General features: G+C 45.9%; 3 protein-coding genes across 3 annotated transcripts; all 3 read right to left on the bottom strand.

The window, feature by feature from the left end:
* Positions 1-4,575: 4,575 nt before the first annotated feature.
* LOC119650316 lies at positions 4,576-11,403 on the bottom strand. The gene is made up of 2 exons (XM_038052971.1): positions 11,297-11,403; positions 4,576-5,609 (listed from the first exon to the last, which is right to left on the bottom strand). The coding sequence occupies exons 1-2, from the start codon at positions 11,304-11,306 to the stop codon at positions 4,639-4,641; spliced, it is 981 nt and encodes a 326-aa protein (XP_037908899.1). The 5' UTR covers positions 11,307-11,403; the 3' UTR covers positions 4,576-4,638.
* Positions 11,404-20,346: 8,943 nt separating this feature from the next.
* LOC119650306 (peritrophin-48-like) lies at positions 20,347-21,731 on the bottom strand. The gene is made up of 2 exons (XM_038052951.1): positions 21,602-21,731; positions 20,347-21,493 (listed from the first exon to the last, which is right to left on the bottom strand). The coding sequence occupies exons 1-2, from the start codon at positions 21,609-21,611 to the stop codon at positions 20,547-20,549; spliced, it is 957 nt and encodes a 318-aa protein (XP_037908879.1). The 5' UTR covers positions 21,612-21,731; the 3' UTR covers positions 20,347-20,546.
* Positions 21,732-42,021: 20,290 nt separating this feature from the next.
* Positions 42,022-59,378, bottom strand: LOC119647609 (peritrophin-44-like). Its single transcript, XM_038048640.1, has 2 exons — positions 59,369-59,378; positions 42,022-43,000 (listed from the first exon to the last, which is right to left on the bottom strand). The coding sequence occupies exons 1-2, from the start codon at positions 59,376-59,378 to the stop codon at positions 42,108-42,110; spliced, it is 903 nt and encodes a 300-aa protein (XP_037904568.1). The 3' UTR covers positions 42,022-42,107.
* Positions 59,379-72,089: the final 12,711 nt, after the last annotated feature.

Genomic DNA, 72,089 nt, shown 5'->3' with positions numbered 1-72,089 from the left:
TGGCCCGACGAATTTAGTTTGGTTGTGGGGTCTATAAGGGACTTATTTTGCAAGTCCACCAGCAACCCATAGTGACACAAGAAGTCTGCGCCTAATATGGGGAAGCTGACATCCGCCAGGATGAAACGCCACGGAAACGTCCTACGCAAGCCAAGACTCACGTCCACTTGCCTGTACCCGTATGTATTGATGCGGGAGGAATTTGCTGCCGCCAGTTTGAGGGGTTGTGGATATAGTCGATGAAAATTGTCCGTTCGCACGACAAGCTCGCTCTTGTGAGATGCCCGGGGAATTTTCGTTGTAACTTTCGGGTGTCGCGGACAGTAAATAGAAAAGTCGAGATCGGAGCGAAAGCAAAGAAAAGGTTGGACTTGTAATGATTTGACTTGATTTACTTTAACTATTTAACTCTTACTTTTTTGATTATAATATTTTTTAATGATCGCGCTGAAGTGTTCCGTGTCGCGGTTGGGAACAGAAGAGACCGACTTATTTCCATGCGGTCCTTACTGTCCCAACCAACGGCACTTTTTTACCGCTGGCTCTCCACTTCCCCGGTGCGTTCTGAAAACGCGTGAGTGGAGAGTTTCCACGTTCAGCGCCATCTACCCGTCCGCATCCGCAACATCCGAAATAAATTTCGAATGCTGCAGATCCTGCCGCGCCACACGAGTATCCCCTCCTCTCCAAGATGTCCGGTCGAGAAGTGGATTGCAGGATAGACTGATGCGGAATATAGTCTTCTGGGAGCCAATCTATCTCTCTTTGGGGTTGGTATGCGGCTCCCTAGGCGCCAAGCCTTTCGTCTACTAAGACCGAGGGTGGTGGGTGACAGCCACATCCTGTAAGAGCCTTCTATTAACAAAACACTACGGATCTAGACTTGAATGACTCGAAAAACACCTTTCCCAATCTAAGGTGCTAGGAGAGGGGCATTCGATTGGTCTTACTACCAAAAGCGGCCAATACTCACTCTTGAAGGGTTGGAAATAATTGAAGACTTTATCGCTATGGAGATGTGTGAGACATAGAATAAGGAGTTCGTGTTCACCGGGATACGCTTTCGACCAGGTCTTATATTGATAGACTACGCGGGGGAAGACATGACGGACTGGCTTAGGACTATAGTCCCTAAAATGCCAGGATAGAAGAGAACGGAACTGTCAACATGTACTGAGATTGATATACCTGGGGTAAACATGGTGACGGTCTACCTTCCCAGAGCCATAGCGATTGAGATGAAGAAGTTTCTACGTATCCACATCACTCAAAACATGGACTCTAGAAGCAAGGAGGGCAAGTGGGGCTGACGATCGATCCCTGGGGGCAATTATAGATTTGGTTGCATGCCTGTGCACGTGAGAAGGGAGACATCATGGAAGGATACTTCGCAGGACAGATCTGGAAGGAAACGTACTGAAGTCTTCGGAAGAATCATGGAAGCCATGCAGGCTGAAAGTGCAGGACTGATGGATCTCCACACATGGTTAGGGTTCTTAGGAGCACGATTGGGGTTGACTATCGATTCCTAGAGGCAATTATAGATTTGGTAGCACAGTTGTGCAGGTGAGAAGAGAGAAATCACGCAAGGCTACTTCGAAGAATACATCGGAAAGGAAACCTACCGAGATCTTTGGAAGAATCATGGAAGCCATGCAGGCTGAAAGGACAGGACTAAGCGGACAGAGTAAGAGACGCTGAACAACATTGACATAGACTTTCTAGGGCTCAAGATGGACAGTGTTGTGGAGGGCAGTGCCATGTGCGATGATGAGGATGGTACTACGACATTGGAGAAAGGCTGGAAACACTAACGGAACTATTGGCTAACACTAAGATACTACTAGCTGGGAAACCTTGAGTGTACCGGGGGCAAACTCGTGGTCGGGAAGGAGGAAGTGGCTGTGGCTGCTTCTGTGAAAAACCAAGAAATTGCATCACTCTTAAACCTAATTTAAAATAAATATGTTTCTCAGAGTTCCTAATTGGAGATCTTGCAGCTGTTCAAGTTTCACTGGAAGCCAAGGAAGAATTCGGGTCGAAGTCATGGCATCCAGGTATTTCCCAGGAGGCGGCAACTGGATTACCATTGGAGCTGGGCGCGTTTCGACAGCACAATGCATTCTGAAATAAAAGACGCCCTGATCCAGGAAGGAGTTGGAAACACCCGGGCCTTTTGAATGGGCAAAATACTAAAGAGTAGGCGAGTAGAAGTATCGACAGGTACAAATTCTATTGTCATGAACACTACTAAAGGTTGTCCACAGGGCGGGGTACTATCGCCGCTTATGCGGTGTATCGTAATGGATGAATACCTATAAGAGCTAGCAAATACTGGAATACGCCCAGGGTTACGCTGATGAAATTGTTTTAATCTGTAGGGGAAAATGTGAGGATACTTTATGTGGTCGAAGCCAAACTGGACTAAAAATTACTAGGGTCTGATGCAGGAAGGCGGATCTGCGCACCAATCCAGCCAAAGACACCATAACACTAGGAAGCGTAAGATCTCTCACCTGAGAGCTACCAGGACTTTGATGACTTGCAGGTCCATAACAGGCAGAAAATGGTGATGCACTCCGCAGATACTACTTTGGATATACGCTGCAATAGTAAGGCCAGTGGTTACCTGCTCTGGGTAGAAAAAGCTGAACTCAACACAACACCCAAGGAGTGACACAGGCTGCATAAGTTGACTTGAGTGAGTATTATTGACGGAGCAATGAGAATATGCCAGCGGTGTCCCTAGAGGTCGTTCTCAGATGAGCTCCTCTCCATCTTCACATGCAGATCCAAGAAAGGACGGCGATATTTAGAATGGCCGGGAGTATCACTGGGGCAGAACACTGCTATTCTGACCGACAGTCAAGCGGCGATTAGGACACTTAGGTTCAAGCAGGTACACTCGACGCGGGTATGGGAATGCCTTGAGAAATTAAACACGCTTGACTCGAGCAATCCTAACAGTTCCAGGCCATGTTGGGGTAAAAGGCAAGGAGGCAGCGGACGAACTGGCCAGGAGGGGAGCAGGGCAAATTGGTTAACCGGACTTGCTAAGGGTTTGTTTTACATAGAATCAGTCCAACAGACCCGACGAAAGTTTAAAAAATGTTCATAAATCTAGATAGGATCTACGCTGTTGTAGGAAGGGGAGGTTGAGAAAGCGCAGGCGGGAGGGGAGTTCACACGAGAGAAGAGGGAACGAGTGTATTTACGTTGATATATTTTCAAGGACAAGACAATCATAGTTACGGGAAGGTGACCAGATCACGGAGCAGTACTCCAGGGTATTCCTCACGAGGGGACTGAAGAGAGCTAAGGAGGGTTGGTTGGAGTCAAAATCAGAGGAGGAGCGAAGTATAAAGCCTGACAATTTTGCTGCTCGATTGATGACATCGAGAGGCAATGGGTGTCAAAGCGGAGCTTATTGTTGTAAGCGAGTCCGAGGTCTTGGGTGGAACTAAAGGAGAATAAGGAATGTCCGTTAAGAGAGTATGAGAAAGTGGGTGACAATTTTAGGGAGTAGTACTTGGAGTGACACTTTCTGACGTTTAGCGTTAAACCAAGAGTCGAGTACCAACGAACCAGAGGGTCTAGGTTAGATTGAAGTGAAACACAGTCCATAGGCGATGATATAGCGGAAAACAGCTTAAGGTCGTCGGCGTAGAGTAAACAGTGACAACAGTGACACTGAGGCAAAGTAGCGGCAGAGTAAATCATAAGATAGTTGGAGGGAGTTTGCTGAAGAGCCAGAGAATCTAATGGACGGAAAATATTGCTGGGCACGACAGCGGGGGTTGCGAATGTAGGATCAGCAAGGTTTGAGGTTTCCGCGCTCTAGTGAGTCTTCAACATTGGTCTAATAATCGTTTCTGGATTCACGTATTAAGGACTTGACCGAGAAACGAAGATATTTGAAAAAAAAAACAAAGTCAGCACAGGTTCCAGAAGGCAGGAACTTCTTCCTCGGAGTGAGTTTTTGACGAAGCTTTCTGGGAACTTAAGTGGTGAACCAACCGGGGTAAGAGAATAAACACTTAAGAGAGGAGGGAACGTAACAAGGAAGAAGGTCGGATAAAATGGTACAGAAGGTGTTGAGTGTGTCACACGTAAATGGAGAGAGGAGAAGAACCCATTTGATTGCCGCCAGGGCTGAGTTCAGACCTTCGAAGTTCGCCTTACGAAAGTTGAACTTGGTAGGCTTACGCGCGACAGGAGAGTGTAGTCGGGATATCTGAGCATCGAACTCGAGAGCAGGATGATGTGTGTCAAGGGCAGCGTAAGACGGGGCATGAAGGGATTTGGAAAAGCAACACACAGGAAGGTTAGGGAGGACAAGGTGAAGAGTGGATAGTGGAAAGGAAGGGTGGGTCGAGTTATTAGGGATGGAGGGACAGCCAGGATTAATCGGCCAGGAGAGCATGGGAACAGAGGATGAAAGGATATGATAAAGGGGCATACGTTACGATTGTGTGTAAGCGATCTCAGAAGGTCAACTCCAAAACGTCCACTAATCCAGTATATTTTTTTCTTTTTAGATGATAAAAGTCAACTTTTAAAAATAGGAAAATAACATTAATTGGAAAAAGCTTCTGATTTATTTTCGATGGACATGTTGAACAAGATGTATCTGCTGGGTCACTCATAACAATAGTTTTTCACTGGATCGTATTTTGTGCCCGATGGACACGTCTTTTCCTCGGGAAGTTTTGATTTTCTGCACACGTAATACTTTGATTCATTAGAATTATCTGGAACCTTTTCTGAATCCTTGCCATTTTTATCCCAGTCTATATCTTCGCAAGTGCAGCTATTAGGCCTTGTTTTACTGCACGTTCCATTCGTAAAATATCTATCGGGATCACAGGTACTCCAGTAAGGGGTTAATTCGTCAATACAATAGTAGTAAGCTTTGCAATAGTAGGGATCTGCAAGGAATTTTCCAACCTTTCCTTTGCACATAGTTTCTAGATCCACCAGTAAACCGGGGGCCGATTCTTCAGCTTTGCATTTATCTTTGACTTCCTTCGTACACTTTCGAGCATGTGCATCAAAAATCTCTCCACTGGGGCATTTTCGGAACACACGAACATCCTCGACACATTCATAGTAGGAGTTACAACTTTCTTTGTTAACCCAGTTTTTATCCTGAAAATCTGGATTATCACAATCAGGGCCGCCATCATCTCCGCAAAAATATTCATCCAAAGGAACACAATCTCGTAAAAGCACATTGAAGTATCCATCACAGGTCTTCTTCTTAGGTACCAGCTTATCTCCTTCAAGTAGACATTCGTAATATCCTTTGCAAGTTGTGTCGTCCGTGTCTCGCAGTTTCTCTTTTTCGCTAGTGCATTTCACAGCAGGTCCATCATTAAACGAAACAGTGCAGCTTCTCGTTATTTTATTAAAAATGAGACATTTCGGGCAAATATATTCCATGGAATCTCCTGTTTTACTAAAACATACTCGATATCTCTCGGGTTCGTCGCTGTCCTCTTGAAAGGGAACGTATACCTCCTTTTCTCCACATTCTGCCTTATAGGCACGGTTAGCATTGCAATCATGGAGAATCCATAGAGTCGATATTAGTACTCCTAAAGTGATGCCTAGATAAGAAGAAATAAAACGTCAATTATAAAATTACAACGGCACGGGTATGTATTCCATTGATTCGTTTTCTATAATTCCGCCATGCTACTAACATAGTATGCTGGTCCCAAGCCCCCGCGACAAGTCGGCCAAGAAAATGCATCCAATGTTGTTAGAAGGAGGATGATCGAATCGAGTAACAAGCCTCGGAAAAATGCCAGGAAGTTCACCTCAGTTGACGTGGCAGGACGGCCCCCGGTCCTTTCGAGAAATGGGCAAGGGTTCTTTGACCCATGGACGGCGTCAGGGCGTAAGTAAGTTAGTCCGAACAAAACAAAAACGCGTCTGCACTCTAACTGGAAAGACCGACGAACTCGCAAGAGCCCTTCGGAAAAGGCGCATTGATATCTGTGCTCTGCAAGAAACCCGATAATCTGGTGCCGTAGTTTTTGGCACCACCATTGAACACGAACCCGGTAAAAATGGCTACAAACTTCTCTATTTTGGTATCCAATATGGAAAAAGAAAGGTAGTCCAGCAGAATGTTCAAATTTCCGTCCGATTCGGTTACTTTCCCATACCATGAAGATTTTTGAACGCATTCTTGGCAACCGTATTCGCGGAATCGTTAAAATAACCGTGAATCAACCCGGATTTGTCAAAAACTGCGGAACTACTGACGCAATACACGCTGCGCGGATATTCAGGGAGAAACATCGTGAGAAGCATCGCTCTCTTTACATTGCGTTTGGCCGTGTGCCACACGAACTTTTCTGGTATGATCTGTCCAGAACTTAGCGATTTGAATACCTCGGGTCAATGCTGTCAGCCAATTGAGAACTACGGAATGAAATTGCTTCATGTATCAACGCAGCCTGGATAAAGTGGCGTTCCACAACTGGTGCTGTTTGTGTTCGACCTATCAACGAACGTCTCAAATCTAAAATGTATCTCAATGTCGTTCGTCCTGTCGCTTTCTATGGTTCTGAGTGTTGGCCGACTATAAAAGACAATGAACGGCGTCTTGCGGTAATGGAGACGAAAATGTTGCGTTTGACTAGTGGTGTGATACGTTTTGATTATGGTAAATGGTGGAGCTAAATGGCGAAACCCAACACGACGGACCGAGCCCGCTTGTGAACGGGACGAAGACTGAAGAAAAAGAAGAAGACTTGAAGATTTCAAGAGTCAAATTGGGACGGAGCCCGTATTCAGGCGAATCGTCGGCTCCCATGGCTTACATAGGGATACCAATGATAACGGGCTGCAGATTATTCAGTTAGCAGCACCGCACGAAATGGTTGTTGGAAGCACCTGGTTTGTGCGTAAAGCGGTCTACAAAGATACATGGGCCTCTCCTGACGGAACCACTTTCAATCAAATTGACCACGTTCTGATTGAACGCCGTCCCTTCTGAGCCTTGATGAATGTCAGAAAAGATACGGGGCCAATATTACTATTTCGTTGGCATAGTGCTTCGGGCTCGAATTGCAACACCGCCCAGAATCCCCTCTGACAATCAGGTGAGAGTGAATACTGAAGCCATTCACAACACAGCCCTCCCCGACACCTATAAGGGGGGAAATGAATGCCGCAATAACCGCAGCTAACAGATGTCCTGGAGATGAAGCATCAATAAATGATCTTCACAACCACCTGAAGGGCTTCATCTTTGATATGGCCACAAACACACTTGGCCCCAGTCGCTAAAAAGGGTCGGAACAGCTGGTTCGAAAATTCGGTATCCCGCTGAAATTGATAAGACTGACTAGGCTGACCCTAACCAATGTGTGAGGCCAGATAAAAGCAGCAAGATCACTCTCGAGACCATTCAACATGAACACCGGTCTAAGACCAGAAGATGCCCTGCCATGCGTCGTCTTTAACCTGGCCCTGGAGGAAGTGCGAATCACAACCATTTGGTTGTGGATAAAATCCGGCTGAACAGGTTGCGGTGGGCGGGTCACTTATTCCATATGGATGAGAATGATCCTGCCCGAAAAGTTTATAAGGGCAATATCTATGGTAGAAAAAGAAGACGGGGCAGACGCTGTCTGAAATGGAATTGGTGGACCTCGGCGCAAATCAGGATGTCTGAAGTTCCTTATTAAGACAGGCCTAGCCCGGATACCGGTTCTTGCGCCTTTGATGATGGTGATTAGATGGTACGATGTTATATGGTGGAGTTTAAGAAATCCAAGGGTATAACGGCGGATAAATTCTTGACTCAAATTGAAAAATCTTTGGGACAGGAAGTCGAAATCAAGGTTAGCAGGCAAGAGATCTTTATAGTCTGCAGGGATATAAATGGGGTCACCATGAAGGAGGAGGTTCGCGAGGTTTTGGAAAAGGAGTTCGGTCTCATTGTAAACAGCGGTAAAGACGCTATGGAAACCTTACGATGGGACACATGCAACCAGTATCAGTCTATCAGTAGAGGCAGCACTCAAACTGTTGGCAGCAGGGCAAGTAAGAAAATAAGAATAGGCTGGACTAAGTGTTGCCTGGCTTCGGTTAAATAGCGAAGGCATGTTTCAGTGCGGATGACTGGTTGAAGCAATGCAGGAGATGCAGAGCGGAGGGCCCCATCAGCAAGAACTGTGGAGCTGACCCAAATTGACTACCGAGCAAAGGGAATGAGGGAGTGGATCATCGCACACTGCAGGCAGCAGCCTGACTTACGTGAGTGCTGCTTTAGGCAGAAGGGTTGGTTGGTAAGTTAGTGAGGACTACACTCACAGTGACCATTAGGTAACCTATATGGAAATCAAGGGCGAATGGAGCTCCAAAGTCCCACGGACGGGGTGGGTTGCCTAGTTGGACGACGAGTACATTCTAGGGTGACGAAAGCACGCGGCACCACTATGCCCAGAAGGCGACTGTTCCCTAGTAGGCAAAGCAATTACTGCTGATGGAACGATGAAAGTGCAAGTTTGCGATCCGCATGTTTCCGGGCAAGGAGGCTTTACCAAAAATTTAGAGGAGAATCGGGTAGCGAAGATCGAGAGGGGACGCATATGCTATTGAGTGGTTGCTTAAAGAAGGCGATTCGCAGAACTAAAGGGATTGCGATGGTCCAACGACCCACTCAGAATGGTCGAAGGCCACCTAGAGGGGAGAGCTATCCCAAAACTTTCCAGAAATTGGCTAAGTTGACCGTGAAATTCTGCCCGGAAATACTAAAGCTACATCGAAGGGCTCTGTCGACACGTGCTTGCACGCCTCTGAGGACTTATTTTTTCTGAAATGGTCAACTTCCTAACCTAACAACCCCCCCTAACAACCCCGCAAAATTTCTCTCAATTACTGAAACGAAGATATACCCGTTTAACATAAAGGTAGGAAAGGACACTCCACAGAAGCGCGGACAGCAATATCTTCCAGCTTATAGCCGCAAAGGCCAGGCGATCTAAGGAGTTCCGGAAGGCAATCGTCTATGAGAGGTTATGTCTCAAAGAGAAACACAACAAAAGACTAACTCATATGGTATTCTGCAGAAAAAAAAGGCTGGAAAACTCTACTTTAACAGGTGGGGAGGAAAAATTGGGTCTTTGAAACACTTGCTTCCGGGGGAGAAAACCTGAAACTAGAACAATGTTGAGAATCTATTGATTCCCTATCCGACACAACAGAATGAAGTTGTGAAGCGCCACAGACTATCTTCCACGGATTCAAAGAACCTGAAACCCCCACGGGGGGGGGGGGGGCCCACGTCGGCACAGAGCGTTTTGAAGGAGCTTCACAATTTGCGGGCAGAACTTTATGATCAACTTAGCCAAGTTTTTGGATAACTCTCCCCTCTACGTCGTCTTCGGCCACTCAGAATGGTTGTTTGACCATCTCAATTCTCATTAGTTAATTACATAGTCGTGCGAAGTGGTGATATAAACCCTTATGGCGGAGCCTATAGGGTGGTAATGAAAGGGCTAAAGAGATCAACCCCCCCCCCCCTCCCGCCTGTCCGCGCCTCTTGAAACAGATTGTTACCGCAACGTTTCGTCACCACCAATCCTAGCCAACGAGTGCCGGATACCTGCAGATACCAAAGAGAAGCTACGGGGGAATATGTGGTAGGATCAGTGACAATAAGACCCTAGGTTTGGATGGCATCCATGACTGAGCTTTTAAGCTGGCAGTGAAGACTAGACCCGACTATTTCGCCAGCACTTTTGAAGCCTGCCTAAAAGAAGGAGTATTTCCTGTCCAGTAGAAGAAGCAAAAGTTGGCGTTGCTTCCCACCCAGTAAGCTTAGCATCATATTGTCCAACCTGCCTGCCTGTTGGATATCATGGGGTAGATGATGAAGAGAGTCATATATGACAGACCCCTGTTCATCATCGAAAGCGCAATGGCCTGTCGCAGCGCCAGTACGGCTTTTGACGCTCCTACTTTACGGTGGATGCAATGACCATGCTGGTGAGGCTGGCAAAAGACGCACTGAATTCTGGTGCTTGCAGTCCCGTGCTGGCGCAGGTTGTCAAAAACGCATTCAACTGATATGAGGGTTCTTGGATATTCGGGGTATTTGGTGAAGAATAACCTCTCAGAGAGACTGGATGGATGGGGAGGGAGGGGGTACCACAGGGCTCGGTACTGGCTCCCTTACTGTGGAAGGTGATGTATAATGAAATGCATGTGCTTCCCATCCCAAAGGAGGTTACGATTGTAGGCTTTGCCGATGACCTGGCTGCATTGTTGCAGCAATAGAGGAGGATGTGGAGGTTTACCCAAGGAGACGACGAGAACGGCAAAGATGCGCCGAATGAGAATATGGAAGCGGTCTGAATTACGAACCGTAGAAATAAAAACATCGTGATGGAAGTCGGTGGATATATGGTCCTCTCTAAGCCGCCTATCAAGTACCTGAGGGTGATAATTGATGCCAAATTGAGCTTTAGGCTGCACTTAGAGTATTCTGTCAGAAGGTAGTTGGCGTCACCACGACGGTTTGTAGTGCTTTTAGAACCACAGGACTGGTGGTGGTTGGCATGATTCTAGTCGACATTCTGGCAAATGAAAGGAGTGTGCTATACTATCCAAGACGTATGGAGACGCTCACGGAACGTAGGAATGCCGCAAGGTCAGAGTGACATTATCTTTGGAAAAGCAGATGGGACGAGTCTTTGAAGGTCCTGTGGACGCACAGGGTTATTCCCAATATTAGGATATGACTTGAGCGACAAAGAAAATGACTACCACTTTACCCAGGTCTTCACAGAAGACAGTGATTGATATAGGCAGGTTTGCTCTGGATGATGCGCCGAATTGTCCTGCATGTGCGTACCGAAGGATTCAGAGGAGAGTTCAAGGTTCGCAATGGAAAGGAGGAACCTAAACTCAGGTTAGACAGGAGAGTGAGCTCGGAGAATTTAGTCGCGGAGATGCTAAGGTCGAAGGAGAACTGCCTTATGGTTTCCTTCGCAATAGTGAAAATACAGGAGAAGTTGCTGAAGGAGGAACGCCGAGAGAAGGAGAAGGACGAGGGCCTAAAGGCAAACCTACTTTGCGAAGTGTTATAATACCTAAATGGTGGTCCCGCGGGGCTGGAGTTCAAAAGACCGGGGGTGGCTTTTAGTGGACGCGCAACTATTTTTTTAAACCATCTCTTTTCCTCCAAAAGTCATTTAAAAGTTTTAAAAGCTCTGTTTTGAAGGCGGAGTTTATTTTCAAAAAATCCAAAATTCACTAAAACCTTTTATCTTACCCAATCTCATCTTGGAATCTCCAATAAAATGGGGCTTTCACAAAAGTACGAATATTTTTAACAGGTGACACTACAGGTACTATTAACGGTTGAATTAAAAATATGATATGGACTGCGATTTCATTATATGTTCGCCTTTTTATACAATCACCAAATCATTGTCAAAAATTAGATAATCAAATCCCAGTATTAAAATAATTTAACTCTGATAAGTTTGGTCATTACCTATGATGCACATTGTGATAAGGTCATATGAATACCAACGATCTTAGACCCGATGGAATGTACTTACCAATGGTACAAAGTGTATAAAGACAGATGCGGGCCACTAAATTTTACCAAAATCCATGATATTATGCGGGGAAGGTGAAAGCTTTAAAATGTTATCAAAGTAATCTGAATCTGTAATTAAAATCGCGATAGTAGGGGAGCTAGTGACGAATTACGAATGACGAATGACTCAGCTGATTATGCATCGCGATTTCATATATCATTCTAGGGGGTGTGCAGTCGCCTTCTGCAATTTGATTAACGCTGACATTCAAGTTCGGATTTTAGAATTTATTGTAACCAAATGAAATTTGACGCCGGCGTTCTTTGCAGCTCAAATGCCAGCTTCATATGGAGGGGTTGCCTGTGGCATATATGGTCCCCATATTCGTTGGTGAGGTAAAGTGCCTCAACCACACCCACGCGCCATTGATCGCGGTTCCCTGAAATGCGTTTCAGCTCCCCCCAAGATTTCTTGAGATGCTCGCGCTCCTCCTCTACTGTTTTGCGCCAAGGGCCTGTGGGGCGATCCACTCAAAGGCCATCTTGGGAGAATGGATTCCACTGCAAGACGTGGCCAGGAATAAAATCGTCCTCCCTCCTTCGTTTGTGACCTACCTACTGTCACTTTTGTCTTCCGACCACAGTGCGTACGAGTGCCAGGTCGGTGCGCCGCTCTTCATTTGTGGAAGTATCAGGTCAGGGTATACCGTTGATGCGAAGGAAACTGGTGTTCAAACCCGACTGTGAACACAGAAGTAGGGACTGAGCCCATGAATTTTTGAGGTATTACCTACCATAATCAGTGGAACGTATGCTTTCCACTTTAACCAGAACAGAAACCCAACCCACCTTAGTGCCTATGGCGGGGTTATTCAGAAAAGGGGGTATACGGAAACTTTTCTGATGAAAGAAAAAAGGAAACCCGGCTATGGCTTTATTGCCCAAACCGAAAGTGAAAGAGGAAGCTTCGGCAGAAAAAAACTTCGGCCACTAAAGGCTAAATCTTGTCTGTCAGAACCGACACCTCCGCTCCTGCTAGAAAGTACGAATTCATCTGTTAATCTGGATCCATTCACATTGGGTACCGGTGCTCAGAGGTGGCGGCGAGGAAGATGGGGCAACAACCCTATCGGTCAAACCAAAACCAAATGGCCGAGGAGAACCTCCATAGTGGTGGCACCGGGAGACGCTGTAATCACTTTGGTTTGCCAGCCGTGATCCAGTAGGAGAATGCTCCAAAGGCCTAACTAGCGCGATCAGACCCGAGTCTGCACGGGGACTTATCTGAAGTGGCAAATTGGTCACGAAACCTTACCAGGGGTATACTGGTACCATGGGAACCGGGAAAGCCCCTGGACTCACATACTTCGGGTGAACTCCTGTTGTATGTGAGGACAGCTCGGTTATTTGCGGTTGGCCCCCTAGTGGGAGTTTCATGGTGGTTGTGGTTGTGCTCAAGCGAGAAGAGACCTTGGGCCTGGACGTGGTGTTGCGTAACAACACGGGTGCCGTACTCCATAGTTCGGTAGAGATTTAGGTAATTCTTGCATCCACCAGTATGAATGCTAAGCCATGCACTTGGTATAGATTGGTACCGTTGTTGCTTGTCTCAGCGGGGCTCTGATTGTGGTCACAAAATCAATCCGTGTCTTATGAGGACCGTAGGATTAAGTCTCACGACAGGTGCCTACGTAAAACACTATGGGCTTCACATCGGGTACCATGAATCTGGGAAGCTGGCAGGCGACAACTTAGTAAAGCATTACGCGAGGAGGTGAGTCTCCTTAGGAAGCATTTGACATTTGGGCACGAAAGGTACACCATACATTATTATTATTTATGTAAGGATAATAAACGGAGATACTCCCAGAAGACGCGGAAAGGAAATGCAGTTGCAGCCATCCACACCGTATCTACGGAAGTAGGGTTTATCGTGGAAAACTAGGGCGGGGGTTTAGATCAAGCTCCAGTCAAATGAGTAGAAAAAAAAAGGCGGAGAGGATTTGGGAGGATACCACATCGACTGGAACTTGCTAACGTTTAGTGCTAACTTATTTATAGAATACAATCGAATCAGGGTGTCTACGTTCGTCTGGAGAGACACGCGGTCTACAGAGAAACTACAGATAAAGAAAGCTTAAGGACCTCGGCATAAAGCAAAAAAGCAACCGTGAGTGGAGCGGCGGTAGCGGACACAGAATAGAGAAGAAATGGAAAATGAAGCAATACAAAAAATGAGGCTAGAGAGGGAGGACCGAGCCATGTAATGAGTGAAAAGCAATGTTAAAAGAGGCGAGTTTGGGCAAAAGTACTGACTGAGAAGGGGTGGGAGCGCAAGGATCTGGGAGAGGGTGGGACGTAACAAGGAAATATGTTAATGAGAATGGTATAAGAAGAGTCGAGGGCTCACGAAGTGAAGATAAGGTACTGGTTGATGATGGTCAGAGCTAAATTTTTTGAAATTTTCAAAGTTGGTCTTACCTTAACAGGATTGCGCCCAACATGGGAATTAATACGTGAATTTGCGCATTGAATTGAAGAGAGGAATGAAGAATATCGGGAACAACATAAGGAGGACCATCTAAAAATTGGAAAAAACAATATAGAAGCAATTGCTCCAAATTTGGAGAGGACAAGATCAAGAGTGCGACGAGCATCTCTTAGACAGTAACGGAAGAGAAGGGTGGAAGGAGCTACTGGAAGTCGGCCTAGTCTGATTATGCTTCAGGTTGAGATTGTGAAATTTGGCGACCTCTTTGCGGTGGCTGCTGAAAACCGTCATACGGGCCATACGGGGAATAGGCTCATCTGGCTGATGATGATCTGCTTACTTGCTGGCCATATGTTTGGAGCTAGCGAAATTGGCGAGCGGATGAGCGCAAAGACCTAGCCGAGATTATGCTCCCTACACTGGTAAGGGTGATAACAGCACCCCAAGCCAAGGTAGAATAGGATATCTCGAGGGTTGCATGCCCAGCGGGAAGCATCTTCAGTTTCAAATAAGAAACTTATCCTGGTGGCCAGGCTAGCCAGAGTGGATATTTCCCGGACTAGTCGTGCAACCAAGATATTGATTCAAATTTATCAAAAAACAAAAAACCGCTAATAGAAGAAAAAGAGATGGTGATGCCAAGCACATCATCTGAAGATGAGCTGCTGGTATTCAGCTAGGAGACAGTACCCATTGAGAGCAGTAGGGTTGATGGCAGCCCGAGAACCTCTGTGCTAGAACAAACTACTGAGACCCGCCGGAGCAAGCACGGAGGTGGACTAGTGGTTTCCAGCTGGTAGTATTCCTAGCTCGTAACCGTCTATGTCGGTGGTCCCCTCAAAAGTATGGGTTGATAAGAATGTTAGTTACAAGAAACCGCCAAAAAGCGGAGGTACGCTGAAGTCGATCTCAAAAGCTTGTACCAGAAGTCCGTATATATTCTGAGAAAAATAAGGATCCCGGTGCTATCGACGAGGGGGATGAAAGGGACCATGAGATTGCCGAAGAATATAACAACAAACATCTAAAAAACGAACAAAATGCGAAGCTCACCGCCTACAAATGCAATGCAGGTAAGCCGCAGCAGTCGGCCGACGAGACACAAACTACGAAATTCCTCAGTGACGTGGTCAGGTATCACTTACGACGCCGGTGGGTGATTCCGCCAGCCGCAAACTAGCGCGGAGGTATGGAACAGTGTTCAGGCCAGGCTATTAGAGAGGATCATTGGATATCTCGTCGATGGCAAAGTGGAGCAGGAGGAGTTCATCCTTCCTTCGATTTCTCTTCCGTTTCAATGACTCTCCTCGTTCGTGCATCGCTAACATCAGCGACGGTTAGGAAGGCGTATGACTTAAAGTCATCCCATCCGACCGGATTTTCAAGAGACCGGGATGTTATTAAGGAGGAGGAACCCCAGACGAACATTCAACCTTTTTTGGTCCAGAAAGTGAGATGGGCGCAAGGGAAAAGGCGGTTCACAAAGTGCGGTTTGGAGTCAGGAACGCAAAAGTGAAAGTGTCGCGCTTTGAGAAAGCGGGCGACGACTGGGATCCAGTAGGCGACGCCAAAGAGCTATTGGAAGAGATGAGGATCGACGATCCGATGGGGGCTGATGACCTACGCAAGCATATCGTTCTGAGGGCAACGCAGGTAAATCTGCAGCATTCAGAGTGTGCCTCAGTTAACCGGCTGGTCTTCGCTTAAAGGAAGACATCGAAGTCGCAGGCCGAGCCATCAATGGGATACAAAGTAAGTGCTGTAATTTATTCCATACTGATACTGACACTGATTTGGGCAGACCTAGAGCATGTATCCTCGCCAGGGAGGGCCTGCATGCTTTTCTATGTCCGGACCTGAGTTCCAGTAACCTAGTCGTGGTCAAACTTGAGAAGACGGGTGCGATGAACGTATAGATTTCCCCGTTTTACATGGCTCACGTTGGATCTGCTCCGCCAGAAGAACTACACTGTTGAACATCCACTATTCCAGAAAAGAAGGCCAATCTGTTGACAAGCTGCGACGAATGCAAGATATACGATTTGTGGCAGCTCGAAAATCATTCCTTGATTTTATTATTAACACAAATCTAACGGCGGTTGGGAGGAGATCCTTAATATCACCTTACTAACTAACAATGCGGTTCTTAGGTTGGAGAACTGGAGATTGTCTGACCACAGATATCTCTCAGATCACAGTTGGATACTTTTCACACTAGATCTTGCTCCAGAGACCTTTTTGAGACCCGACTGGAAGAAGTTTGGTCAAGTTACCAAGAGCAAGCTCTCCGGTCGGCAAATTGTTAAGATTGGCACGATAGACGAACTGGAGCCAAAGGTCGGGGCTTAGCAAAAGGCATTCGACATCGCTTTTAAAATCTTGTGCCCTGCTAAATACAGATTTGTTCAGTCTTAGCAAGATGACCAAGGAGATCTTCAGGATCGGCTACAGTCATAAATATTGGCAGCCATATAAGGACTGCCTGGAGAGGTACAAGTCTACCATCTAGACCGCCAAGAGGTGGACTATTGTCAGAACATTAAAAACGCCAACGGTTCTGCGGGGTCTAGTAAGATTCTGTCCAAGGAACATAAAATTCTTTCTTAAAAAGGCGGATGATTGTGGACGGAATCTTCTGATGAAGTTCTAAAACTGCTTGTTTCGACGCCCGTCCCCGAAGATAGCGCAGCAAAAGTGCTTTCCATTCGAAAAACGAAGGGTGGTGTAGTCCTAGTCGAATTAGGCCCGAGGACAGCAAATAAAGTTACGTTCTGTTAAGCAGTCAAGGGGCTTTTGAGAGAGGAAGCGTTGGTTTCCAGCCTGGAGCCTACGTGCTCTCTGGAAATCCGAAACCTTGACTGCCTCCCAGAAAAGCACGGGGTAGAAGAGGCCATCAAACGCGATTGTCCGGAGATAACCAATGCCCGGTTTGATATCACCTCTGCGAACACCCGAGGCCAAAAACTCGATTTGGTAGGGGTTGAAAAGCAACACGTGAATTGAATTGATTGGGTAGTGTGTAGGATTTGAACCGGGGCCGCCCCAACCAAATATTACAGATGTCTGGATTATGGGTCGTCTGCAACCTGTCGGAGACCTAAGAGAAGGGCAACATCCGTTAGATTAGGCAGGTCATAAAGCGAACATTGCAACGAAAAGGAGAGTTGCGTCCTATGCAAGGACTTAGGACGTCTGATGAGATCGTTGTGCACACTGCGGGCTCGAGGCGGTCTCCAGCCTTCAGAGCAGAACTGGAAAGAGTTAGGACGCCGTCAACATGATTCGCATCCTACAAATCAATATGCACCGAAGTGCAGCCGCTCAGGAGTCGCGAGCGCAGTTCGCTGCGGAGACCAAAACTGATTTAGAGCTCATTAATGAGCAATACCCAAATAAGGACCCAGATTCATGGCACCCTGACATATCAGGTATCGCTGTCATCTGGGTTCAGGACGACACCCTCTTTAAGGTTCTTACCCAAGGCCGACAGGATGGCTTTGTCTGGATTTGATGTCTAGGGATAAAGTTTTTTAGTGTCCATCTTACGCCGAATGAGACGATGTCCGACTTTCGATGCAGGCTTCATGCTTGGGTACAAAGGGGCGGATCCTGGCCGGGGGCGACGTAAATACCAGGGTCCTTGAATGACGCATACCTCGCCCAGACTCCAGAGGGGAACGAATTCTTGAAATGGCGGTGAGAACAGGACTGGTAGTTTTAAGCACCGGATCCAGCCCAACGTTCCGGCGCCCAGGCTATGAGGGAAGTACTCCAGGCGTAACCTTAGTGTCGAAGTCATCTGTGTCACTGGTAAACGGGTGGGGAGTTCTGGAAGACTTCTCGGCAAACGACCGCCAGTGTATTGCCTTTGAAGTGGTTGACACAAATTCTCGGTGTGCGCCATCCCAGCGCTCTTTTTGTGCATGGAATATTGCGAAGGTGAACACCGGCAAGTTTGTCGAAACTTTTGGAACAAATGCGGCCGCGCTGGAGGGTGCTCCCAGGGGTTGTGGTGTCGTAAATTCAGTTGTGAACTTGATAACGACCGCCTGTAGAGACTATTGTCGGGGAGAGTGTGCACATCCCAGAAACCAGTCATAGTTTGTTTTCAATAGATAAAGGTCTTCCTCGTGTGATCAGTTCTTATTCGAGGTGTTGGTGACGATTCGGTAGCAGTAGAGTTTCAAAATTTGCAAGTTGCTAGCCCACAAATTTTTATCCCTTTTAGTCGCCTCCTACGACAAGCAGGAAAGACTTTGAATGTATTCTTTAACTCCAACTGAAAGGACAGTGGAGTTGTCATTAGGTGCTGCTGAAACTTGGCCGACTGAAGGAAACATTCCTGATGTGGGTGCTGGGGCACTCTAACATCGCTGGTAATTAGGAGGCTGACAGATTGCCTCGCCGAGGGACTGGATCGATAATGGTGGGGCCAGAACCAGATCTTGGAATTCATCAAGTCTACTCTGAAGGGTGAAATTGCAAGGATTCACGCAACCAAGTGGAGAAATTTGGACTCTTGACGGCAGGCGAAAATCTTTGTGAAAGAGCCTAGGGTCGCCAGAGCGGCATTTTTGTTGTCCCTTAAGGAGCGGGATATGAAAACCCTAGTAGGGCTTTTAACGGGACACTGCTCCTTAAACCACCATATGCAAAAAAAATTGAGGTAGTGGTTTCGGCTACATGCTGCCAATGTGAAGAGGAGGAGGAGACGGTCCTGCACTTTTGATGCAGTTGCCCGGCTTCCAGAGATCTCAGACGAAAATACCTTGGCAAGGTTTTCGACAATGGAGAATCTGCACACTCTTTGCCTCTAGAAAATGAAGCTTTGAAATAGGCGATTTAAGGGGATAGTACAATGGGCCTAACAACGGACTGAGTGCTCGGAACTGTGGCTCTCCCCAGTAAATTAAATTAACTAACTAACGCAACCTGGAAAGAGTGGCGTTCCACGATTGATGTTTTTGTGATAGACGCATCAACGAAAGTCTCAAATCTAAAATTTATCGCAATGTCGCCTGTCTTGTCGCTCTCTATGGTTGTGAGTCTTGGTCGACTATAATAGACAATGAACGGCGGCTTGCGGTAATGGAGACGAAGATGTTGTGTTGGACTAGTAGCATGAAAAATTTGATTCACATCCGAAATGAGGATATCCGCGATCGATATGGAGTTGTACCGATCGTGGAAAATTGCGAGAAAGGCGTCTTCGATGGTATAGTCATATAATTCGCGCTAACGAAAATTCACTTGCTTAGATTAGTCTGAACGTCAAAGTCGATGCTGAACGACCAAAAGGCCGACCGAAACAACGATGGCTTGATACGTTGGATGGGGATTTAAGAGGCTCGAGATCGTAGATCTAGATTGAAAAAATAAAATGGCGAAACCGATCACGACGAGCCGACCGAGCTTTCGAACGGAACAAAGGCTGAAGGAAAAGATGAAGGTACTCTCTCAAGACAACATTGACGGGAAGATACTGAGGAGCGCTCCCAGGTTGAGCATGATACCCATTACGTTCGACTTCCTCTCGTTGCAAACAAAGGAGATAGAACCCGACCGGTGGAGGAGCCTGATGGCGGCGTGTTCCTTGGACTGGCGATTCCTTTCCTTCTCTAATCTCTCTGATTTGAAGGCTTCACAAGGCGGCAGATTTCGGGGACTAGCCCGAAGTAATGTGACAAACGGGCTAGCTCTCTGACCATGGGGAGGTGTTCAGTTGGTAGTCTGACGATGTACCGCTGCGGAAGTCCAACATCCTGTACGTAAATCCGTTCGCCTACCCCACCCCAAAAACAAACTTGACTACCACTTGGCTTTCCATTTCCGCAAGAGGGAGAGGGGTACTCTCCAGAGTCCAACCATTTTACTTCGTTTAGACCCAGAATGGTCAGCTTGTTTTGATGGAATTCCCGCTCTAGTTGGAGAAGGCAAACATTCTGAGGACCCCGGTTCCGTTGTCGGGGAGCGTGCGCATATGCCAGAAACCAATCATAGTCCGTTTTCGATAGCTGAAGGTGTTCCGCGTGTTGACAGTTCTTATCCGAGGTGTTGTTGACGTTTCGGTAGTTGTAGAGTTTCAAAATTTGGAAGTTGTTAGTCCACAAATTTCTATCTATTTTAGTCGCCTCCTACGACAACCAGGGAAGACTTTGAATGTATTTTTGCAACTCCAACTTAAAGGACAAGTCTATGACAAAGGAGAATGACACAAGCGGTCAAGCTTGGTCGACCTGGTTTCTAAGAGGGACAATTGTTGTAGCTGAACCAATAATATTTCCCATTGATGCAGAATATCTGATTATTTTATTTTAATTATTTTCTAAATAAAATGGCTACAAAGACTTTAAACAGTTTATGCAACTCCGTATTTATCTAAGGGAATGCCAAGATTACAGAAACTCAGATAATTGTGAAACCTTTCTAATTTATTTGTGTGGCCTTCGTGACAGAAACTGCAGATCGTCCGATGTATCTTCTAAATCATGAGGAACACATTTTCTTCGTTGTATTGAAGGTAGTACCTGATGGGCACGTCTTCACCTTGGCTACGTTGCCTTGGGTACACTCATAATATTTTGTTCTGTCAGGATGTGGAACATTCACTGGGGAGCTAGAGCCATCCCATTTTAAATCTTCACAAGTGCAACTACTGGCTTTTGTTAGAGAACAAGCTCCTTTCTCAAAGTATCTTCCATCTGCACAAGCAGTCCAGTATGGGGTTGATTCGTCGACACAATAGTAGTAGGCTTTGCAATAGTAGGGATCCGGGACAAACTCCTTGGCTTTTCCTTTGCAAATAGTCTCAATGTTCACTAGTAAATCGGAGTTGGAATTAGGAACTTTGCATATATCACCGGTGTTATGCAAGCAAGATTGAGTGTGTGCGTCAAAGTACATTTTGCTGGGGCATTTTAGGCTTGCGATAGTGTCTCCAAAGCATTCGTAGTAGTATTCACAATTTTCTTTGTCAACCCACTTTCTATTTTTGTATTTTGCCTGAGAACAATCGGGTGGGTCATCACTGCAGATATATTCAGTATCAGGAACGCACTCTCGTAGAAGGGGGTTGAACAAATAATCCTTTGAACAGGCAGTTGGTGTGCTGCTGGGTCTTAGATCCGAGTCACATGTATAACGCAATTTGCAATCAGGGTCAGGAGCTGGAAATTCGTCTCCCTCACTAGTACATTTTGTTATCGGTTCAGTGTCAAAATTGAGGGTACAGCTTCTTGTTATTGAATTAAATTTCAGGGATGGTGGGCACTCATATTCCTTGGGATCTCCTGTCTCACTGAAACATACCTTGTAATGGGATTCATCCTTGCCAGGATATGGAACATATATCTCCTTTCCTGCGCATGTTGGACTATGCTGAGCGCTGGAATGGAGGATCCCCAAAGTTGATATAAGTATTCCTAAACTGATTCCTAAATAGAATGAAAAGTGTTGATATTTTTTAGAATTAAATGGGTCACAAAAAATAATTTCAAGAGAATTTAAAAAGCACGACTTCCTTATTTTGGCAGACATTTTACCTAATTTCATTGTGCTATATACGCCCAAATGGGACTTCTCACTACGGCAGGATGTTTTTCTTCTCACAAGTCGCACGACTATAGGATCCCACTAACTATAGGTATAGACTGCAATCTCATGTGATGTTCGCCTTTTTATAGAATCACCGAATTAATGCCAAAAATTAGATAATGAAATCCTAGCTTTATTATAATTCAATTCTGAGAAATTTGATAATTATTTTCGATGTACATTTTGATAAGGAATTATCAAAATCAAAGATTCAAGATAACTTAATTAAGTCCGCTTGTGAACAGTACACGTAGTTTCCAGAGATTCTGCCATTAAATTCCAGGAAAATCATTGATATTACTCGTGTAGGGGTGAAGGTTTCGAAATAAAATTGAAACAATCATAGTTGGTTTTTTACCTTTTTGTAGTTGGAAAGTTTTGGAATAATGTAGAAGTTTGGTTTTTGAATACCGTAGCATTGTGCTAATTTGTATGGTCAAGAAAGTACGACATGTGCGCTACTTCATTTGCCTTTCCCAGAGACAATTTTCCAACGAAATGCATTTAATAATAATATGAAATATTATCTTTGTTTGTCCCATTTTAACATCCCTTAACTTAGCTTATATCCAATATATAATATTTAAAACGATTAATTTTGTTTTTTTTGTTTTGTATTTAAAAACACCTAACAATTGGTAGCTTTCCCCTAAACCCTGAAATTCATTTTCCTTTGAACAAATTTCAATTTGTATTTAGGATATTAGTACCACGAGAATTTTTTCAAAGAATTTTTGAGGAATATTTTCTTCCAATAAATAGAAATTAACATTCTCCTCTGTTTATCTGAGTGAAGGCTGGCAAAGCCTCGTTCGTCAATAAATAGTTGCTACTTCTTCAAAAATATTGGGACTCCGAAAAATTAAAATCAATATATCACTAAACTATTAAGTCATTTTATTTCAAGTAATTTGGCTACGTCATTAAAATTATGTATTTATTAGGTTGTTCCCCCTTCGGACACCAGCTTGTCGTGGTGGTGGAGCCTGTAGTAGTTTACTAATTCACTAAGGGTCTCCAAAATATGAATATGGAAACGAAGGATTTAAACTCTTCAAGTGGGAAGAAGTCACCGACTTCGAATCCACACCCGACCATGAGCAATCATATCGCGGCCGAGGTGCAGATTTTGGAGGCCTCACCACATTCATACCCCTCTATAGACAAATCTGTAGAAGGCATGCTTTCCGACTCGGTGGAAAGCTTGGATTTACTGCCTACGGTGAAGTTAGCCAGAAAGGAAAGTACGGTAACTCTAAACTTGGGAGAAACTGGAAATTCTTACCGGGAAGAGCGAAACAAAGATAGGCTGGTGACTTGGATGCTACTGGTTTAACGACAGTATGTGAAAATGGATCCAAGCGGCTCGGATACCGTGAACCTCGGGAGGTCCTTAGTCGGCGGCAGAAGAGAGCACTGCGAAGGAAGATGAAGCACCTTGGAAATAAGGACATGGACGTGGCTGTATCGCTAGGTGCGGTAACGTCCAGAGAAATTGGACGCAAGGAAGCAGAATCGCCGGCGGAAAGTGGGAATAAACAGGAAACCCCGGTGAGATCCACACTGGACGCACCAGATTCTTCTGTCAGCGGTAATGCGCGCAAGAAGCGTAAGACCAACACATCTATTGTGGCCAACGCTTTGTTGTGCTCCGCACCAAGGTTTACATTCATGCGTCACGCGATGATTAGGACCGGTGTGCCGGGAGGTGATCAAATCAGCGAGAGAGATCTCAAAGAAGCTGGTCCCTCCCATAGGAATACGGACACGAAGGTGGGAAGGAAGAGGACATATGCGCAAGTTGCAGCCTCTGTTATGACTGCTGTTTCCTTCAAAGATGGCAAAATGTCAGAGGGACGATTTACTATCCTCCGGCAATTCCTGTGGAAAAAAATTCTGGAGCCTAGAACGAAGCCACGATTTAACAATTAAGGTTTCCGAGATGGGTTTCTCCATTTGGAGTGCACTGACGAGGCTGCCTGAAAGTGGCTCCAGCAGGCAATCCCGACTTTGAGTTCCGGCGGATGCGATGCAAAAGAAATTTTGTTTGTAATCTGTATGTGGTGTAATCTTTTAGACCAGCTGAAGGAAAAAATTCGTAAAAAAAGACCAGATATGCAGGTCTTAGTTTTCATCACGACAATGTACCGTGTCACAAGAACATTTTGATAATGGCTAAAATCCATGAATTCAAATTCGATTTGTTAGAGTATCCACCATATTCACCCTTAGCGACTTACTATCTATTTCCGGTCCTAAAAAATTCATGCTTGGAAAGGGTTTTTCATCAAATGATCAGGTCATAACCGCTGTGGAAGCGTATTTTTCAGCCCTTTCTGATTCTCACTTCAGGGATGGAATTCATAAATTGCAGTCTCGTTGGAACAGGTGTATTGATGTTCATAGAGACTAAACTGTACAAAAAAGTGTATTTCAAACCATAAAATTGCGTTTTTCTTACCGAACCGCAATACGTATTGAACAACCTGGTACCAGTGTTATTCTTGACATTTTCCTCCAGCCTCTTGCCAGGCGACAAGGAAACTCGCTTGAAGGAGTGCTCGCTTCGCCCCAGAATTCTAAAGGGGCCCTCGTATAGTGGTTCCAGCATACATCTCGAGGTCTCTAGGGGCATTGACTTTCGTGTCGGGAAGGTGGAAGCTTCGAAACCGGGTCTCTGAGCAGACGCAGCATGTCAGCGTCGCTAAACTCTGTACTAATGTCCAGCACGGCGGGGAGGGGCAGATTCACTCCGTATACCATCTCGTCCTATCAGTAGGCTGTGTGGAAGCGGCGGATGACTGAAGGCAAGGACCACGAACTCGACGGACCGTCGCGAGCCACTAAGGCGACCTTCAGCGTCCGGGGCCAACATTCCAGCATACCATTGAACTGTGGATGGTATGCAGTAGTTTTATACCGTTTGAAGCCAAGGAATTTGCCTCACTCCCCAAAAAGAGTAGACTCGAATTGCATTCCCTGGTCCGTGATGATTAACGCTGGTACAACAAAGCTTAGGATCCACTCTCGACAGAGGGCCTCGGTACATGATTGCGCCGTAATGTCCGTCAGAGGAATTGACTCAGGCCACCACGTAAACCTGTCGATGATTGTGAGGCAATACTTGCATCCGTGCGAGTCTCGCAAAGGGCCAATGATGTCGCGTTTGGTCGACCTAGCTAATACACCTACTTCTTTTCGTACGTGCTTGTTGACCTTGCACTTCTGGCACGTGTTGCACTGTCTGACCCGAGAGTTTATGTCCTTGTTCATGGATGGCCAGAAATATTTCCCAATGACTAACCGGTTCTCCGTTCTGATGCCTGGGGGCGTAAAATCATGTATTGCGTGAAATACTTCCCTACGAGAATTGGCCGGAATGAATCTGAGTTATCGCAGAGTAAATGAAAATTTGAGCCGAAAATAGGAAACTCCCTGAACTTGTATTTGGAGGCTGCCTTCAGGCAGAGCTTCAGGCTCTGCGTCGTCTTTTTTTGCCTCGACGATTGCCGTATAATTGAACCCGGCGGGAATTGTGATCTCCGAGATTCGAGACAAAGCGTCGGCAACAATATTGTCTTTTCCAGATACGTGTTGGATATCGGAAGTAAACTGGCTGATATACACAACTCAAGCACCAAAATTGGCGAGGGGATGCTTTGTCGGACTTTTGTCTTCACGCGGAAATACGGGGCTTGTGATCCATGAACACGGTAAACGGCCTGCTCTCCAAGGAGAATTGGAAGTATTTTATAGCGAAGTGGGCGGCGAGCAGTTCATGATCTTAGGAGCTATAGTTATGGTGAGCTGGGATGAGTTTCTCTGAAAGGAAGCTCAACGGTTACCAGATTTGATTCACTCGTTGGTGAAGAGCTGCGCCTACCGCTGTATCTGAGGTATCAACGAATACAGCTAGTTGTGCATCTGACTGAGGAAATGCCAGTAGCGGTGCATCAACAGGCTGTTGTTTGACCATCACAAACGCATGGGCGGCCTCAAAAGACCACGCAACTTCGCGCGAGCCTTTGGTTTTGGACCCAGACAAGTAGGCGTTAAGGATCTCTTGGTGATGAGCGGCTTTGGGCAAGAAACGACGATAGAAGTTTAACATGCCCAAGAACCTTCGCAGATTCGTCACCGTGGCACGGGAAAGCTGTTAATCGCCTCAATCTTGTCTAGGTCAGGTGGGATGCCGTTTATGGTTCGCGTGTGGCCGAGAAATGTTACTTGCTTCTTGCATGGATTTGTATTTTTCAACGTTTAGGGCCAGTCCGTCCTCACGGAGACGTTGAAAAATGCACTTGAAATGTTCCAAGTGCTCAGAGTCTGAAGTGGAAGCGACCAAAATATCATCCATGTATACGAAACAAAAGTTTTAGTTTCGCAAGACAGAGTGCTCTGCTCATTGTAGCACAAACCGAAAATCATGCTGTTGAACTCGAAGAGTCCGAAATTTGTGCAGCAAGCCGACTTCGGAAAGTCTTTGGGAGAAACAGGAATTTGCTCATACGCCTTGGCTAGATCAAAGGTCGTGAAAACACGGCACTTCCTAAGGGAGTGCGCAAAATCATGGATGAGTGGGTTGGAATATCGGTCTTGAACTGTCTGAGCATTCAGACGTCTATAATCTCCGCATGGTCACCACTCACCGTATGACTTTGTGACCGAATGAAAAGGAGTGAGCCAACAACTATTGGAAGGTCTGTAGATATCCTGTTTGATTAAGTCTTCAAACTCTTTCTTGGCAACAGCAAGTTTCTGGGGTGAAAGTGGTCGCACTTTTGAGAAGATTGTAAGGTGACGTGGTACTGCGGGTGACCGTTGTCGAGGCCCCCAACGAACCTAGTTTTTGTTGTGTTAAAAGTGCATCCGGTGGTAGACTTACCCAGCTCAGAGTTTACGATGATACCAGCAAATTGTCGAGACCGATGACGGTCCCGGCGTGCAACTATCCGAACCTCATTTCGGGAAGCAGACATCGACCGTGGTTGGGATCAAGACCTACCTCCCGAACCTAAAGTACCAACTGTCGCCGCGAGCTTTGTGACCGCGTTGGCCCGTATCGTTACCATGAACTTGAGTTCAACCACCTCTCGAGTTGGGTCTGGGGAAATCTCAGCGACAACGGGGCGCGTACACCTCGGCCGTGGCGGATAACACCTTCAGTGATCCCGAGTCCGCGCAGGCTAAGGTAGGAGGGACGTTAGCAACTGTGACCCAACCTTATCCCCACCCAACTGCTTCATTTCTCGAAGCAACTGGTAGGTGCGATCGCTTAACGTTAGCTCATTCAGCAAGTGATTAAGCTTTGCCTCTTCATTTGTTGAAGGTTGCGGAATCGAGATTCTGCGCTATTCTGTGCTTTTTCATTTCAAACACTATCGCCCGAGGATCACTGTGGGTGAACTCTTCGCTAACCTATCACTTTATCTTAGGCAGAAGGGAAAAGCTGGTGAAAGTGATGTCAAAGATCGAACTCATGCTGTTTTATGATATGTGTGTGGGCGGCAGGATTCGCGGCATTCGAAATTTATTTCAAATATTGCGAATGTGAGCGGTCAGATGACGCCACCGGCGCTTTCCACACATTTCTAGAACTCGCCACAGGAGTGGAGAACAGACAGTGAAAGTGTGCGATGAGTTGGGGGCAGAATGACAGAAGAGAAACAATTGCTGTCATTCTGCGTCCAACGTTTGCCAAGAACACCCGCGCGTTTTGAGATGAGCTCATTTTAAATATTTTCATTATTGTTGAGTGTAGTGAAATAAGAAATTCTGGTCACGGAATATATCGGATTCGTTTATGTATCGCAGGATTTCCATTAGTGGATGTGATGCTACCCGTTGCATCTGGAGTACCTCAGCATCAAAGATCTGATGCCTAATGCGTCCATTGGCGGAGCGTTGACATAGAAAATGCTCCATTGATTCCGCTTTCTCATTACAACCGGGAGATTTATCCTTTTGTACAATTCGTATTCTGAACATATGTCCAGTTGGTGTACTAGGACCTGTCAAAATGCCTACAATATTTCAACGACAGGATAAACTTTACCGTATGCATGTTAGATTCTAACACGAAAAGTTTGTCGTATCTAGCCAGGCTCTGCCTGGGTTATTCCCAGTATATGAAGACAGCCATCGTCAATGCTATTGATATTCCAGTTACCAGTCCCGGTCCCAGCATGGGGGAGATTGAACCCTCTTTTGATAAAACAATCGAGATTTCATTTCCCTCTACACCACAGAAACAGAGATACAAACGACTTCCGCATTCTTGAGCGATTTTGAAGGTGATCAAAGGACTAGTCAATGTCCTCAGTGCAGCCTGGCTCTCGCTGCAGATGGTGATGCGCCTACCCTCTAACCCGTCGTTAATCACTCATGTTGCTGCCCTTAGGATCTTAACACACCATCCTCGGCCTAACGATTGAAACATATATCCACATTACCACATAAGACTTGGATCCTTTGAGTTTGGGCGTAAGAATACATTCAAATGGTTCCCGGCTTGTAGCAGACATTTGTGGGCTGACACTAGTTATCGAAATTTTGAAGGCCTGTAGCCATCTAAAACCGATTATGAGTGGTTCAGTTACACCAGCGAGGATACTCAGAATACTCGCTTTTTCCAAATCGAGTGGGAATAGCAGCAATATAAGCTAGGCATTCTAGGCCTAAGCGAAATAAGATAGTGTGACTACTCCTCCCTCTCTAAGGGTAACGTGCTTTTGTACTCTGGAAAGTTCACCGATATAGTAGAAAACGATATTTTCAACGAGCAATTACCACAGTACAGGGGTGCCATCTGACAACACTTTGCTCGAACATATGATGGGAAAATACAGTCTTGGCGATTGTAATGATAATGTTGGGAGGTTCATGTATTTCTGCAGCTTCCACCGCTTCGGTGTTGGTGGCACATTGTTCGGGCACGGAGCTTGTCGTAACGTTTTAATTGATTGACGCCGAAAGGGTCATCACATTGGCCACTTCGTGATCAGCAGTAGATTTTGGGGTTGTCTTCTGAATATGTGTAACAAGAGAGGTGTTGACATGGACCTCGACCTCGACGTTCGCTTGCTTGTTGTGTCTGCTACTTCTCCCAAGGTTAGGGAGCTGCGACCCCCTAAGGTCAAATTCGACCGCACGTATGATCCAGCTGTCGCTTGCCAGTGCAAGAGCTATTTTCCTGATCGAACGGCATAGGCGGAGTCTACTCAAACTACCTAGTAGCCGCGGGCCTTAGATGGCGAAGGCTTACGAGTCACGAGAACTCGTGCGCTAGACGCGTGCAAATGCATTCAAGATGACGGCGGTCTGCACGAGGCACTGGCCCATAGGGGGCCATGCCGCCAGGCTCGCATACCTTACAATTCGCATTGCCGAAGCTGCAGGGAAGGACGGGAAACCCTCATGTATTCTCTCTGCGATTGCCCAGCTTTAGGTAGAGTCAGGCTACGGACACTTGGTAAACCATTCTTTGGGGGGACTCAGCCTTCTAGCTCCTTTACAGTCTGCTCTAAAGGATACCCGTTTTGAACACTTAACGAGTTTTTTATAGTCACGCTTTGGGTTCCAGAAATTTAATCAGTCCTCATTATTATTGTTTTTGTAAGCACGATTTAAAATTCACCTGGTTGATTTTCCGAGTTTTTACAGTTTGTGGTTCCACCAGCGCTTTTGCCTCTAGAAATAGGACAAACCCGTTCATAACACTTGGAGAGGAAAATCCTCCGAGGCATTTTTGCTCAAACTGCGGGATAGATAACGACGAAATTTATGAGCGATACCACGACTGTTTGCTTGTGGATAAAATCCGGGTGAATAGGTTGCGGGGGGGGGGGGGGTCACTTAATCCTTATGGGTGAGGATGGCCTAGGCCGGAGTGTTTATAAGGGCGATGTCTACGATATGGTAGTAAAGGAAGACGTGGCAGGCTCTTCCTCCGATGGAGCGATGACAAAAGACGCCAGAGAACTTTTAGGGATATCGATTTGGTGAACCTCGGTGCCAAACGAAATGTTTAGATTTCCTTACTAAGGTAGGTCTAGTTCGGGTACCAGCTTGTTGCGCCGATGATGAATTACTAGGCCTATCTGCTTGCAAAATGCGCTACATCAGGTCAAACATTTCAGTGCTTGGTTTAGCTTTGGATGTGGTAATAGGAGCCGTTGAATGTGAAAGGGAACTTTCCAAAATTTCCTTTTCGCATAGCTTACAGGTTCATCAGTAAACTGGGAACAAATTCACAAATTTTGTGTTGAAGAATGTCTCGCTGGGACTCCTTTATAGTAGGATTCATGTTTTTTTGTTAACCCTGCTTGTCTTGGAAATGTTTCTCGCAATGAGGACTATCTCCACAGCAATCTTCAGTCTCAGGAACACAACCTTGAGAAAGACAATTATAGGGCGTTATCTCCATTATACTGGAATACGTGTCGACAGCAGGATCGTTGGATTTATCATCCAAGATGGTGCATGTTGGAATAAGTTGTTAAGACAGTCGTCACCTTTCCATTAAATATGATTTGAAGATTTCAAAAGCTATTTCAAGAAAACATGAATTACTTTGACATAAAAAAACCTTTACCTGTTCACATTTTGGTATATTCACTAATATAGGCCTCCTCAGAAAGGTAGGAATATTTACCACAGTTCGAACTAACTTGCCGGCCTAAAAATACGGTATGACTGCAATTTCTTCAGATGTCTGTCTTTTACAGAATCATGAAATCTTTGCGAAAAATTAGATAATGAAATCTAACCATTAACTCAATTCAATTTCGAGAAATTTTTTAGGATTGACAGTGTGATAAGATCAAACAAAAATGAAGATATGAAGCAATCTGTTGATAAATCTTTTTGAAAAGAAACAACATTTTATAGATATTAGTCTATTTTTATTAGACCAGAGTTGGACTACTTTCAATTAAATTTCAAAACGGGCTGACAACGTATATATTTCACAATTGAGATTATAACATTTCATTTTTAAGCAAATTTGTAAAAGATCTTTGTATATAAATCTTTTACTTTGGTGCAACATGTGACATTTTGGGCCACCATATGTAGCTCTGAAATAGCTGTTAGTATGTATAGAATGTCCCTTCTGTGTAGAATGCTCCAAATACCTGTTCATGTTGACGAAATCGACAAAGAGCAAGGGAAGCGCCAATTTGGACTCGGTGCGCTGCTTTGAAATGATCTGCAGAGTGTGGATGTGGCCAATTTTATTTACATTGTTTTGAAGATCAAATTTGTTAGGTGACGTCCCCCATTCTCCATACATTGCGTAAATCGATTTCTGGCGTTTGTCATGACTGTTGTTAGCATAGCAGGTGTTATGTTGGCAATTTCTTCTTGGATGTTGGTCTTCAAATCTTGTAGGATTCTTGGACGGTTCACATAAACACCGGATTTCAAAAAACCCGATAGAAAAAAATCACAAGGGGACAGATCGGGAGAACGTGTCGGCCATTCCAAATCGCCTCTAATTGAGATATGGCGCTCTGGAAAGTGTTCCCTCAATACAGCCATCGACGCTCTTGAAGTGTGTGCTGTTGCACCGTCTTGTTGGAACCAAGTGTCCCCCAAATCCAAATTTTCTAGCCGTGGGAAAAACAAATTCTGTAGCATCTTTACATACCGCTCCGAATTCACTGTCACTGTAACCTCATTTTCCTCAAAAAACCAGGGACCAATAATTCCAGCTGAGGAAATTGCACACCACACTGTGACTTTGGGTGAATGCAAAGGCTTTTGATGCAATTCTCGAGGGTTGGTGTCAGCCCAGTAGCGCATGTTTTCTTTGTTAACCGACCCACACAAATGAAAATGGGCTTCATCGCTAAAAAAAAACAATAGCACCCTCTGGAACGACATCAAGAAGAAGCTCACACGCGTTCATCCGAGAATTGAAGTCACGTTCTGAAAGTTCCTGCACTATCGCCATCTTATAGGGATGAAAATGAAGATCATCACGAAGAATTTTTCTCACAGAACGATCGGATAGTCCAAGGGCAGATGCGTGTTTGCGCGCAGAACGCCGTGGCGATCGCAACGTTGACGCTCTCACTGCTTCAATGTTGTCAGGTGATCTAACGGGCCGAGGGACTCCAGTCGTTCCTTTTGTCGCACTTGCAGTTTGTCTGAATGTAGTGACCCATGTAACAATTGATTTGCGGTCTGGGACGGGAGCCAACGGGGCTAAATTAAAGCGATTCCGAAATGCACGCTGTGTTGCAATAACCGAACATCCGCTTGAAAAGTAAACCTCAACGGCAAAGGCACGCTCCTCACTATTCCAACGCATGATGGCGAATGAACCGTGTCGGGACAAAACTTTACAGTATCCCCTCTTGAACGAGACCACTAGCGCTTCGCTATGACATCAACTAACTGAGTGGCGCGCATTTTAAAAAAGGAAGTTATGCTGCCGCACCCTGTACTTCCGAGGAGTATAGCATTACTATCTTTGCGACATCTGAGAGCACGCAAATACCTCTCTAATAATCACACTCAAAACGGCTCCCTTTTTTGGAATCTTCACAAACGTCCCCTTCCTGCATTCATTAGGAAAGAGCCTAGATTTGCAAGATTTCCGTATAAGCAGAAGAAGTGGATCTGCAGAAATTGCAGGAGCAACGATGACTAGCTCTGTGGGGAGGCCGTCAAGCCCAGAGGATTTATTCTGTTTTATTGAGAATGTTTAGGCTTTTTGACTAGCTCCATTTCGGCTTTCCCAATAGCGCTTTAAGAAATTCCCTTTTGCCAAGGCGTAGACTACGTTGAACTTCCCGGGGTTTCGCACGGTATTGGAGTTCCAGCATGACGCGCTTTTCACCACCCGCAGCGACCAATGCAGCTTTTAATCACTTAGGTCCATCAATCTGCTTTCATTATTTCACATTCAACTAGACCTCACTCCTTCAGGATGTGGCCGACGACCTGAGTAATATGGTACCTCGGAACCCATAGAAGGGTCATGTAAGTGCTAATTCCAATTAAAGATCAGTTCTGCGGCGAACTCTTTTCTAATTCTTCTTTTCTTCCTCTGACTCACCATATGATTGTGTTGCCCTAAGTGTCTCACCACCTAATCCCCTCCCGTTTATTGTATCTTGTATCTACCTCCCATGCAATAGCCGTTCCCACCAGTACGAAAAATTGTTCGACAGCTTGTCAGAACTCCTGTCAAATTCCCTTTCCTCCCTTTCTTCCTCCGCGGGGATTTTAACCTCCCCCTAACTTAATTGACCTAATCAGCCTAGCCTTTCTATTCTTTTCAACACAACTTCTTCCACTCTTCTCATCTACTCTCTTCCTCTTCCTATTCACCTTTTCAGGACTATCCTCCTTGAGGGCCACCACCCTTAATTTTCTCACCCATCAACATATGTCAAAATTGACGCTCGCCACCATACTGCGCGTAAATCTGCTAAGCTCAACTGCCGGAAAGCCAATTTTGATGGTTTCAACTGAGCCTTGGAGTTAATCAACTGGGATCTCCTCTTCTGTTATTTCCTTTCTTCTCCTACTTATTTTTGTTCTTATCCAACCTAGTTTACACCGGAGAATCTTAATAACACTCGCCTGAAACATGCGCTGCGGAAGAAGTTTCGGACTTTAAAGAATGACGCTGACTTTGCCCATTTCATGGCTATGCGCTTGACTATGAAGTCAATGGTTGAAATAGCGCATTAGAGATGCTTGCTGAGAGTCGCCCTTGCCCACGGTAACTTGAAACCATTTTGATTCCACACTCGCCATTCTCGTAATCCTTCCTTCTTCTATCCACTTTGCTGACTCCACTGCCAACTCCCCACAACAATACTGCGACTTTTTTTGTTCTTACTTCTCTTCCGTGACTACTCTCTCAACTACTGCGCCCTTCACGCCTCTTCTTGACCTAGACTGGTCTGAATCTCTCGCCATTACGCTGTTCATGATTCCCTTAGTTGAGTTCTTTATTGGTAATCTCCACACCAATGTTGGACCTGTTCCTGATAGGCTTTCTAACGTCTTCTTTGTTAGCTGTAAACAACACATTTCCCTCCCTCTGTGTACTATTTTCAACGAAAGTTTAGAAGAGTGTTACTTTCCTCATCTTTGGAATGAGGTTTTTGTCATCCCTATCATCAGGAGGGGGCCTTTCACAAGCTATGAACTACCATCCCATCTTTCTTCTCTCTTGTTCCTTGAGAGATACGTCTATGATTGGCTGATCGCACACTTTGCTCAAGGAAGACAAAGCAATAAACTCATCCTATGCTTAAAACTACTTAAAGTAGAGAAGCTAACAGGACCAAGCTGTTGTGGGTTTAATTTTGACAAAGCCTAGGAATCAGGAAATGGAAGGGCACCTTGAAAATGTCTGCGTTCCGTGTGTCATAAGACGCAGGACAGCAGGTCATGTCGCTAGCGGCGGAGCGGTCCATGCCACCCGAGGAAAGTTCGAAAAATGTGCATAGATCCAGATGGATCTACGCTGTAGTAGGAAGGGGAGGTTCAGAAAGCGAAAGCGGGAAGGGTAGCCCATACAAGAGGAGCTTCCCTTAAAGAAGAGGGAACGGGTGAATTTACGTTGCGCATTTTCAAGAGCAAGTGAATCACAGTTAAGGGAAGATGACCAGATCACGGAGCAGTACTCGAGGCTATTTCTCATGAGGGAATTGAGGGGAGCAAAGAATGTTTGGATGGAGTCAAAATCAGAGGAGGAGCGAAGTATAAAGCCTGATAATTTTGCTGCAATGGGTGTCAAAGCCGAGCTTATTGTCGAAAGTGACTCCGAAGTCTTGAGTGGAATTTAAGCACAATAAGGAATACCCATTAAAAGAGTAGGAGAAAGAAGTGGGTGAGAATTTTAGGGAGTAGCGCACAGAGTGACACTTTCTAACGTTTAGCGCTAAACCATTAGTCGAGCACCAATGAATCAAAATGTCTAGGTTAGATTTAAGGGAAGCACAGTCCATAAGCGGCGATATAGCGGAAAACAGTTTAAGGTCGTCAGCATAGAGCAAATAGGGGCGAGTAAGGAGGAAGGGAAGGTCGTTGAAAAAAAATAAAAATAATAACGGGCCCAGAATAGATCCCTAAGGGATGCCAGAGAAGGGGGAGGTGGAGCGGGAAGTGCAACTATTAAAAGGGACGCGGCAGGATCCCGTTCCTACTGAGTTTCATTTCATTAATATTCACCTCGTTCCATCTTTCCTTCCTCTGGTGTTTCCAAAGACTATGCACTTGGCCCCCTACTATTCCTGTTTTTTTATTAATGATCCCCTCAATCCTCACCTGTCCATGTTTTCTGTACACTGAGGACCTTAAATTATTTGCCTCTCTTTTGTCTCCGTTGTGCTCTCTTGCAGTAGAAAATGATACTTGACGCTTGGTTAACAAGGTGACCCTGGATGTACTATTCAGTTGAACCCTCCCTAACATCCTTTTATTATTCTCTTGGCGGACATTCCATTTCACTACTGACCTCTTTTCAAGTCCTGCGTGTAATATTCGATAACAAACTTTCAGTTTCAGTTCCCACTTCATTGACATTATCAATCCAGCTTCCAAAATCTCTGGTGTTATTCTACCTGCCTCCCCCGACTTCACCTCAATTCAGCCCTCTTTAACATTTTTCAACTACATTGTTAGAAACATCCTTGAATATTGCTGTGTTGACTGGTTCCCTTTCCGCGATGCCAGCAAAGAATTCTCCCCGTGTGGACTATCCGTTACGGCTGCGCACCCTCGAACTCCCATCTCTCCAACAAAGCCGCATCTTATTGATATGTGTACCCTTTTCAAATTCTGTAATTGCCTGATGGACTGACAATTCCGATATTATTTTTTGCATCACCTTTCGTAGCACACCTAGTGCGGACATTTTTGAAGTATTTTAGATCAACTGCCGTAATGCGCTAGCATTAGCGTTCACGTTGCAGGATCCCTGGACAGTCAGTGACGGTATCAGGGGCTTGCCGCCAGACGTGCGGGAGTTTCAATCGCAGGTCCTTTGGGCCGATGGTTTTGCCCAAGCATTTGCTCTCCACCCACAGACATCTGGAGCAGTATGTTGCATACCTAATTGTTCTTGGAGTCTTCGTGGAACAAGATTCACCCTGGGCATGGTCTTGGATATGTCTCACACGAATGTCCAGAACACATCTTGCTGGCTTGCTATGCGTAGGGGAGGTTACTACTGTTTGAAACATTTGTTGAGCATTTTTTTTTAACGTTGAATGAATGGGTGTGCCCTGTCAAGGATGGCATGTTGAGGAAGCCTGAACAAGGGGTTCCAAACTATACGTCTTCAAAATGTTTTCAACTCCCAGGTTGATTCTGACCAGCTTATAAATCGTTGTTAAGACAGTTGAAAAAAGAAGATCTAAGATGGAGGAGAGCATGGTGATCCCCAGGTCTCGAAAGTCACCTAACTGGGATGGGATAACTGGCGAGACATGCAAAATCATCTGGCGGTCCATCCACAGTGTTTATTTGAGTGCCGTTAATATGAGGATTATTTCCCTCTTTTTTGGAAGACTGCCGTGGTTGCCCTTCAAACTTTATCAGAAAAGGATAACATTAGTTCTCGGTGGTACAGGACCATATTCCTTCTCTTCTGGCAAGGTCCTGGAGAAGATTATGGTCCAACGACTGGGAGTATAAACATCTCATCTGGTATCTGATAGACAGTATGGCTTCCGAACTGGCAGGTTCACTGAGTTGGTTTCTTTTTGGTTACTTAGCAAAAATCTACACATTAGCAGGTGAGTGGTTGGATGTCACTTTTGCGAGACAATTTACCGTCCGGAGAGAAGTTTTAGGACTTCCTTTCAGTTTTTTTTCTTGCTCCTGAAACCTGTTGTTCGGTGCATGTGCATGTTGGATTTTACCTACGCTAGCGCGGCTGAGGATCAGAGCTCAATTCTTTAGTTATTTTTTTGTGGTTATTTCCCCTCTTAATCGTATGTTTGCCTGACTCAGGTCCCTAACCAACATCGATATTGGAGGAGACCTCATTTGCAGCTAACCGGACATAGCATGACGTCGATCCTTCAAGTTAAGTGCAGTCAGTTCACAGTCTGCTTACAGACAGCCATATGCAAGGGACTCGCCTGCTCTTTGCTGTAAAAATAAGTGCGCAGCGAGTTGACTTGGCGATGATGTTGTGCCGCAACGGTAACCACGCCCCTAGCTCCGATGTCACGAAGCAGGTTCATCTGCCACATAGCAGAGTTTGGATGATGCATTCGGAATTTGAACATAGTTGTCCGTATCCACCGGTGGACGGTTTCCAGATCGGTCTTCGTCCACGGCAATATTCCGAATGCATAAGCTAGTGAAGGGATAGAGAATATTGGATGCGCTCATTTTCTTTTTTCCCGAGGATGCGATTTCAATACCAGCTCTACACGTCGCAGGAATTCGGACAGCAGAGCATCCTTCAGATCACCAACTCGAGCATGGGTTCCTTGCAGAATTCCTAGGTGCTTGTAGAAGTTTGTCTCGGTCATAGCTTGAATGTGGTGGTCACCAATGCTATGTCCGGCATGCGGCTCGTGATGATGGCTTGGATTCGACACTTGTCTAATCGTGATTCCATCCGAATATCACGGCTGAACATGTCTACTATTCGCAAAAAACTGCTAAGGTGGTTATCGGTACCAAAGCCAAAGGGGACTCAACGGAGATCCATTCAGCATGCTGGGCGGGTAACCCCCAAAGTCCACCCCAATACCCCAACACTCTGTTGGGATTCGTTGAGAGAACTGAAAAACTCCTGGTTCCTTGCGTATGTTGCATTCTGGACACGTCGGGAATGACTTTCGTCATACCGTCGTAACCGACTGCATATGACAGGAAGTTTCGGCTTTAATGTGTCCAGAATTTCAATTACTGATAGTATTGCCAGAGCTGAATTGAGTCAGCCTAGCAATGTCCTGCCTTAGTGAGTCCCGCCGATGTTCCAGACGAATTTTCCATGGTGGATCTCTTCGGTCACTCACACCAATAACGCGAAAGCGAATCTTCTGACCGTGCAATCTGACAGTCGCGATGCAATCTCATCATTGATTTGTGATAGAGTTACTGGAGATATATAGAACCTGGGGATGCCTGGTCTACGCAAAGGATCCATTTCCGAAAATTTTATACACGCTCTTTGGAATTCGTCCTAAACCTCAGCGAAAACCTCAGTTGGACTGTGGAGAAGAATGCTTCGATGAGTACTGAAACTGTTGCCTGTAGTGTGGCGTGGCGTTACTGATGCCGCCGACTCCGCTTCCATCGACTCTCGGTCACCAGTTTCTCCAATGACTTCAAACCGAACATGCTCCCGGAGGAGAGTAAACATGACTTACCGCTTAGTGGCGCTACACGATAGACATTCTGGAAAGGATACGGAATACCGAAAGCGGAAAGGCTAGAGTCGCTGGAACAGTGACAGCAACGGTGGGATGAATCACAACTATCTGACGCAATTTCTGTCAAGTTACGGTGGTTACAGGAAGTATCTGCACCAATTCAGGTTCGATGATTCTCCCTTTTGTCCCGAATTTGGTTGCACACCTGAGGACTCGGAACATGTCATGTTCTACTGTCCACGATTTTACTCAGAGAGGAGGAGCCTGGAAGACTCCCTGAAAATCAACCTAAGCGCGCAAGGAAGCGGCGAAGAACGGAACGTTCGGCCGCTTGAAGCGCAGTTCTCCCCGCGAAATATTACTTTGCAGCGGCCCCGCGGCGAAGAGAAAAGGAGAAAATAGGGGTGGTTTTAGTGGATGAGAATCCCGCTTACTGCTGCAACCTGGCGCGACGGTGCCTTTGAAGGATTTCCACCTCCATCCATAAACAAGTCGGGAAGCCTATGGCAATACTCAAACGGCCACATTGAGATTACCAGTGGATGCAGTGCGGCCGGGAGGGTTCGAATCGAATGGGTTGTTTACCGTCTGAGAGAGCAGATTTCTCTAAAGAGGTGCTTCATTCATTCATTCATGCTTCATTTCACGAAGGCATGCACCAGCGGCATTGATCGGTCCGATCGATGCAGAAGGTGTGGGGAGAAAGGTCATATTGTCATGCAATAGGAACCCCAAATGCTTATTGTGCGAAGGAAGTAAGGGGCGTAATTACCGAAAGTGCTAAATGCCCAGAATTTAAGAAGACGTTGGCTTCAATGAAAAAATGAGGTTTATTCAAATAAACCTCAATCATTGCAGGATTACTCAAGATTTACTCGAGCAGACCACCTACGAATCCGAGGTGGAAATTGCCATCATTAGCGAACCCTATAGAAACAGTCACGGTGGCGTATGGGTTACAGATTCGACTGGTGAAGCGACGATATGGGCATGTCGTCGACAAGCCATACAATGTACTGGGAGTCAGACATTCAGCGGCGTTCTGTGTGTTCTGTGAAAATAGACGGGGTATATGTGTACAGCTGCTACTCCCCACCAAGTCCGACACTGTCCGAATTCAAGGAAATGATCAACAAATGCAAGGTCCAAGGGGGTTACGTAAACGCCTTTCAGAAAGGGGGTCCGCCTCAATTGTAGACCTAACTTTTGTCAGTCTTGCACTGGCGCGTATGACCTGGTGCGTCAGCAAGGAGTACACACACAGCGATCACCAGGCAATCTTCTTTGGACTATGGGTGAGGTTACCGGGCAGAAGACCATCACGCCTGAAACCAAGAAAGATGCCAGGCTGGTCTGCTAAAGCTCTGGACGAGCAGTCCTTCATAGAGGTGTGGTTAGACCAACCTAATAAAGCAGGCGCCTCTACGGAAAGAGCTGTTTATATGGCCCACTGCATCGCCAAAGCGTGGTACGCGTCGATGAGGAGGTGCTCATTCCCCAGTAGAAGACCAAACTACTGGTGAAATACTGAATTGGGCCACCTTCGATCAGTCTGTCACCGAGTCAGAAGAGCGGCTCAGAGGGCGGTAGGCAGAATCGATCAAGGGCAAAAAGAGCGCACCTATAAGGGAATGCTTTAAGGAGCTCTGTTTGGAAGCGGACGTAAACCAATGGGGGGGCGGCTATAGAATCGTGATCGGGCGATTCAGAGGCCGATCATTTCCGCAGACCACGTGTCCATCACTCTTGTTAAAAATTATCCAGGCGTTATTCCTCTCAGCAAGAGGAGGGCACCAATACAATCCAACCACCTCTGAATATGACGGCAATACCGCCAGAGAGCTGCTGGAGATCTGCGCTAGAACAGGAGATAACAAAGCTCCGGGTCTGGATGGCGTGATGAATAGGACCCTTAAGCTTGCCGTGAAATCCAGACCGGACATGTTCGCTGAGTTGCTCAAAGCGAGCATGTCCGAGGGGATATTTCCAGCATCATGGAAGCGACAGAAGTTAGTGTTACTGCTCAAAGCTGGCAAACCTCCAGATGAGCCAACCTCCTACAGACCTATTTGCCTTTTGGATACTATGGGGAAAATGCTAGCCTGAGTAACCTATAATAGATTACTCCCGGTTGTTGAGAACCAGGGAGGCCTCTCAGCTCGAAAGTATGGGTTCCGTAAAGCCAGATCAACTATAGATGCCATCAAAATGGTTACTGGCTTGGCCGAAAATGCAATCCACGAAAAGGGTAGTATTAGCAAAGATTGCGTGGTGGTCACCCTGGATGTGAGAAATGCATTCAATTGGAACCTAATACGGGAATCTTTGGCGAAGATTGGTATTCCCGCTTATCTTGCAGCTATTGTCAACAGCTATTTACAAGAACGAAGCCTTTGGTATGACACTGATGATGGACCCCAGGAGTACGTTGTTTTTGCAGGTGTCTCACAGGGCTCCGTACTGGGCTCGCTATTGTGGGACACCATGTATAACGATGTGCTTAACCTTCCCCTTCCGGAGGAAACCACGGTCGTGGGCTACGCCGACGATATAGCGCTGGTTGTGGTAGCAAAGCACCTCGAAGATGCTGTGTTATACTCATGCGAAGCGATCAGTGCTGTTAAGGGTTGGCTAAACAGAAGCGGATTTCATCACCAAGCGCCGTAAAAGGGATTTTGCCCGTATTTAAATTGGGAATCCTATCGTTAGTTCTAAGCCTGCTCAAATACTTGGGAGTGACGATAGACGGGAAGCTTAGCTATAAGCAACACGTGCTGTATGCTTATGACAAACCATCCACTGCAAGTGGCAAGGATGATGTCGAATGTGGTATGGTCAGCATTCTTCCAGGCTGCTTATAGCTAGGGTAGTGAGTTCCATTTTGCTCTATGTAGCTCTAGTTTGAGGAATGGCCTTGCAGGTTACATTTAACGCTAACAGGCTGAATTCAGGCTACAGAAGAATAGCCCTAACGGTGTGCTCGGCATTCAAGACTGTCTTAGAGGATGCAGCATTCGCCATCACTGGAATGATGCCTATTGAAATCTTGGCAGATGTGATGACGAATATATACAATACGAAGTGTATCTATCCTTTATTGCAGACGAAGAACCCCCAAAAAGAGAGATCTCTCAATAGATGGCAAGAGCGTTGGGAGCGTTGCAATCCAGGAGTGGTTGGAGAGACGGCACGCTGACATTAATTATAATCTTACCCAGTTTTTCACGGGGCATGGAGGATATTGCCAGTACCTGTTTAGATTTAAACTAGATACTTCCCGTCCGGTCCGACATTAAGTTCACGCGGACTTAGGACCCCACAATTCCCAAAAAAAATACTGATCCGATTGTCCAAACTGCAATGGAGTCCCAGAGGACCCAGAGCATGTATGTTTCCAGTGTTCAAGATTTGTGGAGGAAAGGAAGAACCTTGAGGAGACACTAGGAGAGATACTCGTACCAAAAAATCTGGTGCGAAGAATGCTAGCATGTCAGCAAGACTGGGATGCGATCAACTTCATGGTCGCATCTATCCAGAGCAAACTGCGAAAGACAGAGGAGACTAGAAAAGCGTGGTGACGTACGCGCGCAGAGAAGAAAGGGGACCAAGCTAAAATGAACCGACTGCGCCCCGTGATGTGATACCGTATGGTGGTTCCACGGAGTTTGGGGGGGGCCTGTCCAGGCCAGTGTCTTTTGAAGATTTCCACCTTCTCAAAAAAAGAAAAAAGGCAGGCAGACAAATAGACAGACAGTCAACTGATTTTAAAGAAGACAGACAGACAGACGGACATCGACTCGATTCTAATAAGGTTTTACTTCTCGCAGAACCTTAAAAATTAGGTCACTAAAGCAGTTGACCACTTAGATCGGAGTAGTACTATGCGAATACGTTTCCATAGTACGTTTATATGAAACCTAACTTGAGTTTGCATCGCTGTCGCTGAAAACGGTTGGCCGTTGTAAACGATTTATTCTGGACAGAAGTGTCAGATGTAAACGCAACTGAAGACTTCAAAAAACTTTATTATCAGAATGAAATTTTGAATACAAATTAAATTTTCAATTTAAGCGACGAGAGTTCTGCTTTCTCATCACATAAGGCAACTTTTATCTGCCTGACTCCATTTTGTCCCTTTAGGGCATGACATTTCTGTTCGCATACCGTTGTCGCATATCCAAAATTTAGTTGGATCCTCATGAGCGTATTCGCCTTTACTATTTTCTTTCGCATCTTCACAACTGCATCTGCTTGGCCGTTTTGAGACACAACTGCCTTCGCTGAAGTAAAGTCCTTTGTCGCAGAATTCTTGACGCCCTGCATCGTTGCCAGTGCAACGGAAGTAAGCTGTGCAGATATTTGGATCCGCAACAAATGTTCCAGATTTTTCTCCTTCGCAGACTGCATTTGAGAAAACGCTATTGACTGAGCACGGCAAATTTTCCTTGCGGACGCAATATTGATTTAATGGGTCAAAGTTAAAAAGTTTTGCATCGCATGAACCCTTTAACCTGACGCCATCTTTGCATAGATAATAACCAGCGCAGTTTGTTGGGTCCGCGATAAATTCATCTTTGTATACATAATTTCCTGTAGCATCTTGTTCGCTACAATCTGGCATTGTTTCTGATGTCATAACGAGAGTCCACTTCAGCACACACTGGTCCCTCATTTTGTCATATACTGCATCGGGGAAAGGAGCGGGGTTGCAATTGCTGGGGGTAGTAGGTGTTCCAAAACATACACTGGCGGCAGTGCTAGTCCTCCACATGCAAGTTTGAGAATCTTCATTGAATCCCGTCCCATGGGGGCATTTCTTTTCGGTATAACTTCCTGGTGCCCTTCCACATTCAAAATAATTTTTGCAGTCACTTGGATCCGGACGAAGATCATATTGTTTGTCGTCAGGTTGATCACAAACAGCTTCCACAAGTGTGTATCTGGCAGATAAAGCCAGAATGTTGAAGAGGAGATAGACCAAAAGACCTGCAATCAGAGTAAATGCCAATGAGCTTAATTTTACTTATAATTATTTCGTCTCTGTTAGTTTTTTGGTAATAGACGAAGATTGGACTAAAGATCAGTATTCCAAAAAGCTTTAGGAAAGTCTTGAATTTGCACAAAAAGGACAATTTTGACCTATTATAATTTTGTTGGCAATTGTGCGATTTTCACCAAACTAGGTAGGATCACGCTCTATGCCATAGGTCCGTGAAAGAAATGATCACTTTCGACTCTCGGCACTTCCACTTTCCAACAAATGTCAAAACTAATACCGGCTTCGGAAAGTACTAACCGAGACCTTTCATTTGATACCCTACATGACTATATTTGGTGAAAAAAAGATCTACACCCCCTTTTGCATGGAAGGGGATCCCCCTTAAATTCGACGTAGAATGATGTAACTCACTATATGCGTTAGCGTTCACAGTTCCCACCTTTTTTACACAAAACCTTAAAAACCAAATTATGAAATTTTAAGAAGTAGCTTTAAAGAAACAAAAATTTGTTTAAAGAATGAATGGGAATTAGCGAATTAGACGTAGACCGTGCCAAGTCGGTTTGAGAGAGGAGAGAAGAGTCAGTGTCAATGGCCGTGTAATACTTAAGGGTTTAACGTTTAATAATAATCCAGATAATCCAATTGGACTAGGGTCTCGAAGCATATTGGATCACTTCATTTTAAAGCATAATGGAACGCTGTAGGAGGCAATGTGGTCAGCATTGCGCTTATCCGTGATTATTACCCTAATTCGACCCAGGTATTTATTCGCAGCTGAGTCGACTGGTATCCTATATCCACTAAAGATACAAATCCCTCTGCCACCAGTAAGATTTGAACCGTGAGCTTCCGCAATGGCAGCTTTGCGCTCTAAGCACTGTACTATCCGTACACTAAGGTTTAGGTAGGGTCAAAATAAGGATCCAGCCGCGCGGTTTAGGTTTTTTGCAACTTTCCCTAATTTTCTTTTAGTTTTTCAAATTCAGGTACGGTTGATAATGTATGTGTCATGTCAAGTGGTGTAAATTACGTGTGAAGGATAGAAGTGCCCAAAAGGACCTAATACACATTTCCGAGGATATTTGACACATAAACCTGGAAGCACATGTCAACGATACACTTGAGTTAAACTGCACTTAGGTGATGATGTTCCAGAATGGTTAATTTTGGCTGCCCAGCCCAGGTAAAGGAGGCGGGTTTGAGGTAACATACTTTGTACTATGCTCAGAGATCAGGAAAAGAGATAAATAGAGTACAGTTGGAGATATTCCTCTATCCTACCTAATCTCTCTTGGTGACAGGTTCCGCGACCAGGGAAATGCACCCAATCTCCTTAGACACAAGTAACAAGCCTAGGAAAAATGCTAGGGCGTCCACCTCAGTCGACGCAGCAGGACGGGTCCTCGTCCTATCGAGAAATGGGCAAGGGTTCTTGACGCATGGACAACGTCAGGACATAAGTAAGTTAATCCGAGCAAAACAAATACGTGTTTGCATGCTAAATGTTAGTACTCCAACCGGAAAGACCAAGGAACTCGCAATAGCCCTTCGGAAAAGGCGCATTGATCATTAGCGCTCTAAAAAACCCGATGGTCTGGTACCAGAAGCTGCAACATTGAACGTAAACGCGATAGAAATGGCTATAAACTTCTCTACTTTGATAGCCCACAAACTCAATACGGTGTTGGCATTGCCATTTCAGAGGATTTCCATGATGTCGTTAAGGAAGTCAAACGATTTGATGACCAGCTCACCATTATATCAGCTGGTCGCACTATTCATTTCTTCACCACGTACGCACAACCTGATGCCGAGAAAGATGCCTATTGGCAACTTCCTGATGAAACAGATACAACCGCTGTCAGCTGCAGTGATCTGCCCAGAAATGACCGGTTTAAATATCTCGGGCCAATGCTGTCAGCTAATGGCACTGCATTATAAAATTGGTTCACGCATTAACCTAACCTGGATCAAGTGGCGTTCCACAACTGGTGTTCTTTGGGATCGACGTATCACCGAACGTCTCAAGTCTAAAATTCACCGCAATGTCGTCCGTCCAGTCGCTCTCTATGGTTCTGAATGTTGGCCGACTATAAAAGACAATGAATGGCGTCTTGCGGTAATGGAGACGAAAATGTTGCGTTGGACTAGTGCCGTGACACGTTTTGATCACATCCGAAATTAGGATACTCGCGATCGATATGGGGTTTTACCGATCGTGGAAAAACTGCGTGAGAGGCGTCTTCGCGATCGCGCTAACGAGAATTCACTTGCCAATATTGGTCTGAACATAGAAGTTGATGGTTAGCAACGAAAAGACGGTAGTTTGATACGCTGGATGGATATTTAAAAGCCTCGCGATAGCTTCCAGATCAGGCATTTGATAGAACCAAATGGCGAAACTGATCACGATAAGCCAACCCTGCTTGTGAACGGGGGAAAAGCTGAAGAAAAAGTCATGGTTAAATGACGTTGTGTTCATCTTGGGTGACTCGTATGCCAAAGGGGGCTCAAACAACATCTTGCTTACATGTCCAAAGGGACATGGGGAAGGTAGTATCTTTTTTTCTGATTTTCATCACACACACATTCGGTAGATAACATTGATGAGCACTGGGCGCTTATCAAAAGTGCTTTTTCGGGTGCATGTAAATTTGTCGGCTTCGTAAAATTTGACTGACTACAGGAACATAGGACCTGATCGGTGAGCATGAGGAATTCAAAGTTCTTACTGTCGCTGGGTGTAGCACAAACAGGAACCGCTTGAGGTTTGGTACCATGAAAAATCTTGGGAAGTGCATCGTAGTGTGCGCCCTAACAAAAGGGAATTTATTATTACGCGTCTCCTGGAGAAGAGTCACTACACCATATAGGGGCTATCCAGTAATCCATATGCTCGGAGTAGGTTTGTTAGTCAGCCCAGAAATTGAACCTGCATTATCGGCTATGCACTCTGCGTTTGAGAGGCAAACTTAAAAATATAAGCATTTATGAGGTACACGACCCTACAGAGGAGACTCCAGAGTCGGAGGGGATACTTTCTACGAGACAGTTGAGATATTCTCCGCTATCTTTCTAAGCCGGATAGCCCAATACGCCCAGAAAATCATTGGCCCATACCAAAGGGGCTTCACTCCAGGCAAATCAGCAACAGATCAGATTTTCTTTCTGCGACAAGCGATGGAAAACTTGTTGGAATATGGACATCAATTGCACCATTTTTTCATCGACTTTAAAGTCGCCTATGATAGCATAGCCAGGGTAAAACTGCATAAGACCATGAGAGAATCCGGTATACCGACGAAACTGATAAGACTGACTAGGCTGACCCTGACCAACCTGCAAGGCCAGATAAAAGCAGCAGGATCACTCTCCAGACCATTCGACATCAATAACGGTCTAAGACAAGGGGATGCCCCAACATGCCTCCTCTTTAACCTGGTCCTGGAGAAAGTGAGTCGCGATGTGGACGTTAATGCGAGAGGCACCATCCTCTTCAAGTCCACCAGACTACTGACTTATGCTCACGATATTGACATTATGGGAAGAACAACCCGAGATGTACAGTCTACCTTCACTCAAATCGAGCAGACGGCGCGAGGTCTCGGGGCAAGACGAAGTACATGGTGGGAATGTCAGCGTCAAAAACCAAAGACCGAACAACATTGAATCGTACTGGTCAAACGGACACAATAAAGATAGGAGGCTACAACTTTGAGACCATTGAAAATTTCTCCTATCTAGGGTCGAAAGTCGCAACCAATGACCGCTATGACGATGAAATCTGTCCACGGTTGTTGGCTGCCAAAAATTGTTTCGCTCGAAACGTCTCACCATAGAGTCAAAGCTCTTACTGTACAAGACAATGATCTTGCCAGTCTTCATGTATTCCTCGGAGACTTGGGTTCTTAGTAAGAAGAATTACGAACTCTTGGCCGCGTTCGAGAGAAGAATCCTCCGAAGAATTTTTGGCCCCTACATGAGGGTTGACAATTCCGTAGCCTACATAACGACGAAATCTAAGAGTGATACCATGACCGTTTGGTTGCGGATAAAATCCGGCTCAATAGTTTGCAGTAGGCGGTTCACTTAATCCGTATGGATGAGGATTTTCCAGCCGGAAAAGTCTATAAGGGCAATATCTATGGTAGAAAAAGAAGACGAGGCAGGCCCTGTCTGAGATGGAGTGATGGTATAGGTCAGGTCGCCAGACTGCTTGTAGGGATATCGAATTGGTGGGCCTCGGCGTAAAACCGGGATGTCTGGAGTTCCATATTAAGACAGGCCTAGACCGGATATCGGTTGTTGCGCCGTTGGGGCGCATGTTGAAGGAAGCAAACGTCGATAAAAATCAAAATTGGCGAGCACATCATACATTAGCAAACAACGCTTAAATGCCTAGGTGTCATGGTTGACCAAAGACTAAAATTCAAGCCCCATCTTGAGAATTTAACAATAAAGGCATCCGGGGTTGGTGCATTGTTGCCAAGAATGTTACCGAATGTAGGTGGGGCTAGGCTCCTTATCTCAAGAGTGGTCAGCTCCATCTTGCTTTATCCGTCCCCATTGTGGGCATCGCCGTTAAGTCTAGAAGCAAATGGAGGAGATATCGCCATCCCATATCGATTGAGTACATTGCGAATGTCGTGCGCTTACCGTACATCATCAGACGAATCAGGATGTGTGATAGCAGGCATAGTCCCCATGAACATCTTGGCGAAGGAGGGTCGACGCCTCGATGACCCATCATATGCAATTGTCGAGTCCTGTACTCATTGTCGGCACTTAGCACGAAGTGAAGCGATTTTGAAGTGTCAAAAAAGGTGGAATGGTTCAACTAAAGGACGCTGGATTTATAGGATTATTCCAGAATATATCAAACGAAAGCAGTTTGAAGTGAGCTACGATTTAATTCAATTCCTAAACGGACAAGGAGGGTATCGTGCATACCTTCATCGCTTCAGGCGTGACGACTCCTCATATTGCCCAACATGCGAGATGATTGCGAAGGATGCGGATCATGTTGTTTTTAACTGCGTAAGGTTTGCCGTACATAGGGCGGAGGCGGAAATTGACTTCTGGGAGCGGTTGCTACCCGAGAATATCGTGGATGAAATGTTAACTTATAAAAAACTTGGAGGGCGGTACAAATATTATTCAAGGCGATTCACATTCAGCTGGGAAAGGAGTTTCGGAGGAAACTAGGAAATAACGACTTGAGTCACAATTCGTAATTGATCCTGTCTCGTGACGTCATATCGAAATGCTGGGTAAGCAAAGGAGGGGGGGGGTTAGTGAGTAAAAGTCTAACATAATCGTATGGCAGAAGCCAGCGCTTGGGTTTGAACCGAAGGCTTTGTTCTACAGAAAACCTTAAAGATGGCTGGGGAAAAGTAGACTCTTCATCTTCATCTCTCTAATTATGACGTCAGCTCCCCCTCGGACACCACCTTATCGTGGTGGGGGAGCCTGTAGTAGTTTACTACTACACTAAGGGTGTTCAAAAATATAAATATGGAAACGATGGATTTAAACTCTCCAAGTGGTAGGAAGTCACAGACTTCGAATCCACCCGCGACCATGAGCAATCATGTCGCGGCCGAGGCGCGGATTTTGGAGGTCTCACCACATTCATATTCGCCTACAGATCAATCTGTAGAAGGCATGCTTTCCGACTCAGTGGAAAGTTTCCACTTGGTGCCTACGGCGAAGTTAGCCAGAAAGGAAAGTACGGAAACTCTCAAATTGGGAGAAACTGGAAATCCGACTACGGCCGGCTCGTCCGCGGTATTACAGCCCAAATCTACCCGCAAGCGGAAGAGGAAGGCCCGGCGGAAGGGAACTTCGGGCACTAAGGAGGGGGGACTACAGGCTGAATCCTGCCTGTCAGAACCTTCTCCTTCATCCTTACCGGGAAGAGCGGAAGAACGGGAAGCTGGTGATGTGGGCGCTACTTGTTTAACGCCGGTGTGTGGAAATGGATCCAAGCGGTCCGGACACCGTGAACCTGGAAAGGCCCTAAGCCGACGGCAGAAGAGAGCACTGCGAAGGAAGATGAAGCACCTTGGGAATGAGGACATGGACGTGGCTGTACCACTAGGCGCGGTAACGCCCAGGGAAATCGGACGCAAGGAAGCGGAATCTCCGGCGGAAGGTGGGGATAAACTGGAAACCACGGTAAGATACACACTGGACGCACCAGACTCTTCTGCCAGCGGTAATGCGCGCAAGAAGCGTAAGACCAATACATCTGCTGTGGCCAATGCTTTATTGTGCTCCGCACCAGGGCTTATATCCACATGTCTCGCGGGGATTAGGACCGGTGTGCCCCCCGTATGGGGGCTCGCACTGGGGAAGGGACTACAGAGTGAATCCTACCTGCTAGTAACTTCTCCTACACCTTCCAGGGAACAGGCGGAAGGAAGGGAAGCCAGAGACGTGAACGGAACTGACTTGATGCCAGTTCGAGTGATCGAATCTATGCAACCCAGACACCGCAAACCAATTAAGGTGCTAAGTGGAAAACAGATGAATGCTCTGCGGGATGAGATGAGATGTTTCGTGGATGAGAACATGGGAATTGCGGTACTTCCAAGTACGGCTTTTCTCAGAGAAATCAATCACGAGGAGATCGAGTCTCTGGCGGTAAGGTGTGAAGGAAACCCCGTCATACGCGGACTGCCGCATACGCTTCTAACTGTTTTCCATAAGACAATAGACTAAGTTTATGTCGAAAAACATAAAGATTGGTCAAATCAACCTGCAGCATGCCAAAGCTCCCTCCTACCTGTTGGCAGCGAGAATGACAAAGCTACAGGATTTCCCCTATATCTTTCTGGTGCAAGAACCGTGGGTTCGATTTAACAGAATCTGTGGCATTGGATCAGTAAAGGGGGTTAGGATCTTCTACAACGAAAGATCCATAAGACCGAGAGCTGGCGTCCTGATGTCAAGACGGTTAGAGGGAACTATGCTGAGACAATATTGTTCCCAGGACTTAGCTACGGTCATCATACAATACCAGATAAATGGCGAGAGGAAAAACATTATAGTTGCCTCCGCTTATTTACCCTATGATTCTTTGTATCCGACGCAAGAACTTAGGGATCTGGTGGCGTATGCAGAATCAAGTAGTCTCGAACTCTTAATAGACTGCGATGCGAACGCTCAACATATTTGTTGGGACAGTAGCAAATGCAATCCAAGAGGAGAGAAGCTATTTGATTTCATCACTTCAGCTGGTCTTATGACTGCAAACGTAGGGTGGGCTCCTACGTTCGTGGGACCGAGAGGAAGCGAAGTAATTGACCTAACAATCTGTACCCCAAAATTGGTAGAGTTGATTACGCACTGGCGAGTGCTAGACGAGGTCTCACTGTCAGATCACCGATATCTAGAATTCAATCTGACTATTGCGGGCGAACAGTCGCCAGTACAAAGACGGGACCCTAGGAAAACGGATTGGGCAAAGTTCAATGAACTTCTTGGCAATAAAGTACAGTTCCCTAAGGACTCCTTTGGTGTTGGAAGATGAATTGAAAACTCTGAACGGCACACTTTTAGAGTGCTATGAAGAGGCTTGTCCTATTTCCCGAGGCCAAAGCGGTAAAACGGTTCCTTGGTGGAACCGAGAACTGCAAAAACTCAGGAAATCAACCAGGCGACTTCTAAATCGTGCTTGCAAAAGTAACAAGGACGAAGACTGGTTAAATTTCAGGAACTCACAACGTGAATATAAGAGGTTCGTGAGGTGCTCGAAACGAGACTCCTTTAGAGCGTACTGTGAGGAACTGGAAGGCGAAAGGGAGACTTCAAGGCTGTGCAGAGTCCTCAAAAGGGATGAGTCGGCCAAGTTGGATTCTCTTAGAAAACCCGACGGTACTTTCACGAGCTCCAGACTGGACTCAGTACAGACCCTCCTGGAAGTACACCACCCGGGAGAACGGGTGAGAGAAGTGGTAGGGGGAGAGTTGATGGTTCTTGCAACCCCTTCAACACGCAAGTGTTGCAAGAGGAACTGGAACACTGTGAAAGCGGTTGTTACCCATGAAAAGGTGAGAGCTGCCATACTGTCCTTTGAACATTTCAAAGCACCTGGCATGGATGGCATCTATCCGGCAATGCTAAAGGAGGGTATGGAGCATCTAGAGCGATCTCTAGGAAATATTTTTCGAGGATGTCTTGCTCTGGGCTACGTGCCTTCTTCTTGGCATCAGGTTAAGGTAGTTTTCATACCGAAACCTGGGAAAGATGACTATTCTAATCCAAAGAACTTCAGACAGATCAGCTTGACTTCATTCTTGCTGAAAGGTTTGGAGAGACTGGTGGAGCGACCTGTGAGGAGTTGCCAGATCTCCCATCAGGCGCGACTCCAGGTGGCGGATAGGGGCATACCTATTGATGTGTAAATATGTGTTCATGCACTTTTCTTTTCTGACTGTGTATGGGCTAGTGTTTGCTCATCTCTGGTGCGTGGACCAAAATGGCTATGGGAAGGATACCCAGAACATAAAACCACCATGGAAGACGAGAGAAGGAGTAAACTTACGGTGCAGGGGCTCGGAACCCCAGTACCGGCGGCTTTTGGGAGTGAGCAAGCGGGCTCCCGGTCGTCGATATCCCTCGACCGCAGTGCCTCGGTGGTGGACAACTTGGCCACCTTGGCATATAATGTTACAAGTGATTTGGATCTGGAGAAGGAAGTGTTCAAGCGAAGTACGACCTTACCGAGAACACCAGTAGCAAGAACAACCAAGGATGAACTGAAGATGGATCGTTGGACGACAAAAACTGTAACAACACCCACAGCATATGTTCAAGATGCGCGACAGCAAGAGGTGCTCCAGGAACAAGATAAGGATCCATTCAAAAGAAGCTCATCAACTTTGAGATCTCCACCAATGCTAAAGGCGATGAAGGAAAAAGTACAGGCAAGATCAATAACTGGCAAAAGTGAAACAGCGTATAAAAGGAGTAACCCTGTCGGGGCTTATAAGGAGCGGAGACCCGATCCGGAGGAATTACCCTTCACCTAGCTTGGGGCAAAGATAGTTGAGCTGTCCGAGTTTATCAAGGACAAGCACAACGTGCACCAAGCCATAAAGAATATGGTGAGGGCCATTAGAGTCCTCTATAATAGATCACAGATGGAGGAGAAGAATAATAACAACACGCCGAACCCCGCTGTGCCAACAGTATCACAAGCGACCCAAGTGACGCCTAACCGTACTACCATCGAATCCCAGCGAAATAAGCGAGTACGTGAAAAAGAGGGGGATCCTTTAAATAATCAGCAGGCGCCTAAGAGAAAAAAAGGCGGACAGGACATCCTGAAAACCAACACCAACAGTTCAGAAGGAGGAAAGCATACAGCGAATCTAGGAAACTCGACCAGCGTTGCGAAGCCCAAGACCAGCGAAAACGATGGATGGACTAAAGTAACCAACAAAAAAGCGAAACGAAAAGCAAAAGTGCGAACTCGTCCAGATGCGATTGTTATCTCCAGTAAGGGCAATCTGTCCTACGCGGAGATACTCAAAAAGGTCAAAGCTGATCCCGACCTAAAAGATCTGAGCGGAAATGTTAACAGAATCCGAAGAACCCAGAAAGGGGATCTCATGTTCGAGCTGAAAAGATCCAGCGGTAGCAAAACTGATGACTTTCGCACTCAAGTGAAAAACTCACTTGGGGAGAATGCCGCAGTGCGTGCCCAAAAACATGAGATCTATATACAATGTAAGGATCTCGATGAAGTTACATCGAAAGGAGAAATTTGTACTGCTCTGAAGGAGCAATTCAAGTTGAAAGAACTTACAGAGGAGTCTGTTGTCGGTCTACGGAAAGCCTATGGTGGTACTCAAACGGCCACCATACGAGTGCCAGCGGAGGCAGCGCAGATGTTGTTAGCTGCCGGAAGGGTTCGGATTGGATGGGTTGTTTGCCGTTTAAGGGAGCAAACTTCACTAAAGAGGTGCTTTAAATGCCTCATGTTTGGGCACTTCGCGAAGGCATGCACCAGCAATATTGATCGGTCCGATCGATGCAGAAGGTGTGGGGAGAAAGGCCATATTGCCAGAGAGTGCAATAGGGACCCCAAATGCCTATTGTGCGTAGCCAAAGAGGGACAGGATAACCGGCACATTGCCGGAAGTGCCAAATGTCCGGAATTTAGGAAGGCGCTCACTGCAATGAGAAAATGAGGTTTATTCAAATAAACCTCAATCATTGCAGGGTCGCTCAGGATTTACTTGAGCAGACCACGTTCGAATCTAAGATGGAGGTTGCCATCATAAGTGAACCGTACAGAAACCGCCACGGTGGCGTATGGGTCACAGATTCGACTGGTGGAGCGGCGATATGGGCTTGTGGTCGACAAGCCATACAATGTACTGCAAGTCAGGCAGCCAGTGGCTTTGTGTGGGCGAAAATAAGTGGTGTATATGTATACAGCTGCTACGCCCCACCAAGTTTGACACTGCTTGAATTCGAGCAAATGCTTGATAATCTTGTTCTCGACGCAAGGGGACGAAGTCCAAAGGTGATTGCTGGTGATTTCAATGCTTGGGCCCTAGAGTGGGGTAGCAGAGAATCAAATGCTAAGGGGCGCAGTCTATTGGAGGCTTTTGCGCAGCTGGACATGGTTTTGGCTAACGAAGGTGCCGTAAACACCTTTCAGAAAGGGGGGTCAGGGTCGGTTGTAGACCTGACCTTTATCAGCCCTGCGCTGGCGCGTGGTATGTCCTGGTGCGTCAGCGAACGCTACACCCACAGCGATCACCAGGCAATCTTCTTTGAGACATGTGTCGAGCTACAGGGCAAAGAGCTATCATGCCCGAAGCCGAAAAAGGTTTCAGGCTGGTCTGCAAAATCTTTGGATGAGCAGAGCTTCTTAGAGGTGTGGTTAGATCAACCTGACATAGCGGGCGCCTCTACGGAAAGAGCCGTCCATCTGGCTCAATGCATCGCCAAAGCATGTGACGCGTCTATGCCTAGGAGGTGCTCATTCCCCAGTAGAAGACCAAACTACTGGTGGAATGATGAACTGACCGGTCTTCGATCAGCCTGCCACCGAGCCAGAAGAGCGGCTCAGAGGGCGGTAGATACAGTCGATCAGGGGCAGAAAGAGTGCGCCTATAAGACAGCCCGCAAAACATTCAAGCTCGCCATCCAGCGAAGCAAGACAAAATGCTTTAAGGAGCTCTGTTCAGAAGCGGACACCAACCCGTGGGGGAGTGCTTATAGAATAGTGATGGGACGATTCAGAGGCCGCTCCTCTCCGCAGATCACGTGTCCCACCCTCTTGCTGAAAATCATCCAGGGGTTATTCCTCCAGCAAGAGGAGAGCACCGACATATTCCAAACACCTCTGAATGTGACGGCAATTCCTCCAGTCACCAGAGACGAGCTGCTGGAGATCTGCAGCAGAATAGGAGACAATAAAGCGCCGGGCCTGGACGGAGTGCCGAATAAGGCCCTTAAGCTTGCCGTCAAATCCAGGCCGGACATGTTCGCTGAGCTGTTTGAAGCGTGCATGTCCGAAGGAATATTTCCGGCGGCTTGGAAGCGACAGAAGTTGGTACTTCTGCCTAAGCCTGGTAAACCTCCAGGTGAACCATCGTCATACCGACCCATATGTCTTTTGGACACAGTAGGGAAAATGTTAGAGCGGGTTATCTATAATAGATTACTCCCGGTTGTTGAGGGCCAAGGCGGCCTTTCAGATCGGCAGTATGGGTTCCGAAAAGCCAGATCAACCATTGATGCCATCAAATTGGTTACTGGCTTGGCCGAAGATGCAATTCACGGAAAGGGTAGTACCAGCAAATATTGCGTGGTAGTAACCCTGGACGTGAAAAATGCATTCAATTCGGCCAATTGGAATCTAATACGCAAATCCCTAGCGAAGATTGGTATTCCCGCCTATCTCGCTGCTATCGTCGATAGTTACTTAACAGAAAGGAGGCTATGGTATGACACTGATGACGGACCGCAGGAGTACGTTGTTTCTGCCGGTGTCCCACAGGGCTCCGTATTGGGCCCACTACTGTGGAACATCATGTACAACGATGTACTTAATCTTCCCCTTCCGGAGGAAGCCACAGTGGTGGGTTACGCTGACGACATTGCACTGGTTGTCGTCGCAAAGCATCTTGAAGATGCTGAGTTATACTCAAGCGAGGCAATCAGTGCTGTCAAATGCTGGTTGGAGAGCTCTGGTTTGACGCTTGCGGAGGAAAAAACAGAAGCGGTCCTCATCACGAAGCGCCGGAAGAGAAATTACGCCTGTGTTAGAATCGGGAATCATATCATCACTTCCAAGCCGACCATCAAATACTTGGGGGTGGTGATAGACAGGAAGCTCAGCTATAAGCAACACTTACAGTATGTTTGTGATAAATCATCCACTGCTAGTATGGCCCTGGCGAGGATGATGCCGAATGTGGGAGGGCCACGGCATACCTCTAGGTTGCTTATAGCCAGGGTGGTGACCTCGATCATGCTCTATGCGACCCCAGTTTGGAGGGAGGCGTTGTGGATGTCAGGGAATGCTACCAAACTGAGTTCAGTCTACAGGAGGACAGCCTTGAGGGTATGCTCTGCCTTCAGGACTGTCTCAGATGATGCAGCATTCGTCATCTCTGGAATGATGCCGATTGACATCTTGGCAGATGAGATGGCGAATATATACAATGCAAAGCCAACCTTTTCCTCATCGCGGACAAAGAACGCTGAGAGGGAGAGATCCATAAATAGATGGCAAGAGCGATGGGAACGCTCGGGAAAGGGCCGGTGGACGCACAGGCTCATTCCTGCCATCAAGGAGTGGTTGGAGAGACGACACGGTGAGATTAATTATAATCTCACCCAGTTTCTCACGGGACACGGAGGATATCTCCAATACCTTCACAGGTTTAAATTGGAGACCTCACCCGATTGTCCAAATTGCAATGGAGTCCCAGAGGACCCAGAGCATGTATTCTTCCACTGTCCGAGATTTGTGGAAGAAAGGAGGAATCTAGAGGAGACTCTAGGAGAGGTGCTGGTAGCAGAAAATCTGGTACCGAAAATGCTAGCACATCAAGAGAATTGGGATGCGGTCAACTCCATGATCGCATCTATTCAAGATAAATTGCGAAAGGCAGAGGAAAGGAGAAAAGCGCGGTCACGTGCGCCGCGTATAGAAGAAATGGGATTAAGCTAGAGTGAGCTGACTCCGCCCCGTGATGTAATACCTTATGGTGGTTCCGCGGGGCAGGGAGGGAGTCGGGGGTGGTTTTAGTGGGTAAAAATCCCACACGCTGGTGTGTCCAGACCAGTGTCTTTTGAAGATTTCCACCTCCTCAAAAAAAAAAAAAAAAAAGACTGGTGGAGCGTCGCATTCGTCGAAACGCACTTAGGTCACACCCACTTAGTGAAAACCAACATGCTCACCAACGTGGAAAGTCCTGTGAGTTTGCTCTTCATTCTTTGGTCACAAAGATAGAGGATGCAACTTTGAATGGTGACTACGCGATGGGGGTGTTCGTGGACATTGAAGGGGCTTTTGACTGTGCGCCTTTTCAAAAACTTTGTGATGCCGCCAAAGCGTATGGTGTTGATGATGCTTTAATTAAGTGGATCCATGCTATGCTAACGCAAAAATTGCTGTGCGCTGAGGTAGGGGTCGATCGCTACCTGACTACGGAAGCAACGAAGGTCTGCCCCCAAGGAGGTGTGCTTAAGCCGCTTCAGTGGAGTATGCTGATCGATTCACTGCTATGGGAATTGCAAAATTTGCCAATACACGCTGAAGCTTATGCTGATGACATGGCTGTACTTGCTGTTGATCGGGATCTTGGAACGGTGTGTAGGAATATACAGCGTGCCGGTGATTTGATAGACAGCTGGTGCCTTAGACATGGTTTGTCAGTTAATCCAAATAAAACCACAATGGTTTTATTCACAAAAAGGAGAAAACTGGATGGACTTTGTCTCCCTGAGATGAGGGGTACTACCCTTCAACTCTCCGAAGAAGTGAAATATCTGGGGGTCACTCTAGATAAAAAACTTCTTTGGAACAAGCATACAGAGGTAAAGATGAAACGAGCTCTCACAGCTTATGGGCTGTGCAGACCGATCTTTGCCTCGACATGGGGACCCAGGCCTCATGAGGTAATGTGGATATACGTTGCCATCATCAAGCCGATGTTCGTATATGCATCCGTAGTGTGGTGGGTTAAGGTGAGACAAAAAGGTTTTCACCGTAAACTAGCTGCACTGCAAAGAACTGTTTGTCTGGGTATCACTGGTGCGATGAGCACAACATCCGGTGCAGCTCTAAATGCACTACTCAATTTGCAGCCCCTGGATATATTTATTCAAAACACTGCAATGAGAGCAGCTCATAGGCTAATTCGATTGGATCTATGGGAAAACAACGGATGTGGAGGGCACAGAGCATTGGAAGAGTTACTGGGAGGACTGAATCCAGTTCTTACAATGCCTTCCGATTCTCGTGTCCCCATACATCTGTTTGGTGGAAGATATGTAGTTACCCTGAAGCATAGAGAGGACTGGGAAGACCCAGAGGAATGCGTAGCGGGATATACGGAAGTCTTCTACACCGATGGCTCAAAAACAGAAGAGGGTTCTGGAGCCGGAGTCTACCTCTCGAATAAAAACGAAAAGTGGGCTTTTCCTTTGGGACAATATGCAACGGTTTTTCAAGCCGAAGTTTATGCGATCCTAAGGGTGGCAAATTGGGTGATTGACGAGCGGTTGAAGGGCAGGCGCATCGCAATCTGCAGTGACAGTCAAGCTCCACTGAGGGCATTGAGCAGTCCTTTGATCACCTCAGGAATGCAGAAACCGTTTGAACTCTATGTCTAGATTCAAATCGGTGGAACTACTCTGGGTACCTGGTCACTGTGGCATAGAGGGAAATGAAATCTCGAACGCTTTAGCGAAAGAGGGGTCAATCTCTCCTATGCCGGGACCGGAGCCAGCAATTGAGGTATCAGTAGCATTGGCTACATCTGCTTTCAAAAACTGGGAACAAGTTTCGCATAATGACAGGTGGCAGAGCTTAAATGCTGCTCGACACACCAAACTTTTCCTGCCAGAACCCAACATACGTACCGCAAAGTTTATCCTGTCGAAAAGCAGGAGGACCTGCAGGTGTATTGTGGGCATTCTGACAGGCCATAATTCACTAGCTGGGCATATGTTCAGAATAGGAATTACCGAAGATGATACGTGTCCCTCCTGTAATGAGGAAGCGGAATCCACGGAGCATTTCCTATGTGAGTGCCCCGCCTATGGCCGCATCAGGCATCAGATCTTTGGTGCCGATGTCTTCCGATTGCGACGGGTAGCATCACATCCACTAACGGAAATCCTGCGATACGTTAACGAATCCGGACGGGGCCAACACGGCCTGAGTTCTCAAAAGCTGTAGCTTCTCCCCCACCATACACACACACACACACATGACGTCAGCATCTTATTTGCATTGTTTAAGATGCAGTAAATTCGTGCGAAATTGCGAAGTTTGTATTTCTATAACTTTGATACTGATAGCCGGATTTCTATGAAACTTGGCATGCGTATGGGCGATATTGTTTGCTATGCTGGTGCAATTGGTACTCTCAGGATGAGGGCAGGAGCAGATATCGAAATGGGACATATTTCGAGGCCTATATTCCATATAAGCGCACCATCCTGCTTTTTTTCAGAAATTTATCCTGAGTAGTTTCCGAAAATGAGTCGTGTCTCACATTTTGATTCCTTACTCGCGGACTTTAGAATTTACGGTAAAACTAGTTTCGGAAAGTACTAATCGAGACCTTTCATTTGATACCCCGCACGACTATATCCGGTAAAAAAATTACACCCCGCCTTTGCACATATGAGCCACCTTCAACGTGGGATTTCATGGTTCCCATATGTTCACCAAATTTCATTTGGATCGGTTCAGCCAGATAGACTGTTAATCGATTTTAATGAGGTTTTGCTTTACACAAAACCTCAAAAAGGGCCTTTGCACGGGAATACCCCCTTAAATCGACTAAAACAGGATACATTATCACTGAGGTTACTGATTGAACCTGAGGTTGTATAGAATCATGTGAGAAATGTTCATCTTTTAATGATTGAATCTTTTGATCTGAAGGGAGGCTATGTTCCCAGGCACTCAGAGTTTATAGGAAAGGTTCGATTTTGGGTTTGCCACCGATTTGAAATATGCACTGAACTATTACCGCTTTTTAAGTAAAATATCCTTGATACTTTGATTTTCGCATGAATATTCACAAGCCCCGTTTAAACAAATATATATTATCGTTCATAAAAGAAAACACATTTTTCTAGTTTACCTTTCGCCATTTTGTAAAAGTCCTTTTTAGGCAATATTTAATAAGGAGACGTTGGAAAAATTTTTATGTTATATGTTTGTAGCCCGAATAAAATTTTTTTATTAACTAAAGCGAAGTAAAATTTCCAACACTTTATATACCCTGCAGAATAGTGGCCTAGTAAGATTGGGCAATCTGATTTCTATGAAAAATTAATAACGAAATTGATAAAGGTAAGTCTTAAGATTTATCCTACGGTCTAATGCCTGAATAATTCGATAGTTGAGCGAGTGAGATTGAAACTTTGTTTGTGAATTTCTAAGATTTGGATCGCTGATTGTAAATTTTCCTACTGATTTGATAAGAGAGATCATTAACTGATTAGAAAATCTCCATGTGTCAGCAGAAATAAGCATTTGTTTATTTGTCCAAGATCCAATGAAGTGTCCACCCCTCCCGGAGTTCCTAAGCAAACTAGGTCAAGCAAATTAATTATCGGTAATGAAAAACCTAAAGAAAGAATTGCACTTTCTCCAAGTCTGAAAAATTAGCCAAATTTGACCGCTCAAGTCAGGGGGTCCAGCAATAGACTGCAGGATAGACTGATGCGGAATGCAGCCTCTGGGAGCCAGCCTAACTCTCTCTGGGGTTAATGTGTGGCTCTCCAGGGGCCGAAGCCTCTCGTTTATCAAGACTGTTAGTGGTTGGTAATAACCAGACTTTATACGAGGGGAATGTAGTATTAACAACACGTCACAGATCTAGACTGAGGAGTCTAGAAACACCTCCCATAATCCGGGGTGTTATGCGGATAGTTTTTAGTCGTGTATTCGAACTAGGGTGTCCGGATAGCTGAGTGGTTAGAGCACAAGGCTGTCGTACGGAAGGTCGCGGTTCAAATCTCGCTGGTGGCAGTGGGATTTGCATCGTGATCTGACGTCGGATACCAGTCGACTCAGCTGTGAATGAGTACCTGAGTCAAATCAGGGTAATAATCTCGGGCGAGCGCAATGCTGACCACATTGTCTCCTACAGTCTACTGTAGTGTACCGTTACGGTCTTGAATGAAGTGCTCTAACACACTTCAAGGCCCTGATCCAATATGGATTGTTGTGCCAACGATTATTATTATTATTCGAACTAGGATCGCCTCAGTGAGTGGGCCTCACCTTACTGTGTTAGAGATGGCTATGGTATGGCGAATACTCGTAGGAATTACATGAGCAATATGATACAAAACCCCGTTTCGCACCTAATCTGGCCGATCGCCGATCTCCATCTACCGTGAAGACCACAACCAACAAAGTCCTGCTCAAAAGCAGGGACGAGCAAAGTGACATCTAAGGTCACCATATTAGACGTCAGGAAGGAGACAGGTCCCAATGGCGCAAGCGTTAAATGGTATCCGTGCTATTTAAGGGACGACCTGAAAACCAGAGAAAGCTCAGGACAAACCTAATCCTTCAGTATCATAACCAAGAAAGTGGGGAACAGTTTAGATCAGCCCGCAAAAGGAAAAACTCCCAAAAGACCTAAGACCATGATCCCAAAAGAGGAGAAACTTCGAGGCGGTCCATTAGCTTTGCTTATGCGGCAAAGAGCATTCGTCTAGTCATACTGCGGAAAGTATTCCCGAAGCAAATACTGACTAGAGTTGGAGTCATCATTGACCCTTATTAGGGCCAGCTGCCCGGCTAAGACCGTCAAGTCATAAAGGAACGTACTCTGGTGGAACAGAAATCTAGACAGGAGGAGAAAGGAGGTGCGAAAACTCTTCAACAGGTTCAAAAGAACACTGACGCTATTACCAATGTGTTTCAGGGAAATCTATGAAGGAATATAACAAACCACAGAAGCATCTAGGCTATATAAAGCTATAGCCGGATACAATGCAATATCGTTTGTCTCTCGGAAGATAGGACATTTACCGATAATGAGGAGAGCAGAATACATCTGCTCCTCATAACTCATTTTCTGGGGTCTTACTCTACAGCGGAGGGCAATGGAATTCTGTCTGACACCTCAACAATGAAGGTATTGCCGCAAGCTAAAGTAAAATGGGCAGTGGGAACCTTTAAGCCGCTTAAATCACTCGGGGTAGATGGCATTCTCCCAGCACTACTCCAGGGAGGTCTAAAAACCATGCTAGGATCTATCGTAAGAGTGGTATGGAGCAGTATAGCCTTGGGATATATGCCATGGGCATGGAGACGGGCACAAGTGGTCTTTATTCCGAAAGCGGGTAAAAAGGGTCCTTTCAGACCAATCTACCTGACATCATTCATACTTAAGACGGTGGAGGGGTCACAGACAATTATATTAGAAGCAACGTTCTAATACGCAATTCCCTATATTTATGTTAGCACGCTTACCGGGCAATACGGTCAACCCAAACTCTCTGCTCCAATATGCCTATTTCTTCTTTTCTTCTTTGTCTCGGCAGGATGAGCATCAAGGTGTATGAGGCTTCATCCCTCTGACTTGTTGGTAAAGCTTCCGTGCCTGGTGCAGTTGTTCTCTCTACTTCACGAGTACACGGACTTGTTGGTTCTCCAAGGTTTCCTTTTCCCATCTGTGAAGTCGCTTTTCGACTCAACGGAGTTCGTGATAGGCCTCCGGGCGTGCCCGCGTTCCTTGAGAGTGCACAATTGTCGTATATCCAGCATTCTGCCGTTCCGTTGCTAGCTTACATTCATCGCTGTGCCAACCGATCCGACTGCGGTTATTGTGGCATCCATTTCCCCTTTTAGGCTTTGGAGAGGGCTGTGTTGTTAGTGGCTGTGGATGGAACTAAGATAGGTTTCTGGAATATCCGGAACCTCTTCGATGACGGTAGCGGGGGTCCCCTTTCTTATGTTCCACAACTTGAGCGAGAGTTCCAACGATATAAGCTGCACATTCTGGGCCTAAGCGAAGTAAGGTTGTGGGACTCTGGAGAGTACTTCTCTCCCTCTTGAGGTAAATTGCCTTTGTACTCCGAATAGCCTTCCTTATAGCCAGAAGCAGACTTCTTTCGTAGGGCGCGCTCTCTCGACCTGGGGCCGGTTTCTGACAGATTTCTAACTTCAAGATTCCGGTCCAGGTTAAGGAGCATCATAATTTTGCAATACAATGCACCAACGGAGACTTCCGATGTAGTGGAGAAGGATGCTTTTTACGAGCAATTAAACGCGATTCAGAGGAGGCTTCCTGAAGGTAACATGATCGTGATGGGTGATCTGAATGCCAAGGTGTGATCCGACAACAGCTTGCTCGGACATGTGATGCGGAAGCACAGTCAGCAATGGTAATGGTGGGAGGTTCGTGGATTTCTGCAACTTCCACCGTTTTGTTATTGGTGGCACATTCTTCGAGAACAGAGCCTGCTCTATAAGATCACTGGGGCTTCAAAAGACCAACGCCATACGAGCAATCAGATTGACTACTTGGCGATTTAAGAGTTGTCTGTTGCATATTCGTAACAAGAGAGTTGCTAACATTGGCCTCGAAAGGGATCATCATTTGATGCTCGCATACTTTCATTTGCGTGTTGCCTCCGCCATTTCTTGTAAGGTTTGGGCTCTGCGATCCGCTAAGTACAACATTGACGGCTTGTGAGACCCTGCTGTCGCTCGACCTTGGAAGAGCTATCTTGCTGATTGAATGGCAGATATACTGAGCAACGCGCCTGAGAATATCGATGATCGTTTGGCTGCCATCAAAAGTGCTCTGTTCTGGGGTGCCGGTCATGTCCCGGAAGGACTTCTTAGGATCTACCTGCGGAAGGAGTTAAAGAGTCTACCGACCGGTGCAAGCGATGGTCGCCGTGACTCGCTCAAACTCCGACGACATGGGAGAATTTGCTATTGTGTTGATCAGGGAAGCGAAAGATGCCGCAGATTGCAATGATTCCAGAACGAATCATTGCCGCATGCATTGCATTCACGATGCTGAACAACTAAGGAGGTGGAAAGAACACCTCTTCATGGTACCTACCCGTATAACATCCAGTGAGGTTCCTCCTCTTGTGGGTGAAATCACTAGTCACCGTAACATGCGAATAAGGACTGCTCCACCAAACAGAAGAGAAATTATTTCGGCCATCAATGCACTGAAACGAAGTAAAGCCGTTGGGCTTGATGGCCTCCCTGCAGAGTTATCACCTGCATTTACCGCTGATCTGCTGCTTCCACTCGTGCAGAAATCTTGGGAATCTAAGTGCCTTCCCTGAGAGTGGAATAAGGGGATGACCATCATGATCTTAAAAGAGGGGGATCCGTTTTGAGTGTGACAATTAGAGGGGTATTTGCGTGCTCCTTGATGTCGCAAAAATAATAGCTAAAATAATTCTGGAACGCATCAAGGAATATCTCGAGAGTTTGATCGACAGAGAGTGGTCTGCTTTCTGCTCGGGTTCCTCCTGCATCGACAAAATTAACACCCTACGGATGATTTTGGAACCGTGCGCGTAGTTTAGATCTTCGCTCCACTTGCTTTTCATCGATTATGAGAAATCTTTCGATAGCGTGAGCAGGGAGTGTATCTGGAGTGCTCTTCGCAGGAGTGGTATTCCAGAGAAACTAATAGCTATTATCAGAGCGACTTATGATGGCACAAAATGTCACGTGCTGTACCGAGATAAAATCTCAGAGGATTTTCACGTCCAAAGCGCTTCTTGTCAACGATATTATTTCTTTTTGTTATCAGTGATGTTCTCCATGCTGCCTTATTCGGAGGACATGAGGTATTTAATGGACAATGATATCTTTCTTGAAACACCTGGGCCACGCTGATCACATCTGCTTGCTCTCTCACCGGGTTATGGACCTTGGCTAAATGGTTCGGGATTTGGATCACTAAAACTAAGGTTATCAGCCTGGCGGGTCAAGGCACTCTCACAGGGAGAAGCATCGGAGACGGATGTTATCTAACGTATTAACAGCGCTAGATCCGCTCTCGCGACTCTGTTCAAAAACTGGAAATGCAGCTATCTCAACACCAAGTCGCGTTGAAAGTGTTCTGAACTGGCTAGCATTCTGCGCACCAGATTTTCTAGTACCAGCAGAGCCTCCTAGCCTCCTAGAGCCTCTCTAGATTCTTCTTTTCTTCCACAAATCTTGGACAGCGGAAGTGCAGGTATTCTCGATCCTCTGAGACTGCATCGCAATTTTGACAATCGGGTGAGGTATCCAGTTTAAACCTGTATAGGTACTGGGGATATCCTCCGTTCCTCGTGAGAAACTGAGTAAGATTAAAATTAATCTCACTGTGCTGTCTCTCCAACCAGTTTTTCTGTGGCATGGATGAGCCTGTGTGTCCACCGACCCTTTCTCGAGCGATCCCAATGCTCTTTACAGATTGGCGTTTTTCGTCTGTCAAAAAGCAGAGATAGGCTTTGCTTTGCTTTGGGCTGTCCTCCTGAAGACTGCGCTCAGTTTATGAGCGTTAGACCTGCAATGCCTTTCCACCAAGTGGGACTGCATAGAGCGATATCGAGCTCACCACCCTAGCTATAAGCAACTTTCGGCATCATCCTTATCAAGGCCGTACTTGCAGCGGGTGCTCTGCCGCACACATACTAAACAACTGTTGCTGGTATCATCACTCCCAAGTATTTAATGGCCGACTTAGAAGTGTTGCGGATATAATTTCTTTTACGGCGCTTAGTGATGAGAACTGTTTCGCTTTTTTTCCTCCGCAAATGTCAGACCGTAACTCTCTAGTCAAACTTGAATAGCATTGGTTGCTTTGCATGAGTATTACTCAGTATCTTCAGCTGCTTTGCTATAACAATAAGTGCTGTGTCGTCGGCATAACTCACCACAGCTTTCTCTGGGACTGGAAGATTAAGAACATCATTGTACATGCTGTTCTAGCAGCGAAAGTTCGGATTGTCCAAGTATATCCCGTCGAAATTTCTATGGTAAAAGAGGAAGAGGCCCTGGAAGGTACAAAAATAGCAAAAGAGAATAAGGCCCCTGGCTTGGATAACATCCCCAAAAAAGCCCTTAAGGCAGCAGTGAATATAGCACCAAATATGTTTGGCGAGGTATTCACGGCTTGTCTTCAGGAAGGAACATCTCCCATAGAGTGGAAAAAACAACGGCTGAATCTCATCTCCAAGCTCGATAAATCACTGGGTGGACCTTCATCATACCGACCTATAGGCAATGGCAAACTATTTGAACGTATAATCTGCACAGATTGCTTCGGATTGCCGAAAGAGAAGGCGGTCTATCTGAGAATCAGTTAGGTTTTCGAAAGGAGTGGTCTATGCAGTTAGCCTGGTTGCTAACACAGCTAAGGCCGCACTTAATTAGGACCTATTGTGTAGTCATTACACTCAATGTGAAGAACGCCTCCAATTCCGCGAAATGGAGCAAAATACTTGAGTTCCGAATCAACTTAGGCGGGCCAAAGTACGTTGTGCGTGTCGTTACCGACTTCCTAGTAAGTTTCTGCGCTCTGTTTATATTATATTATATCAAACGACATGTGGAGTTCCACAAGGGTCCGTCGTATCTGGTGGAATATTATGTATAACAGAGTACTGACGGTAGACCTCACATGGGAGTCCTGCGAGGGGAGTGGATAGACGAGGAGATGGTTTAACTAGGTAATAGTCCCACATAACCGTGTGGTAAAAGTCAACGGCAGCGTTTGAAACTTTCTACTATCCATCGACAAAAAAAACTATAAAACACTTTGATGCATTAATAGTTGATCTGGCTTTACAGAACCCATACTGTCGATCTGAAATGCCTCCTTGGCTCTCGACAACCAGTAACAATCTATTATATGCAACCCGCTCCAGCATTTTCCCCACAGTGTCTAGAAGACCTATAGGTCTGTAGGAGGATGGTTCATCTGAAGGTTCACTGTTCATAGGCACTTTAACCGCTTCCACCCTGCTGGAAATATCCCCTCGGACATGCACACTTCGAACAGCTCGGCGAACATGTCCGGCCTTGATTTCATGGCATGCTTAAGGGTATTATTCGTTGTTTCTTCCACGCTTGGGGCTTTACGACTTCCTATTCTATGGCAGATATCCAATAGCTCCTTTCTGGTGACTCCTAGAATTACTGTCAAACGTCGCTGAAAGTGATCAATGCACCTTTCTTCTGGGGGAATAAATCCTTGCTGATTTTCAACAAGTGAGTAAGTCATGTAATCTGTGGAGATGAACAGCCTCCCAATTGTACCGTCACGATTCTATAGGTGCTACCCCACGAGTTTAAGTCCGCTTCTGAGCAGAGTTCTTTAAACACTTTTTTGGTTCTTTTGTTTCGTTAGATGTTTGAGGATTTTACGGGCTTCTTTATGGGCGTGTTATTTTCGCCTCTGATCGATCGTGCCTGTTGCCTTCTGAGCCATTCCTCTAGCTCGGTGATATGCTGATTGAAAGCTGGCTAGTTCACTATACCATCAGTAGTTGGACATTTTACCGGGAAATGTGCATTTCCTAGGCATGGACGCGTCACATGCTGCTGTCTGCTTATCCAAAGCTTTTGCAGATCAGCCAGACATGTTTCGCGGTCTTAGGAATGTTGATTCCCTGCCTGTGGCTCCCTCAATAGTTCAAAGAGGATTGCCTGGTGTTCGCTTGGGGTGCAATTCTCGCTGTTGCACCAGGACATACCACTTGCCAGTGTAGGGCTGACAAAGTTTAGGTTTACAATTATGGCAGACTATCTTCGTTGGCTAGGACTATATCCAACTGAGCAAAAGTCTCTAATATACTGGGCCCCCGGCATTCGTTTCTTTGCTACCCCACTTAAGTGCCCAAGCGTTGAAGCCATCGGGAATCACCTTCGGACTAAGACTGAGATTGTCAAGCATTTCCGCGAATTCGGACAGTTTCAGGCTTGGAGGAGCGTAGCAGCTGGAAACATATATACCACCTAGTTTTGCTCACGAAAAGCCACTGGCTTCCTGATTGATAATACAGTGTATTGCTTGTTGAGCGAACGGTCATGCCGCGGTTCGACCAGTCAAATCTGTAACCCATACGTCACAGTGACCGTTTCTATAAGGTTTATTTATGTTGACAACTTCCATCTTAGATTCGTAGGTAGTCTGACGAGTAAACCCTGAGCGGCCATGCAATGATTGAGACTTAGTTGAACACACCTTATTTTCTTATTGCAGTCAATGGTTTCCTAAAATCCAAGTATTTACCACTCTCAATAATTTGCCGGTTATTTCGTCCTTTACACAACTAGGGTCCTTCACACCTTCTGCATTGATCGGATCGATCAATACCTCTGATGCATACTATCATGTGGTGAGAGGCATGAAGCATTTAAAACACCTCTTTAGTGAGATTTGCCGCTGAGTACCGCCATATGATTTTCTCAAACTGACAATAGACTCCCTTGTAAGTTCTTCTAACTTTAAAATTATTCCTTCACGGCAATTCAAATCTTTCTCTTCAACATCACTTCAGTGAGATTCTTAGACTTTATGTTGATCTTATGTTTTTGGCTACGCGCTCTCACGGCATTCTCACTAAGTGAGTTTTTAGCTTGAGTGCGAGAGTTGTCAGTTTTACCTACGCTGAATCTTTTCAGCTCCAACATGAGATCTTCTCTCTGGGTCCTTGGGATTCTATTGACATTTCCGCGATCCTTTAAGTCGGGGTCAACTTAGACCTTTTTGAGTATCTCCACAGGACTAATTGCCCTTGTAGAAATGTTTATTATCTAGCCCCGTACTCCCTCATTCGATGGCAGTACGGTTAGGCGTCACTTCCGTAGCCGGTGATATTATTCAGACAGCAGGTTTCGGTTTTCCCTTGGAATTTCTTTCATTCTCCTGCGATCTATTATAGAGGATTCTGGTGACCCTTGAAAAACTCGGACAACTCGCTCAACTATTTTTGCCCCAAGCGGTCTTAAGCGTAATTCTTCTGGACCAGGACTCTGTTCTCTATGATGAGATTGCTTCTTTTATACGCTCCTTCATCTTAGATCTGTAAGACCTTTCCTGTACCCTTTCTTTTATGGCCTTTGGCATTGGCGGAGATCTCAGAGTTGATGAGTTCCTCTTGAATGGAACGTCTTCTTTGTCTTGGATTGCCTACTGTTCACGCTCTTTGGTTTTTGGCGCTGACGTTGTCACCATGTACTTCATCTTGCCTTCATTTATGTGTAGCCCTAGTTCTTGTGCCACCTGATCGATTTGGATGAATGTAGATTGTACATCTCGGGTCGTTCTTCCCATAATGTCAATATCGTCAGCACAGACCAGTAGTTGGGTGGACTTGAAGAGGTTGGTGCCTCTGGCATTAACGTTTGCATCGCGAATCACTTTCTCCAGGACCAGGTTAAAGAGAAGGCATGTTGGGGAATCCCCTTGTCTTACACCGTTTTTGGTGTTGAATAGTCTCCAGAGTGCTTTATCTGGCCTCGCACATTGGTGTGGCATCCATATCCCCCTTATAGGTGTTGCGGAGGGCTATGTTGTGGATGGCTTAAGTGTTAACTCTCAACTGTCAGAGGGGATTCTGGGTGGTGTTCTAAATCAAGCCCGGAGCACTATGCTAAGGAGATAGTGATCTGGGTTCATAATGTTCTCCCTATTTGAGGCGAGATTCATCAAGGCCGAGACGTGGCAGCGTTCAATCAGGACGTGGTTCCAACAAAAATTTCGTGCGGTACTGCTAACTGAATAATCCGCATTCCGTTATCATTGGTATCTCTATGTAAGTTATGAGAGCCAACGTATCGCCTGAGTACGGCCTCCTTCCCTACTTGGCTTTTAAAATCTCCAAGTATGATTTTGATACCATATCTGGGACAGGCTTCGAGGGTTCGTTCCACTGCCTCGTAGGAGGGTCTCCTATGTAGGGGCGTGAACGTTAATGAGGCTTATATTTAAAAATTTGCCCCTCAGACGCAGAGTGTAAGCCTTCCGCTTATATTTTCAAAGCCGATAACAGCAGGTTTCATTTTTTGGCTGACTAAGAGACCTACTCCGAGCACATGCTTTATTGGATGCCCTTATAATATATGGTGTAGCAACTTTTCTCTAGGAAACCGGTCCCTCTCCAACGCATCTCCTGTAACGCTGTTAGGTCAGCCCCATATTGGGACAGGGTATCAGCTAGCTGCTTGGCAGTTCCATCTCTGTACAGGGAACGTACGTTCCATGAGAAAATGCGCAAATCGTTATTCCTTTGTCGTTTTCGGGTTGGTCGTTGTGTTAGCCGTCCAGTTTGAGGCTCATGCTGTGATTTAGTAACTTCGGTTTTCCATGTAGGGCTGTCAGCTCTACCCAACCCCCATCCTGGAGGACCAGTTGGTACAATTTGTCCCGTTTTTAGGCGCGGGAGACTCGCCTTCATCCTTCCCTGTCTGCAGTTTTTCATTAAGAAAGAACTTCCAGTTATTACCACGTGGAGATGGAGATAGGGTTTGGCTGTTGATGCCGGCTCAATAGGCGTTTTCCAGGTTTTACATTCGGTCGTGGGCACCAATCCACTTTTCGCACTGCGACCTATACGATTTCCGGTTTTTTTAAATTTTTACGACCCGGGCGTCGCGGAAATTTTGAATTTTCTTCGTGATGTCTTCCGTTCTCGGCATCGTAGAGTGAAAATTCTTTCGGTTCCTGAATCTGGGTCGCCTCCTCGTTCAAACAATAATCCGACGGTTTTGAATTTTTCTAATTTTTACGACCTGGGGGTCGTGGGAATTGTGAATTTCCTTTGATTTCGGCCAGTCCTCTCAGGTGCGGATTTTTCGCGATATCTTGCGTTGACGGCATCGTAGAGTGAACATTCTTGCGTTTCCTAAAGGTAGGCCGCCGACCCGTCCGAACGAGGTATCACCCATAGTAATCCGACGATTTTGAATTTTAGCCAATTTTTGCGACCCGGGGATCGTGGGAACTTTGAATTTTCTTCGGTTTCGGACAGCCTTCCTAGCTGTAGATTTTTTACCATATCTTGCGTTTCCGGCATCGTAGAGTGAAAATTCTTGGGTTTCCTGAATCTGGACCGCCTCCCTGTTTAAGCGAGGTGTCGCCCACAGTAATTTGACGATGACAGTCAAGGGGTAGTTTAGGTCCCAAGGCAAAACGTGGATTGGTACCCACGATGGAGCATAAAACCAAGGAAACGTCTACTGAACCGACATGAACAGCTCTACTAACAAACCCTTGATAGTAGGCTGACATTTGTAGAGAACTGACGTGTCTACAAATTGATATTATTAATAAAAATAATTTAAAATTGAAATTAAATTAACTTTTATCAAGAATATAAAAAGATATTTATATTTCTTAATTAATAATATATAATTTAAAACTTAAAAAAAAATTCGTTTTTTTGGCTTGGCGGGAATGAGCAGCGAGCCGCCGGCGGGTGGCGGACCAGACCGGCCCCCCACCATAAGGCCTAAGGGCACTCGGATCGGTCGTGGAGTCCGCAACGAGGAGGATCCAGACTTGAAAATAGCCAAAGTGAGGATAGCCAATTTTGAAAGAAGAAATGGCGAGCTGGCGAAGACACTCCAAGATTTGAAAAAGCAAATGACAATATTGATAAAAAAAAATGGAAAGCTTACAGAGCAGCTAATGGCTGGGGAGGCGGGCCCGCCGTCTCCAAAGGTAGCCAGAAAAAAGGTTAAGCTATCTTCGACTACTTTTGCAGTCATGGAGGAACCGGGCTGCCTTGAGGGCGAACAAGTTTTCGACAGCGAATCTGTCCGTATGGAGGACATAGAGAGCAGTAAACCAGACGATACGAGAGTCAGCGACAACGGTGGCGATGGAAATGTCCTAGAAGAGGATGCTAACCAGGCAAGTTGCAGTAGTGAAGATGGAAAATTGGGTGAGTTTTTGGTCTATGTTTCCAAAACATTAAAGAAAAAAAATAAAATTCAAGAAAAAATGTTAAATAATGCAAGTACGAGTGAAAATTTAAAAAATGGTCCGACTGGGGATACAATTAGCACCCGAAATAAAGAAAAGGGGGAAAGGGTGCCCCCCATTAATGTTTATAAATTAGGTGGTAGAGATTTAGCCACTCTACTTAATAAGAGCGCGGGGCTCTTAAATTTTGTTATTAAAAAGACGGGGGCCGAGAGAGCCCAAGTCAAATGCAATAAAATTGCAGATTACAAAAAAGCACGGGAGGTCCTTGAGCGAGTGAAGGCTCCTCACTTCACCTACACTCCAAAGGAAGAGAAGGTGCAAACCTTCCTTCTGAAAGGCTTGGATGCGGAGGAAGAGCCCGATGAGGTGCTCAAAATGCTCCGGGAGACGGGAACTGAAATTAAGTTCCTCTCAGTGTCACGGTTTAGTACGAGGAGGTCCGTTTTGGAAAAACGAATCCTGCCGCACTTCCTCGTGCGGATAAGCCCGGAGAGCCGGGGAAGCGATCTGATCGGCATCAGGTCGCTTAATTACCAGGCCATTAGTTTTGAGCGCCTGCTAAGGGGCGAAATAGTCCAGTGTCGAAGATGCCAGCGCTATGGTCACTCGGCAGTGAACTGTCAAATGACCTTACGATGTGTAAAGTGCGGGAAAGACCATACCGCAGCTGAATGTTCGTTGACTGAAACAGATGGCAAGGAAAAAACTTTCTGTGTTAACTGCGGAAGCGGAGGGCATCCGGCTTGGTACCGTGGATGTCCTGCATACCGCAATGTTAAGGTCACAAGGCAGCAAGCACCGAGATCGGCCCAAAGAACGAAGGTGACAGCGGTGTAGGACGGAGCGGAGCGGAGCTCCTTGATTTCGCTGCTAGACAACCGCC

The sequence above is a fragment of the Hermetia illucens genome, chromosome 2, assembly GCF_905115235.1.
Source record: "Hermetia illucens chromosome 2, iHerIll2.2.curated.20191125, whole genome shotgun sequence".
In the NCBI taxonomy this organism is placed as follows: Eukaryota; Metazoa; Arthropoda; class Insecta; order Diptera; family Stratiomyidae; genus Hermetia; species Hermetia illucens.
This window is presented reverse-complemented; position numbering and strand designations above follow the sequence as displayed.